Consider the following 70,533-nt stretch of genomic DNA (forward strand, 5'->3'; position numbering starts at 1 on the left):
GATCTTACTTTCAAAATAAAGCTAATTCGTCTTTCATAATAGGAAAATTGATATTAAACGTTTTCACAGGTACATTTGGAGACAAACGTAACACACTGAAGTTTATATCACTTATACTTATAAAATACGTAAAATCTGAATCTTAGGTAGGTATGAAGTAGCTGCTTATGTCTTTGGAAGACTTACTTAGATAACGTTTTAAAAAAAAACACAACAGAACTTTGACATTGTACTATCGTATATGTTGAAAAAGAAACTTCTTGAACGTATAAACCAAATGGTAGGTAGTTAATTCCAATGTCCTGGTAGTTACTTTCCGTTTTTCTTTAGTTCTTATACTCGACAACTGTTTTTTATTTTGAAAATGTAACCGGGAAAATGTGTCTTTTAACCTAAGCTTGCCTAACTCGACATCATTGCATTTAGCTAGCTAGCTATCCACAACAGTAGCTTTGGGTCATCGTTGTTTGTCATTTTAAAGCCCTAAATCGACCCGTTTATCGGGTTTAATCGCCTGGTGGCCGTCCTGTGATGGGAATTACCTCCAGGATGGTTCCTACCGAGGATGCGTCCGCCAGGAAGCGGGAGATAGAGGAGAAACTGAAGCAGGTCAGTAACGCCAATGGCTCGAGAGGCAGGAAGCATCACACACGAGCCCTTTGGTGCAATATTCATCAAACTGTCAGTGTCGGGTAGTGTCCCGAATCCCTCATACAATGTCCTTAATTATGAACCTGCTAAACCACCTGTTTAACAGGTGTTTGGGTTATCGTTATGGTTAGGGCAACCTGTCCCAAAAAATAAGACCCTCATCATTTGGGACACTCGAGTTTTTGGAAAATAATTTGGGACACTAAACTGCACGCATACCCAAAACTCTTAACTTGCTCGTTGAAATTGTTATGATTTTGGAGTCATTGCTTTTCTGTGTGATGTGTCTGATGTGACGACAGGAGCAAGAAACGCTGTCGTTCATCCGGGAAAACATGGAGAAGAGTGATCAGCTCACCAAGGGCATGGTACGATCAAAACACACACACACACACACACACACACACACACACACACACACACACACACACACACACACACACACACACACACACACACACACACACACACACACACGTGTTTCATTGTTCCTTTGCTCAGACTTACCACCCCTTTATTCACATTCAGTCCAGTCTAAGGTCCCATGAAATGGGGCTCTTTGGATGCTTTTATATAGACCTTAGTGGTCCCCTAATACTGTATCTGAAGTCTTTTATATAGACATTAGTGGTACCCTAATACTGTATCTGAAGTCTATTTTATATAGACCTTAGTGGTCCCCTAATACTGTATCTGAAGTCTCTTTTATATAGACCTTAGTGGTCCCCTAATACTGTATATGAAGTCTCTTTTATATAGACCTTAGTGGTCCCCTAATACTGTATCTGAAGTCTCTTTTATATAGACCTTAGTGGTCCCCTAATACTGTATCTGAAGTCTCTTTTATATAGACCTTAGTGGTCCCCTAATACTGTATCTGAAGTCTCTTTTTTTTAAACTTTTTTGTGCCCTTTAAAACTGTATCTGAAGTCTCTTTTATATAGGCCTTAGTGGTCCCCTAATACTGTATCTGAAGTCTCTTTTATATAGACCTTAGTGGTCCCCTAATACTGTATCTGAAGTCTCTTTTATATAGACCTTAGTGGTCCCCTAATACTGTATCTGAAGTCTCTTTTATATAGACCTTAGTGGTCCCCTAATACTGTATCTGAAGTCTCTTTTATATAGGCCTTAGTGGTCCCCTAATACTGTATCTGAAGTCTCTTTTATATAGGCCTTAGTGGTCCCCTAATACTGTATCTGAAGTCTCTTTTATATAGACCTTAGTGGTCCCCTAATACTGTATCTGAAGTCTCTTTTATATAGACCTTAGTGGTCCCCTAATACTGTATGATGTCCCTCTCGTCCGTGAAAGGTCTCCATCCTGTCGTCGTTCGAGAGTCGCCTGATGCAGCTGGAGAACTCCATCATCCCCGTCCACAAACAGACGGAGAACCTGCAGCGGCTGCAGGAGAACGTGGACAAGACTCTGTCCTGCATGGATCACGTCATCAGCTACTACCACGTGGCCAAAGACACGGACCGGATCATCAGAGAGGGGTGAGACAATGACCACAGCCTGCACTTTTAGGAAGAGTTGATGGATTTGAAACAGATGTAGAAAAGGTTAGATGCCAGTGTTTCCCCCTAGCTATGTGGAAGACTTAAGTGTGCGTATCTGGCGAGGGGTTTAGGCCACCTCATACTTTCTCTGTCTCTTTGTGTGATTTATGTCTCTTTGTAGTCGTGTTGTGTCTCTTTTTGTTCATCTTTGTTTCCTTTGGGGTTGTTTTGGGTCTCTGTGGTCATGTGGCGTCTCTATGTAGTGGCTTTGTGTCCCGTTGTGGTAGTTTTGCGTCTCTTTTTCACATAATTTCAGACCGTTGTTATCTTAATATCTGTCTAAAACGTTGGAAACGCTGGAGCAGATAATAAATGACGTACACTCAAAATGCTTAACAGTCCCTCCAGAAAAACGCGATTATGCGATCGCATAATTCACCGCATAATCAGCCAAAGTCTGCATATTTATGCGGGGGGCCACATTTTTTCAAAAATGCCGCACTTTCGCCGCATAAATTGCCGATTTCCGCGCAAAATATGCAGAGCTTGCATGATTTCATAATCCCCGCATTTTCGTTGCAAAAAAATCCCATAATATATCTTAGCAGAAAGTTGAAAAATGTAGCGTTTACTTCACACAAGAGCAGCCATTATCCCCTGTTGCCATGGGAACGTTATGAAGTGACGTAATTACGCGACGTGAACATCATCGAATAGCAGCGTGTTGGGGGAATCACTTTTTTCAAACCGCAGTTTTTGCAAGTTCCCGCAATTTCATCGCATAAAATTGCATAAATATCCCGCATATTCCATCGCTTTTTTTAAGAAAACTTTTATTTATTTTATTTATTTATTTTCAGGACAATGCACATTTAATGAACATGTACAGCAGTACACGTAAAAGTGCCAGATTGTAGCCCAAAGGCTAATTTCCATCTGTAGTCCCATTTGGCAGATATAGATTACAATAACAGGGCATAAGAAAAACACTATTAACATTTGCTATTTAAATTAGGATAAAACAGAATGAAAGAAAAAAATAACAGGGCAAATTATTAGTAAATGTTAAAACAGAGACACAACATACATATGCTTCACTAAGCTAATACAGTATAGCATACAAGTAGGGGTAACCCATACTTGATTAGCTCGAAGACAAAATATATACAGTAATAACATTTGTTCTATGAAGCTTGCCAAACTTGTCAAATCAAGGATTTTTGCCCGCAACAATCACAAAAAAACTCATTTTTCTGGAAGGACTGGCTTAAAGACAAAACCTGCTAAAAAAAAGTCCAACTACAGTTATTAGATCTGTGAAAAACCTTTTTTAGTGTTATTCGTTCTTAGGGCTCAGGTGCTCCATCTATACCTTACAATGGCAGGGGAAACCCTGCACGTATTCTAATGTTGGATCTTTCTGTTTCAGGCCGACAGGCAGACTGGATGAGTATCTCGCGTGCATTGCAAAGATTCAGAAAGCTGTGGAATATTTTCAAGATAACAACCCTGACAGCCCCGAGCTCAACACAGTGGTACAGCGTTTATCTTCATATTCATGTTGTCTCTTAACTATTCCTTCAGGTTTTGCTACAAAATGATTCCTTTTCTCGGTTTACATTCTTTTCACAACACTGGCTTGCATTACATCCTTATAGTTACACACTTAACCCTTGTGTTGTCTTCCCGTTGACCATGCAACTTCCAACTCCCAGGTAAAAAATGAAAATTTACCCTTTTTAGACTATTTTTTTTTATGTTTGTGGTGATTTTTTTTCAAGATTCCCTTCTTTTTTGCTCTTTTTTTATTTTTTTCCCACTACCACCGGATTCACCTCTAACATCAACTTATTACTGCTGGTTTTACACTTTTTTTGGAATTCATAATCAATAAACCTCATTTATATGAAGTTATACCTCATTTTTTAGTTAAAAAAAATCTGAAATTATGAACTATTTTGACAAATAGTTAAGATTTACCGTAGTCGATAATCATAGACTGTCACAGTTTGGTCAGGACACTGTTTAGAAAGCGAGAGATTTCATAGTTCTTTTCAAATGTTATAAAAAATTGAATAAAACACCCCAAATTCAATGAAAGTAGTGAACTGATCCTAAATTTGACCTGCGATGAGCGTTGTATGTAACCATCTGCGTTATTTTTGGGGAGACTTGGTTGAAAGAGACCCAAATATCTGATGCAGAAACTTTGAAAACGGGTCAAATTAGACCCGAGGACAACAGGAGGGTTAAATCATTGGGAACAGTGGTTATTATCATAATAATTTGGGAATATTTTGTCATTCTTGAAAAGGTAAGGTAAGGTAACAAAGAAGAAGTTGCTGGGTGCAAAAAAAATAGCATAAATAAAATGATTTGCACACTTCTCCATTATGCACCCCTGCTTTATTGACTGATCTTTCTCTATGAAAGGCACTGTGAGCGTAAAACCATTTGATGTGTAAGAAAACAAAAAGGCAAATTCCCAGAAAAAAAAAAAAAAAAGGTCAAATGTTGTCGCTTTTGTGCAGAAAGCGCGCTTCGAGAAGGGCAAGGAGCTGCTGGAGGCGGAGTTTCGCAGCCTCCTGACGCGCTACAGCAAACCCGTCCCGCCCATCCTCATCCTGGACGCCATCACTGTGGACGAAGAGCTGGAGGTCCAGGAGGACGTGGTGCTGGAACACCTGCCCGAAGCCGTGCTCCAAGACATCATCTGCATCGCCGGCTGGCTGGTGGAGTACGGACGCAACCAGGGTACGGCTTTGGATTCAGCTTAGTTCGTTTGCACAGACAAAGATTTCAAGTACATACAGTAGAAAAGCAATGTCAGTGCAGGAGAGGAAGGAAGCCTTAAAGGCTTATTCAGAGTCCCAAATTAAAAGAAAAACAACTTGAGTGATATAATTACTCTACAACATAAAAGGGCTTTGGTATGTACCCCATGTTATTTTAAGTCTCTGTGTCATGTGGGTGGACTGGCAGTGATTATTTAGAATTCCTCATGGGGGCGACAGAAACTACTCGGGGTGGGAGTCACCAGAGGCCTCACGATACGATATCCTCACCATACTTATGTCACGATACAATATTATTGGGATTTTAAACCAGTTGCAATATTCTGTAGTATATTGCAATGTACTACAATGTTCACAATTTCAAATGATGTCTCTAAAAGGAAACTTTGTCAGCATCTGTTTTATCTAAAAAGATTAATGTCTGTTTGTTCATCTCACTTCAGTTTTACCGCTGCAAAATAGAATTGTCAAGCAGACAAACTCCCCGACAGATATGATAACAGATCGATACTCGGCATCTGTGTATTGCCACGAAAAAAAAAATGCGCATACTGTGCGTGATCGCTCCTCCCGACCCCACCCACCCCTAGAAACTGCACAGTATAGCTAGAAAGATAAACAAAACGACAGAAGCTTTAACTATGACCTCATGGCCCGGCAAGGAAGTTACTGTTTTCAGTGACCCATTTAACATTAGTTAGCGTTAGCCGGTGTGTCGGTGTTATTTCTCACATCCGGGGGCGGCTGTGGCTCAGGTGGTAAGAGCGGTCGCCTACCAAGTGGAAGGTTGGTGGTTCGAACCCTATGTCGAAATGTCCTTGGGCAAGACCCTGAACCCCGAATTGCTCCCGATGCTGCGCCATCGGAGTGTAAATGAGTGTGAATGTGTATCTGATGAGCAGGTGGCACCTTGTATGGCAGCCTTGGCCACAGTGTGTGAATGTGTGTGAATGGTTCCTGTACTATGTTAAAGCGCTTTGAGTAGTCGTTAAGACTAGAAAAGTGCTCTATAAAATGCAGTCCATATGTATCCTGTCCACTGCTCTCTTTACTCCTCCTCCTCTAGCTTTCCTTCCTTTTCTCTTTTAGATTTCTTGCACAGAAAGACATTTAGTTTTGCTGTGGTGAAAATCATAAAAACATCTCTTCCATAACTACAGGGTGTACCGAGCCAGCTTTATACTGAACGCTGCTCGTTTCCCCCTCCTGCAGATTTCATGAACGTCTACTTCCAGATCCGGTCCAACCAGCTGGACCGCTCCATTAAAGGGCTGAAGGATCACTTCCGCAAGAACAGCGCCTCCTCCGGGATCCTGTACTCGCCCGCCGTCCCGACCAAACGCAAGGACACGCCCACCAAAAAGGCTCCCAAGAGACCAGGTCAGCGGCAGACGACAAATCCCTTCTCACTTCACTCTTCAGTCTGTAATCACACTCGAGCCCTCTTTCGTAGATTAGTCGTAACAAAACAAGCATGATTCCGCGTACTAATGTTGATTTATGAAATCGTAGCAGCACCTTTCAGCACACGGACATCGTCTCCACGTTGAGTCTGTTTTGATTAGATTTCCATCCAGCCACATTATTCCGTTTCAAGTATCCTCCACCATCTGGCTGTAATGATCCTACTCGCGTAACTGTGTCTCCCTGTGGTTTAACAGCAAACTAATCCTTCATCCTTTCCCTCTTTTATAATCCCCATGTTGTGATGACAGTCTACATCCCAGGTAAACGGAAAGCTCTAGCGTGTGCCCCGTGCTTGCTTCCTGTCCCGTCGGACGCCACATTTCATTTTCGTGCTATGTGTATGTGTGTGTGTGTGTGTGTGTGTGTGTGTGTGTGTGTGTGTGTTTTTTTTTGAAGGAAGAAAGCATGGAGAGGACATGGAACGACACTGGAATGAAGGAACGGAAAGCAGGAAGGAATGGAACGGCAGCGCTGCTGCTGCACTCAAGCAGCAGTATACGTCATGTTAAACCTAAATATATACTGATCTGATTACAGCAAAGACGTCTGCAGTATTTCTCCAGAATATTTCGTTCTGTATTGACAGGTGCAATATTTGAAAAAACCTAGACTTTCATACATCAGCGTGTCATTTATTAATATGTCTTCGTGTCTAAATGACATATAAACATCTTTTCCTATTCTATTTTGCCTGGAAACGCTGCCTGGAAATAGGCGTCGGTCCACGCCATGCAGGCAGTGTGCAGGAGGCCTAAGAGACTGAAAAACATGAAATGAATTAAAAGTATTTTTTAGTTTTCAAACGCATGCAATTTACTGGCAGTAGGGCTGCACGAAATGAGGAAAATATGCGATAACGACAATACTTTCAATAATAAACAGATATTAAAGTGTACTCAGTTCTGCCTTTCTGCTGCTTTCAGTATTCTGCTAAAATATAACAAACTGCTCGTTGAATTTAAAGGTCCCATGGCATGAAATTTTCACTTTATGAGGTTTTTTAACATTAATATGCGTTCCCCCAGCCTGCTTATGGTCCCCCGGTGGCTAGAAATGGTGATAGGTGTAAACCGAGCCCTGGGTATCCTGCTCTGCCTTTGAGAAAATGAAAGCTCAGACGGGCCGATCAGGAATCTTCTCCTTATGAGGTCATAAGGAGCAAGGTTACCTCCCCTTTCTCTGCTTTGCCCGCCCAGAGAATTTGGCCCCCCCATGAGAGAGAGAGAGAGAGACATCATGGCTTTCAAACGAGCAAAGTGGCAGTTGGTCAAGGCCACACCCCCACCCTCCACCTTGCCCCCCCCCTCTCTCCTCCTCAATAGCTACAGACACAGAAATGGCACATCCTAAGGAAAGGTCATTGTGGGACTGGCTCTAGTGGCTGTAATTCTGCACCAAGGCTGAATTTCGGGAAAGAGACTTCAGATACAGTATTAGGGGACCACTAAGGTCTATATAAAAGAGACTTCAGATACAGTATTAGGGGACCACTAAGGCCTATATAAAAGAGACTTCAGATACAGTATTAGGGGACCACTAAGGTCTATATAAAAGAGACTTCAGATACAGTATTAGGGGACCACTAAGGTCTATATAAAAGAGACTTCAGATACAGTATTAGGGGACCACTAAGGCCTATATATAAAAGAGACTTCAGATACAGTATTAGGGGACCACTAAGGCCTATATAAAAGAGACTTCAGATACAGTATTAGGGGACCACTAAGGTCATATATAAAAGAGACTTCAGATACAGTATTAGGGGACCACTAAGGCCTATATAAAAGAGACTTCAGATACAGTATTAGGGGACCACTAAGGTCTATATAAAAGAGACTTCAGATACAGTATTAGGGGCCACTAAGGTCTATATAAAAGAGACTTCAGATACAGTATTAGGGGACCACTAAGGTCTATATAAAAGAGACTTCAGATACAGTATTAGGGGCCACTAAGGTCTATATAAAAGAGACTTCAGATACAGTATTAGGGGACCACTAAGGTCTATATAAAAGAGTAGTGTAGTCCCCTGGCCTTGATGTTTTAAAAAAAAAATCTTTTTAAAAATACAAATAAAGAAGAAAGGAAGAGACAACACGAGCAGAGCAGAGCTTGGCACAAAACAAGACTCGGCACAGAAGCTAAACGATGAGCAACCAAAGAACACGTTCCGAGGTAAAACTAGATTAGTTTATTGATTAATCGACTAATAGTTTCAGCGCTACACAATATCGATGCACTCAGTGTCCATTTTATTAGGTACACCTGTGCATTTACTTGTATGATGCCTGTAATGTTTACACTGTCACACCCAGATATCGTGATGCGGTGACATAATATATCGCCACATCTCTGGGCCGACACCGTGTCGCCGGCAGTTTGCCACCATGAAACTAGAGGTGTGTGTGTGTGTGTGTGTGTGTGTGTGTGTGTGTGTGTGTGTGTGTGTGTGCGTGTGACATTAAACAGCTGATGTTCCCGTTCCTCAGGCACCAAGCTGTTTGCACTGTTAAAATTATGAAAGTTGTTTGCTAAAACACTAGCCATTACAGCAGTGATAATAAGCCAGTGATTTTCAGCTTTTTGGGTGATTTCTGTCCCCGAAATGTTTTTTTAAAGTCAATGAATGCAGCTTTAAGTGTGCTCCATGCTTACTCACTCACTAACCAAACTCCGACAATGTGATTTAATCCTGTGAATGTACTGTAGACGTGATAATATTAGTATTATTAATGCTGGATATGACTGTTCATTGTATTAATTGTGATGACCTAACCTGTGTATTCTGCTCTTACATGACCCTGGGCACTGTGTGTCTGAGTCTGCTGTGTTTTCATGACGTAGCTGTAGTCGCTCTGTCTCTGACCTGGTCATCCTGTTGTGTAGCTATGGTGCTAGGCTGTGGGCACCCCCCCCCCCCACCTCCCCACCAGACCAACTCTCTGCTCTCCATTGACTTGTATTGCGTGAAGGTGCCTCCTCATCTATTTAGTGTGACAGAAAAAACAGAAAAATGCCTAAAAGCTGTCCGGTGATATTCACTACCAACAATTTAAAGAACTCCTAAGTTAAGTTTTAATAAGCTGCCGACCTAAAGAATGAGCTTTTATGAAGACCAAAGTGGATACAGACGTGAGGAACCAGCAGGAAGGATGTGAAGACCCTAAGCTAATGTTATGTCCTACGTAACGAGTGTTAGCTTAGCTTACAGACATATAGTTAGCCTCAAACTAGTCTCGCATTGCCAGACCTTCCTCCACAGCGTGGAGGAGGAGGGTCTGGCTAGTCCACCCAGCATTCTGGGATGTGAAAATTTCACTTTTATGAGGTTTTTTAACATTAATATGAGTTCCCCCGGCCTGCCTATGGTCCCCCAGTGGCTAGAAATGGTGATAGGTGTAAACCGAGCCCTGGGTATCCTGCTCTGCCTTTGAGAAAATGAAAGCTCAGATGGGCAGATCTGGAATCTTCTCCTTATGAGGTCATAAGGAGCCCCCCCATCCTCTCTCCTGCTCAATAGCTACAGACACAGAAAAGGCACATCCTAAGGAAAGCTCATTGTGGGACTGGCTCTAGTGGCTGTAATTCTGCACCAAGGCTGAATTTCGGTAAAGAGACTTCAGATACAGTATTAGGGGACCACTAAGGTCTATATAAAAGAGACTTCAGATACAGTATTAGGGGACCACTAAAGTCTATATAAAAGAGACTTCAGATACAGTATTAGGGGACCACTAAGGTCTATATAAAAGAGACTTCAGATACAGTATTAGGGGACCACTAAGGTCTATATAAAAGAGACTTCAGATACAGTATTAGGGGACCACTAAGGTCTATATAAAAGAGACTTCAGATACAGTATTAGGGGACCACTAATACTATACTACATAAAAACATCCAAAGAGCACCATGTCATGGGACCTTTTAAACCAATCACAATCGTCTTGGGCCCCGGGTGTAGTCGCTGCAAAATAGCCTCTGGAAGGAACTTGTTTTGGTGGAACATGTGTACGTTCAAAAGTAGTTTTAGTCGTGCAACAGAAAACTCAGATTGGACAGATAGTCTAGCTAGCTGTCTGGATTTACCCTGCAGAGATCTGAGGAGCAGTTAACCATAGTCCAGGAGTTTAGAACGCCAACACAAAGAAAGAGGAAGGTATCGCCACACAGCAGCTTTTAGGTATTTTTCGGGTTGTTTGCTAGCCAACGAAATTGATGAGGAGGTAACGTTTACGCAAAACAAGTCCATGGAGAGCTGAGAGTTCATTTCTCCTCTCTGGTGGGCGTGGCTTTCAGAGTATGACGCAATGTGCTCTGTCGTCATACAAACCTCTGCCGCCTGTCTCGGTGGTGGTGTCTGGGTTTCATCACTCACTTCCTAGCTCTCCCTTTCTTTTTTCTTCTTCCTCCTCCTTGTTTCTTGGCTGTCTGGACCTCGCTGCCCCCCCCACTCCTCCTCCTCCTCCTCCTCTGGACTCTGTCTCTGTGTTTATGGGACCAGGGACCATTCGCAAGGCTCAGAACCTTCTGAAACAGTACTCACAGCATGGGCTGGATGGGAAAAAGGGGGGCTCTAACCTCACTCCTTTGGAAGGTAACGCACCTCGGTCTTCTCTTCGGTGTCTTCTCTCCCTCCTTGCTCACAGTGATCCTCGTTATGTTGTGCCTCCATGTTGTGTCTCGCCCAGAGCAACGGGCACACATGAATCTCCTCACAGCTGTCACAACAGCTTTCAGATCATGCAGATGTTAAATAAAGCATAAATGATATCTGATCACTCCTGGAAAAGGCAGATGAGTAAGATCTGTCTTGTAGCCCTACCCGAGGCCAAACGTATATTTAAATGACTAAAAGCAAACACATTCATCCTAAAACGCTTCTCACTGGTAAATATGTATATTTCTGGATCCCTGTGGTTTTGTATTTTTCTCATTTCCATGGATAACGAGCCAAATGTAGACATCACAGCAACATACAGTATTTCTGTGGTCTTTAACATTAATGGTGATTATTTTCCCCAGAATCAAGAGCTCAACAGGCAGTTTTTTTTTTTTTTTTTTAGAGCCAGCATGGTAAAAATTTGTTATGAAGATAGATACAAAATTAAAAATAATCACAGAAGAGGCAGATATTCCAGTGTTTTATTGATTAATAATATAAAGTATTGATTGTCAAAACGGTTGGTTAACTTTCTGACCTTTTAAGTAATTGACGAATGGACTTAAATCCAAGACAATTTTGTCCTTTGGGAGCCAATAAAGTAACTCAACTTTTACCAGTTTAAAGCTATAGTGCGTAGTTTCTGTCAACAACACCGTCAGTGCGTCCACATGATACAAGCCTTCCGTGATCGCGCACCACCACCACCACCCCCACTCCTCCTCCTTCTCCTCCACAAAGTTGCTAGTAGCCAAGGAGGACAAGGAGGACGACACTAGTTTCCGAACGTAGCCATACTGAGAAATGCAGAGACATTTTATCTGTATCTTGCCCTCTGCTACCAGGCCCGCAGAAAGTGCACCGGGCTTTGAAGCCATTTTGACATAGCGGCCAAACAGTGGAATTACAACTCCCGTGTCCGTCACTTGATGCCCTCTGGCCCAAAAAGACTTTTCCCCACAGACTAACATGGCGAAAGACACGTCTGTAAATCAGCGGATGCATTTATTTGAGTGTCACAACCCCCGCAAAATGACTTGTGTCACTATCAGAATTTGGATTGAATTTGGTTCGCTCCGATAACGTTTGGAAAGTCTAGAAGAGCCGCATGGTTTTATTATACACCCAGGTCTGCTACCTCTAAGTGTCCTGTGAGGGGTTAGTGGACTACATTCTGGGAAACGTAGGAAGGTAGAAGTCGGTAAGGCAGATAACAGAAAACGTCTGTGCATTTGTTTTGTCGTGTTTAACAGTGTCAAAGTGTGAAAGGATGGAAGTAACCTTTTATAAGAGCTGCGATGAATCAAAAGCTGTTGTGACTTTCTTTTTCTTAAAGCTCTAATGTAGTTGAAACACACACTGACTAACTTAGATGGGTCACACTCACACACACACACACACACACACACACACACACGCTCAAACCTCCGGGCACTTTCGGCCCCTCCAGTTGACTTCAGTGGGTGTCCCCTGCTTCCCCTCTCCCCCTGCTGGGTGCTTGGTGGTGGTCGGTACAGATGTTCCAGGTTCAGGTTTGTCCCCCTTCTGGGCCTAGTAAGGACCCCAGTGGTTTGACTAGGCCTGTGTCCCTGCTGCCCCACCCTACCCACCAGGTTACGATCATGACTTGCGGGTCAAACACCCGTCTGACGCCCTGACCGAGAAGCACGGGGCCGCCGCAGGTGAGTGCCACGGACATGTTGGGAAAGAGAAGGAACATTACCAACAACTAGGGCTGGGTACCGAATTCAGCACTTTTTAGGCACCGACCGAATCGACTCCGTAGTATCGACACCGATATCGGAAAAGCCTCCGATACCGCCTAAAACGCTGTTATCGAAATCGGAGAGTAGCTGAGTTTATGCACCGATCCGCTACCACGTAGTTTAGCCCTGAAGAAAATCTACTAACGTAGTTAATTTATGTCCTTTTCCCGTTACGACTGACTGACAAACTGGATAATAAAAGCAAGTTCCATGGCATATTGTTTGTTCATGTTTCACAAAAAGTTTAACCCGAGCCAGGCCGAACAACAAAGATAGCAATCATAGTAGTAGTATACAGCTGTTAAAACATAATCAAATATATGACGCGCTGGTATCGGATCAGGGCTCGGTACAAGTTCAGGTATCGGAATCGCTATCAGGAGAAAATAGGATCGGACCAACTCTAGTATCGAGTAGAGGTGTGAATCTTCACTGATCTCCCGATTCGATTATCGTGTCTTAGATTCGATATCTCGATGCATCACGATGCGTCAAATACATTTTTCTATTAAAGCCGTGTAGGATATTTAATTCATAGCTTTTCAAGCTTCAAAAACCAAACATTCTGCAGTGCTCTAATACTAAATAAATTAGATACATAAAACTATACAGCACTGAGCACATGGCTTTTCCTGAATGTGCAAAACATACCAGAATATGTAAACAGAAATGTTGTTAGGCCGACATTAAATTATAAACAGAAATAATCGATTGTGAGCCGGCCGATTATTGACGCAGCATCGTCCATGTCCACGATTCGATGCATTGATTATTTGATTAATTTCAACGCCTCGTCATTCAATACCAAACTTCAATACCCGAGAAGTAAATCTCATCAGCGTCTGTGAGCCAATCAGTACGCAGCATGCTTCTACCAAGATCTAATAATGTTTGTGATTGGCTGTCTAACGTTAGACATGGTAGAGACACGCAGGAGAAACTCTACGTTACAGAGACAGGGCTCACGTAGTAGGAGCTGAATCATAAATAATATTTTTTTTGTTATAATGGATTTTATAAAGTTGGTATCAAAAAAAAAAAATAATTAGTATAATAATAATAATAATAATAATAATAATAATAATATAATATATATATAATATAATATATATATATATAATAATATAATAAAAAAGTATAGTTCAGGAACCGGTATCGAAGTCGCGGTCTTTGTACCGGTATCGAACATTTTTGAACGATACCCAGCCCTACTTACAACACAGGCTGATAAGACATAACACAAAAGTCTCACCTACTGCAGCTTTTAATACATTTTCCTACACCAAACAAGTACAGTCACAGTCTGCAGCATTAACACCTTCATGTGAATATGAACCCACTCAGTAACTGCTTGATCGCTGCCAGCCACAGCACCAGATCCCATGTCTTGTCTTGTCTTGTGTGCAAATCCTTTTCGCCCGCTGGCTGACGGGGCTCTTTCCTCGTCTACCTCTCAGGGAAAGATGACGTTCTGGACATCGAGATCGACTCCTACATCCACTGCATCACCGCCTTCGTCAAGCTGGCCCAGAGCGAGTACGTCCTCCTGGCGGAAATCATCCCCGAGCACCACCAGAAGAAGACCTTCGACTCCCTCATCCAGGTCAGAGAGACGAGGGACATCTCTTAGAATGTGAACAATATTGAACGCTCGTTGAGTCCACGTGGAAGGATTTAATCAGAAATCGGCCTCAGGGATTCTGAAGTCATTTGGTTTTTCTTCTCTATCGTGCAGAACTTTGCACAAAACTCCAAATGTATCAAAAACGCACAATATAAAAAAATGCTGTCTTTTTTTAATGGTGTCTACTTATTTTGCATATTTTGTACAATTTGCAGCAGAAGTTATTAATAACACTATTTAACACTCAGTGCATTTACTTGCAGTTTAAGAAACCGATTATATTCAGGTTAAGGCAATACCCTGATTTCTGAAATGCCATGTAAACACCTTACCCACACCTTCTCATAACTCATAATTAACAGAGGTAGAGAACTCCTTCAGTAACCGGGGGATTCCTGCATGTATACACCTTAACAGGGGTATGATGGGTTAGGCGCTGCCCCTCCCCACTCAGCTGGAATGGTTTTTGAACCAGAAATAATCAGTCAGTGCTGCGAGTAGTTGTCGTAGCTATGACACCATACAACGACTCGGCGATGCCCGAATTAGCGGTCCGTCTGTTTTACTCCCCGCCGAGTAGAGCTGGGCGAAAATTCAAATATCATCATATTTTTGACCAAATACATCAATGTCGATATTGCGTACCCAGGGAGCGGAGTGGTCGTGCGTAGGGGTGTGACGAGACGCTTACTCGACGAGACACATCACGAGATTGGGTTCACGAGAACGAGACGAGATTTAAAAAAAAAATTTAAAGAAATCCTCAATGATGAAATATATGAATGGAAAATAGTTTTTTTATTCAACTGAAAAATCACAACATGCAAAACAATTTAGGTGCATTTTGTCGCCGATATCCGACATTTTCCACCACAGAAAATGGCCTCATATCAGCTGCAATGAAAACGCCCTATGTCCCTGGTTATTGCCGGGCGTGGCTCTTGCACTACTCGGTGGCAGAGATGCTAAGGCTTTTAGAGTTGTTTGCCCTTTTAATGTTTTCGTCGCGGGTGCAGTAGTTAGTTGACAGCTGTGGTGGTGCTGTAAGTGTTTTTGCATAGTGCTCGTGTTAGCCGCGGTATACGGCATTTTTTTCTTACAATGTTTACATATTGTGTTCGTCTTGTCTGTCACTCTTTCGCCGTTTATTATTTCCGCAGGAAAACCAAAATGTTGCCACACAAATGATTTAAAAGTGGCAGGGGGATCTTCAATAGTAATTTCACGCTCCATCACGCTGACATCACATCGCCTCACGAGACAACTTTTCACCTCGACGAGAAATCTCGACGAGATCTCGTCACACCCTTAGTCGTGCGGGGCTATAGGGGGTTAACCAGTTCGCCTAGGTATGAGGGTGCAAGGCCATTCAGCGATTTGTAGGTAAAAAGGAGGATTTTAAAATCTGCTCTTGCCTGTATGAGTAGCCATCATCAGTGTCATTATGTGTGATCTGCTTCCCGTTTCCCTCGTCCGTCCGCAGGAGGCGCTGGACAACCTGATGCTGGAGGGAGACAACATCGTGTCTGCAGCTCGCAGAGCCATAATGCGTCACGACTACTCCGCTGTGCTCACCATCTTCCCCATCCTCAGACACCTGAAGATGAACAAGTCTGAGTTTGACACAACGCTGCAGGTCTTCATCAGTTTAGGCTCATGGTTTTGCACAGCAGGCTCTTTTGTAGGAGTAACATGCTGCATACCAATACTCATTTATTTAATAAGGGTTAAATAAATGTCACTTTGTGCGCAGGGAACAGCAGCAAGTACCAAGAACAAGCTGCCGACTCTCATCACCTCGATGGAAACTATTGGAGCCAAAGCTCTGGAGGAGTTTGCCGACAGCATCAAGGCAAGACGCTCACATTTCAACGTCGGTCACCTAGGCCTTGGGCAATGTATAGCAATTTGGGTCACGATTACGATTTCAGCACCTAATGATCACAAAAACGGAGTAGAAAAAATTATTTTGCACGTTATGTTTTGCAGTATTTTGTGTTCTGAATGAGAAAAAAACATTTCAAACGGGAAAAGTATTAAGGGAAATGTCACAGTTCAAGGTGTTTTCACTGTTGATTTGTTTTACTTTTTCACTGGTTTTGAAATAGTTTAAACATTGCAACATCTTTCCAAAAGACAGTGAGTAGTCGTGTTTAATAATCGGCATTTCAATGTTGACCAAAATATTTGTGATTATGATTCTTTTGACATAATCGAGCAGCTCGACCGTCACCAGTCGCAGATCATTCCTTCAGTATATCTGCTGAAGTCTCTCCTTGTCTAACCGCAGAATCATCCTGACAGAGAGTACAACATCCTGCATTCTGGGGACTTTTTCTGCAACAATTTCTTTAATTATTAACGTTTATTTTTTATTTTTTGTTATTAATTAGGGGTCCAAGCCAGCTAGATCACATCCTCATTTTTCCTAATCCTGTTGTGGTGTTTAACCCCCCCCACTGCAGCACAAGTACACACAACTCTTGTTTTTGCATACATGTTTTGAGCCCTCGTAAACAGTTATTTTTTTACTTCCTTTTGCGAAGTGGGTCTTTTTGTAATTAAAATTTTGATTTGCAAATATGACAACAGCTCATATGGTACAGCTCACAGAAGACAGATAGGACGAGAAGGTCAGATAGTGAAATAACATTTCAGTCAAAGCACAAGTTATCATGGTCACAAGGAATGTGAAAAATGTACAAGCTGAGCAGACAAAGTACAGTAGTATTAGTGAAATGAAACAATCAAAATATCAGTGAATTAAATAAATATGGCATAAAAAAAATCCGGTTACAATCTCATAATCAAGCTACTAGTTAGAAGTCAGGTGGACCATAAAGTGCAGAGTGGGTCTTTGAGTCTTTCATATTTTTTTAAGGGGGGACAAATCTCCCTCTTCTAAACACAAACACATCCACTGCTTCTCCCCCCCCCCCCTCCAAATGCCTGAGTGAGTAGATATTTGTTGAATTGTCTCTTGTTTAACCACAGAATGATCCTGATAAAGAGTACAACATGCCCAAGGATGGAACGGTCCACGAGCTGACCAGCAACGTAAGCCAGCGCTCACTTACCCACCTCACACGGCAGGATTTATTTGCTCTCTCTCTGCTCTTCAAACTCAACACCTTTTTTTTTTTCCACAAGCACCTCGCTGTTTGTCCGTCCCTGGGGATCCGGGTGGTCTCCATGGGAACGACCAGCGGCGCTGGGTTTAATGAATAAGCGGGCGATTGCTTACTTCTCTCTCTCTCTCTTTCCTCTCTCTCCCCACAGGCCATCCTGTTCCTGCAGCAACTGCTGGACTTCCACGAGACAGCCGGAGCCATGCTGGCCTCACAAGGTACAACGGCCGTTAGCCGCCGTTATCTTCCCGCCTCCCCGCTCGCCTGCTTAGATGCTGTTTCCCTTTTTAGCGCTAACATCAGCGGTGGTCCTCATCACATGTCCGTGATCTAATCTAACAGGGTTTTTCCCCCAGAAACGTTGTTTAGCCCGGTGGCAAGTGTCTTTTATTTCCGACGAGAGCCCGACCAGGGCCAGTCACAGGCTGATGGCAGCGTTAATGTAGAGCCCAGTAGTTTCTGTGATAACAGCATCATGGACGAAATCGCTAAAATTAAAAAGCCCAACCCTCATGTTGTCCTCGGGTCAAATTTGACCTGTTTTCAAAGTTTCTCGATCAATACTTTCATGGTGAAAAACTGTGATAATCCGTAAACCTACAGTACGCTCCTCTGATCTTACCTATTACTCAAGATAGTTCATCATTTCTGCTCATGTTGCTCAAAAGTGAAGCATCGTTTCTTGTAAATGAGGTTTATTGTCCATAAATTCCAAAAAGAAGTGTACAACTGGTGGTAATACGTTATGAAGTTGGCTAAGAGGATGTAACACAGAATTGGGTGATCACTTATAGGCTACTTTATGCTTCATAAACAGACAAACCAAACCAGAGGACAACATGTGCGTGGTATCGTGAAGATACGAGGGTTAAAGACAGACACCATAGGGTCCTACATTATGTCTGTACTAAAAGCTAACTCAAGTTTTGAAACTATGATTACTTGTACTTTTCCAACCGAGCCGCACCGTACTGTAACTGTAGTTGAAAAAAGTCTTGAAAATATATTAAAACAAAATTCCCAGTGGCTTCGGCCTGGTGGGCCACCAGGCTTGCAATACACTGGGGGGGAAACCCTGCTAACATCACGTATTCAAAGCTGGAACTTTAACCTGGACCCTATTTTCCTATGTTTTTGTCTAAGTGACTGATGGGAACAACAATCTTTGACATTGGTCCAGTATTAAGCGAGATCGCTGCAGTCGGCAGCGGAGAAACAAGCTACAATTTAGGTTCAAAAAAGTAAAAAAAAAAGTGCTCGTTTAGCTATTGACAGACTCCGATTAATATTCTAAGTGTCTGACAACATTATGGAAAGGATTTCTAAGGAGGTCGAGCTTTCTATTAAAGAGTAAGATCCTTTTTTAACATCTGTGAAGTTGTGTTCGCTAACCCCACCAGACTCCAAGTACATAAACAGTAATTTTAGCATCGTAAAATACACTTCATTCACAGTCGACAGAAACAAAATAAAACTATGAAAAGCCGTTTTGGGTCGTCTTTCCACTTTCCCAACCATCACAACTCTTCTTTTGGTTGAAATAAACACACTGTTTACCGATTTACATGTGAAAATATGTTGACTCTACACATACTAAAAGTATTGTTTTTTTAAATGGAGTCTGGTGGGTTTTAGCGCTAGCGACTTCAGAGCTGTTTCTGGTTAAACAGAAAGGTCTCAAAGAGGTTTTAAAGGTCTATCTCAGAAGGGATCCTTTCCATAATGTTGTCAGACACTTAGAATAATAATCTGAGCCTGTCCGTGGCAAAATAAAGCACTTTTGTGAAGGTAAATACAAGCTGGCCCTGTTAACTTGCATTGTAGATTGTTTCACCTCTGCTGACAGCAGTGATCTCGCTTAATACTGGACCAATGTCAAAGACTGTTGTTCCCATCAGTCACTTGGTCACAAAAACATAGGAAAGGTTGAAAAAAAAAAATGGTAGTTACCCTTTTAAAAAATCTTACATTTGACTTGGTACAACCTGCAGAAACCCTGAATAAAACATTCTGAATCTTATTCACAAGCTGTAGCACCAGTCTAACACTGTCAGAGCTTTTCCTCGTTTCCCCCCCACTGACTCATTCTGTATCTGTGACTGATTTGTTTTCACCTTCACCAATCCGTCTTTTTTGCCGCATCAGATGGCTTTTTTTTTTTTTCAGAGGGAGCCAGCAGATTCAGTAACTGTGCATCAATCCCAGTAATATTTCAGACAAGATGTATTCATTTAAGTTGAATTTGATTTCTTTTAATAAATTTCTAATCCGATCACAACTCACGTGGGGGTTGTAAATGCGTATCTGAAGGTCTCTGGCTCCCTGCTGTTCCCTGTCGAAGGCAGCTTTGCTTTCCCCTCTTCCATTATCCGACTCTTCGTCACACCCCTTGCTGCCTGGCTGATGACTGGTTGCTTACTTGGCTTACTCTGCACTAACAAATCTTTTCTAACCCTCTTTTTGCACTTGTGCCTCTTTTTTGTCTTTCTCTTCTGCCTTGCCTCGGCCCTTTTAGTACTGGGGGACACTTACAATATACCTTTAGACCCCCGAGGTAAGCAAAAAGACCCGCGTCCGGCCCCCCCCCCGGTGATGAGTTAGATTCTGAGTATGTTCGTGCTGATTCTGGGAACTATTATTGCAGCTAATTAATTCCGAAGGACGGGAGAGAGAGGAGTCTGTTTTCTTAATGAGACGCTTGTGATGTGCATGTGCTGAAGCGCAGGTTTTAGGCGCTACCATGGCAACCTGAGTGCTTCCACTGTAATGAATACTTTGAGTGGAGATGTAGATTGTGCTCCCAGTCTTGATCTAAAGAGATGTAAAAGAAGTGTTAGATTAAATGTAGTGGTGAGACTCTACAATGTGGGTCATTGAGTGAAGTAGACTCTGCTCTTCTAACAGCTTTCTGTATTTCTTTCAGAGACGAGTTCATCGGCGAGCAGCTACACCTCCGAGTTCAACAAAAGGCTCCTCAGCTCTTATATATGTGAGTAGAGGACGAAACCGCTACCTCCTTTCTTGTAAAATGTTCCAAACTGTTTTGTTTTGGGAACTAACGGACGTCGTTCCCCTCTCAGGTAAGGTGTTGGGGAACCTGCAGCTGAACCTGCTCAGTAAATCCAAAGTGTACGAGGATTCGGCGCTGAGCGCCATTTTTCTGCACAACAACTACAACTACATCCTCAAGTCGCTGGAGAAGTGAGTTTTCCTTGGTCCGTGTAGATCAGTAGCCTCGTGAGACCGTCCTGATCTGGCGAGCTCCAGTTTTCCACTCGCAGATCAGTCTGGCATCTTGAGATAGAGAAAATTTGGAGCCGTTAGCCAAACGACCGACCAATCAGCGTTGGTTTTGAGGCGGGTTTAGGTGGTGATAGACAGATGGTTTATCCAATCAGCTAACCAGTATTTTCAGACAGCGGTAGCCCCAATTCTGTTAGCCACTCGCTAATGCTTTTTTTTCTCTTGGATCCTTCTTTTGGAATATGGTCCAGGAACCTGAAATGGGGCCTTTTATTCCTAAATTCTCGTTACACAAACGGCAAATATTTAGCTTGCTTGCTGAGCTAACGAGCTATGCTTTGCCTGCAGCAGCAGGGGCGGGCTTGTGGTTATATTTTCATACGCTTCGTGGATCTGATTGGTTGATTTGGCCCGTCTATCACCAACATAGGTGATAGACAGATGGTTCATCCAATCAGCTAACAGGTATTTTCGCCCCTTCCCAAAAGTTCTCCAACGGAAAGTTCCCAGATGGATATGCCGAGCAAATGCGAAGCGATCCATCTGGCGGAGTCAAGTTAGTAGATCAGTGCTTCTCAACAGGGGGGTACAGCCCCCCAGGGGGGCGTTCAGAGGATGACGGTTGGTTTTAAGGCGAGTTCACACCAGCGATTCACAACAATACGAGTTTACACTTTAAACTACTTGCAAAAAAAAACCAGTGGTCTGCAACATTACAACCGTCCAGTTTACACCACTGTGACTGGACGAGACGGTGGATCGCAACTCTTCTTCTCTTCTGTGTTTCTGTCGGCTCCGTGCTGCCTTCACGGGAACGGGACGTCAAAGTATCATTTTAAATGAACTCCGTACTGCAGCGTTATGTATCAGTCTTGTTGTGAACTTTAAAGTCTCCATCAAACATTAACATAATTTATCTTTAATAAGTCTATGAACATAGCCGTTGAACATTTTTCATTCAATTATATGGTTTTTCTTTTTTTTTTTAAACAATAGTACCAACAATAATAATCATCGTAACAATAATAGGGCCTAATCATGAATATTCAGGGCAACTAGCCTACATCTTATTTGATGGGGGTGTAAGGGACCTGGATTATGGATAAGGGGGGCGCTGGCCCAACAAAGGTTGAGAACCACTGGTGTAGATTAACTGTAATCACAACACAGCTGCCACAGAGATAAATTAGATTAGATAGACTTTATTGATCCCAAATTGGTAAATTTCAGTGCTATCATCTCTATCATCTCACTATCAGACACATTGCACACATACAAAATATACAATAAATAGGATAGAATACAAGAACAAGAGTATATACGTATATACAAGTTAGGAATACAAATTACTATTTTAAACTACTTAAATAGTATTTATAAAAATGTAAGTAAAACTTATGTTTGTTCAAGTTGCACTTAGTGCAGTATTGTGATGTATATGAGTTTTATCTAATGCTCAAAGTTTTTTAAAGGACCAGACCAGGGTTTTTTGTACAGGATATGTCAGGCCAAAAATAACATAAAACATCCACTTACTGCACAGCAAACTGTAAAAATGCTACTTTTTTTTTTTTTACATAGTTCTTGTATTCTATCCTATTTATTTAATATATATTATGTATGTGTGCAGTGAGTCTGATTATTTTGCTGCTGTAGCACTGAAATTTGCCAATTTGGGATCACTTAAAGTCCATATAATCTAATTTACGTGAGTGAATCTGTTCCGGTACATTTGAAACGTGTCCCCTGTGGATGTGTTCAGGTCCGAGTTGATCCAGCTGGTGACGGTGACTCAGAAGAAAGCGGAGAGTTCGTACAGAGAGCTGATCGAGCAGCAGATCCAGATGTACCAGCGCAGGTAAACTCCGACGTGCTTTAATAAGTCTTTCCACGTGTGTGCTGTCCACCGCTCGGCGCCTCACTATGACTCTGTGTGTTTTTAATTCTGTCGCAGCTGGTTGAAAGTCACAGAGCACCTGACGGACAGGAACATGCCCGTCTTCCAACCCGGCACTAAGGTCAGAATTTTTTGTTGTCTTTCATTCTTGGAGAGCAGCACCAACATCTAACGTTGAAAGGCTGTCATAACCTGTAAAGACTGGGGATCTTTCAGGGTCACACAAAAAACTACAACTAGATTTGTTTTGAAACATTCAACCAAGCTAGCTAGCTACCGCTAGCGTTAGCTGGTAACTTCATGGAAAGTTTACAGATTTTCTGTTCTGCCGTACATGCAGATGAATGTCTCCAGTACCAGGCGGCGCTAATCTGTATTGTCGGCCAAAAAAACGAAATGAGGAACGCGTCACGTTCTGGCTTCTCCCGAAATTTCAAAGCCAACCATAATGGCGGCTCGTTCGGAATACGATCTCGTATTTTACGAAAATAGTTCACCGAAACGTGTTTCTGAAAACATTGTAGGCGAGAAATAGGCCGTGCAGTTGATGAATCGGTCTGGGTTTTTTTTTTATCGACTGTGGTCCGTTTGAAGGATTTTCGTCAGATTTTGAGAGGCGTTCGTCACGCTCATCCCGCTGGTTATTTCCGGTAAGTGTTGTAACATAAGTGCACCGATTCGCTAGTCAAGGGCTAGCACTCCACCAATCAGATTGGTCATTGAGTCCGACTGCCCACTGGCCGATTCAACAAGTCAAATCGGCCCAAAATGAACGCCGACGGCTCCTCCGACTGACGACGGCACGGAACACACCGAACAGACTCGAGTCACCGACCTCGCCAGACTGTCGGACGGTAATCGGGTTGGTGTGTCAGCGCCTTTACAGACACCAAACTTACCACTTTCATTTTAAACAGATTTTTTATATATGGCTGTTTGCAGCATTTTCTGATTCACGGAGTGATTAAAAAGAGAGATCCGTAATTCCTGTGTAAAGACATTTGACTAATATGTCGACAAAATGAAACAAGATTTTTGAACCGGGTTTTATCCAATGTTCCCATTTCTGTTCTGTAAATGTATGCAAATTAGCACATATTTAGCAAGATAATGCCTCATTTGTGTATTTAAACATACAATATCAGAAAACGTGTGATGTAAAATAGAACTGCCTTAATATCAGTAATCACCTGGGGAAGTTTGATGGTTTTTGTCAGTTTAAAGTTTTGACCCTATTCACCTGAGTCTAATCCTTAAGGTCTTCAAAATATCTAGAGTTAAAAATCCATAGAACGTGTCGACTCTGAGTCATTTTGCGTTCTGTCATGAGCGTGTCTGCTACGTATACGTTTTGTAACCGAGGTCTTGCCTCCCTCCAGCTGAAGGACAAAGAGCGACAGGTGATTAAAGACAAATTCAAGGTGAGCCCAGAAACACTTTCACGTAACCAAAAATTCTTCCAACAAACCAAAATCCTGTACAGATCCACACTGTTCGTAGCACGAATGTAAAAGAACAAACCGATGTGTCCATTTTTCTCCCCGCTCGCTGCCTCTCAGGGCTTTAACGACGGGCTGGAGGAGTTGTGTAAGATCCAGAAGGGTTGGGCCATCCCAGACAAAGAGCAGCGAGACTTCATCCGCCAGGCTCAGAGGAGGGTGGTGTCCGATGCTTACAGGGCCTTCCTGCAAAGGTGAGAGGGTCTGGACTTAAGAAAGTCACAAAGTTTACAGTATTTTCAATTCAATTTTTTTAATAGTGTCAGATCTAGGGATGCACCGAATCCAGATTTTTGGGGTTCGGCCAAATACCGAATCCACGGGTTAAGATTCTGCCGAAACCGACTCCTCCTCCCATCCTCAGTCCATGAACCCAGTAAACACATGAATGAAGTAAACAGGGACTGGCCTTCCTTTGCCGTACCTGAAGTTGCTGCATTCTGGCTGCTGTCTGGAGATTCCTTCGTGCACAACTCGTATTCTTTCAGATGTTTCAGACCAGATGTTGTAACAGCGGCCATGTTGTGTATAGTTTAGGGTCCTCGCCACCACCAGACCAATCAGCATTGAACAGATTGAACATGTAGCTGGACTTGAATGGTCTTCTTTTGACTGAAAGTACTGCCAAACACCAACTTTTTCTGCTCGCCAGATCCATGTCCATCCATGTCTCCCGAATCAGAATCCTGGATTTGGTGCATCCCTAGGCCAGTGATTTTCAACCACTGTGCCGCGGCACACTAGTGTGCCGTGAGAAATCGTCCTGAGATTATTCGGAGAAATTATCCGATTTTATTTTCAAAACATTTTTTTTTTTATTGAGCTACTGCAAATAATTTGCCATTGATGTGATGACCGGCAGAGAAATTAAATACTATTCTGTGTCAGTAGGTGGCAGTATAGCGCAGTAATGACCTTGTTGATTTAAGACAATAGAATTACTGCCACCTGGTGGCAGTGACAGGATGTAAGCAGTAGGCCCCATTGACATATATATAATGGACCAATAGACCCCGTTGCTCTGGACGGAGACCAGTGAAGGATATTAGAAGCACTTTTCCGGTGATGGCCAGCTTTACTGAGCAGCCTCCAACTGACAGAGACAACATAAATGTGACGTGAGCAACGTGTCTGAAAGTGTGAAGTCTTCTGGTAGCTGTGCCGAGAGAAATCTCAATCATTCCCAATCTTACAGAGACGGAGAGCGTAGGTATATGTAAGGAGATCACATAGGCACAGGCTAATTACTGATCACTAACATGCTAGTTAACATTAGTCATTAAACCTAAACAGCTAATGGAAGTCCAAACTGCCTGTGAGCTTCTCCTGTACTATACGGTAATTCCTCTACTATGTGACAGTAAGTCTCGTGGTTATGACACAATCGTTAGCCTATTGTTATAAAAGCGTCTGCTACAGAGCCATAACATGAGCTACAAGGTAATGGAGCCTTTTATACATTGTCGTGTTTCTTTAGAAATAAACAACGGACAAATAGAGTCTTTAAACGCTTCAGATGTGAAGTTATTCGCTGTCAAGTGACGTAAAAAAAAAGAATGGCGGTCAGCGGGATGCTAACAGGAGGTGATAGCTTTGTAGCAACAAAATGGCGCCATCGGAGGTTCGAGTTCTGAAGCGAAGCTTACCCCCTTGGTAGGGCCGAGATCATCGATGTAAGCCTGCAACAGCGATGGATACATTTTTAAAAAGGAAAAATGCAGATTCTGATCTTATTGGGCTACAATGTGTCATTTTGTTAACATTTTTGGTTGGTGGTGTGCCGCAGGATTTATTTAATGTAAAAAATGTGCTGTGGCTCAAAAAAGGTTGAAAAGCACTGCCCTAGTCACATAACAGGAGTTATCTCAGGACATTTTACAGATGGAGTAGGTCTAGACCACACTCTATCATTTACAAAGACCCAACAATTATCTTCGACAGGCCGAACAATAACAATACATTTCATTCTGATTCAGTGGTGGTTTACAGTTCTTAGCCGGGCTTTTTTTCAGCGTAAAACTGCCGCTTGCTGCGCTCCACGGCTGCAACGCAACGAGCGCCTGGAAGTACGGTGGCTGCTACGGAAAAGAAAACTTAAGCTTGTTAAATTTGGAACCGCCGATCGGATTCAAAACCAAATTTTCCAAACGATTCCAATCAAAAAAAGATTCCACTGGAAATCATCATTTTTGAAACGATACCAAGTTGGAACATCTTCTCAAAGGCCAATCCTAGATAAGATCCATGTTTAGGGCTACATTTACATCGCTACGTTTTGGTTTAAAAACAGATACCTTCTGCTACGTTTCCCCCTCTCATTCCCCCTGCTCTGGCATTTCGCCCCTTCTCATTCCCCCTGCTCTTCTTGGTCTGATCCCCTTTTCACACAGAACAAAAAATTTTTTTTCTTTTCTAGATGCGCCAACATCTCTTTCACCAAGAACCCGGAGAAGTATCACAAGTATCGGCCGGAGGAGGTGGAGGAGATGATCGAAAAGCTGTTCGACACGTCGGCCTGAGCCAACCCCCCGACTCGCCTTCCTCACGCTCTCCAAACGCCACCCTTTATTCACCCTCTCCTCACACTACTGTCGCCCCCCCCCGCTGGGTCCGATGAATGCTTTTGTACAAAGATAACATCATGATGTATTTATGTAATTTAGCCGTTCCAGCTTAGCATTTCAAACAAATAAAAGGGAACTCTGTCAATTGGTCCCGGGTCAATTCGTCTTGTAGATCAGTGTTTCTCAAATAGGGGTACGTGTCCCCCTAGGTGTACTCTGGAGGGCTGCAGGGGGTACGTGTCCCCCTAGGGGTACTCTGGAGGGCTGCAGAGGGTACGTGTCCCCCTAGGGGTACTCTGGAGGGTTGCAGGGGGTACGTGTCCCCCTAGGGGTACTCTGGAGGGTTGCAGGGGGTACGTGTCCCCCTAGGGGTACTCTGGAGGGCTGCAGGGGGTACGTGTCCCCCTAGGGGTACTCTGGAGGGCTGCAGGGGGTACGTGTCCCCTAGGGGTACTCTGGAGGGCTGCAGGGGTACGTGTCCCCCTAGGGGGTACTCTGGAGGGCTGCAGGGGCCGTGGTCCCCTAGGGGTACTCTGGAGGGCTGCAGGTGCACGTGTCCCCCTAGGGGGTACTCTGGAGGGCTGCAGGGGGTACGTGTCCCCCTAGGGGTACTCTGGAGGGCTGCAGGGGCTATGTGTCCCCCTAGGGGTACTCTGGAGGGCTGCAGGGGGTACGTGTCCCCCTAGGGGTACTCTGGAGGGCTGCAGGGGGTACGTGTCCCCCTAGGGGTACTCTGGAGGGTTGCAGGGGGTATGTGTCCCCCTAGGGTTACTCTGGTGAACTGCAGGGGGTACGTGTCCCCCTAGAGGTACTCTGGAGGACTGCAGGGGGTACGTGTCCCCCTAGGGGTACTCTGGAGGACTGCAGGGGGTACGTGTCCCCCTAGAGGTACTCTGGAGGACTGCAGGGGGTACGTGTCCCCCTAGAGGTACTCTGGAGGACTGCAGGGGGTACGTGACATTTTTTGCAAAAAGTTTGTCGCTTTTTTCAGTTTTTGTCGCTGTTTTTGAAGTTTGTCGCCTTTTTTTTGAAGGTTTTGTCGCTTGTTTTGACCTCTTCTTGCCTTTCTTCCTTACTTTTTTCTACGGTCTTTTTTTTCTTCTACGGTTTTTTTTCTGCTTTTTTCAATAGGGTTAGGTTGTGCTTTTTATTTGAATTTTTTGTCACTTTTGTCGCCCTAGTGTTGCCTTCCTTCTTTCTACGGTGTTTTTTTTCGAAGTTTTTATTGCTATTCTTTCTATCGTCTTTTTTTTTTTTTAGGTTTTGTCGTTTTTTCGCCTTTTCTCATCGTCATTTAAATATTTTCCAGGTACAAGGCTGTTGTTTAGTAAATCTATCACTGACATCGCTGTGCTGTTCCTCTTTATAGAGACTTTTCTTTTCTACCAAAAATTATTCGCACATGGCTTAAAAAAAACTGTTCAAATGGGGAACATTATTGTGAAAAGCTTGAGAACCTCTGTAGTAGACGATGGTTACACAACAGCGCAGGGCAGATAATTAGACTGCTTTAATGACATGAGGAATAACAGACGGAGCCGAACGCCGAGTGTCTGTTTGGTTACCTTGATCACCACAGAGGAGCGAGGAGAAGCCGCTCTTTTCGGTACCTCGGCGCAGACAAACACGTCATTAATTCACCGGTTGTGACCTTTTTAGTGTGAAAGTAACCCTAATGAGCTCAAATGCTCAAAATACATGTGCACAGAGGAGGTGTGTGTCTCGGTGCTGCGTTTCCATGGAGAAAGACTTCAACATGTTCAGCCAATAGCTGTGTTTACATGATTGTTGGACTTGTATAATTGTTCAAAGGCTCGAAACGACACGTTCAAAAAAAAAAAAAAAATCTCATAACCCTTTCTTTTTATTCGGCTCAAACATCCACTTGGACTCAAGGATGAACTGATTAGATTTAGGTGGTCATAACACAATAATTCCTACTCGATAAGATCAAAGTTTATTGTCTGTTTTATACAGTCTATGGTTCACACAGAAAATCTTTTATTTTTTCTTGCGCCAACAATCAACAGATAACATTAAAAACAAAAAAAATCAACAAACATCTGACACGCTTTCCGTCACACACACACCACGTCCAAATATATATATATATATATATATATATATATATATATATATATATATATATATATATGTGTATATATATATATACATATATATATATATATATGTATGTATGAGATGATATGATTGCAGTCCCATAATGATTCACAGATCACATTTGTGTGTGGGTGTGTGTTGAGTGGAGGTGGGGGTTGCAGTCCTACTTGAAAGGGAGTTATGGGGGACAAATTTCAAATATAAAATGATGAAGTAATGACATTTTGAATCCCAAAGGTCAACTTAACTGTTACATCATGTTATAAAGTAAAAGCACATTTCTGGTCATGCCTCAACGCCACAGCTCAGGAACAGAAGGTCGGGCGCTACGCTGAAGCCACTGGCGATTGTTTAGATCTTCTGTGCTGTCTAGTTGAAGAAGCATCTATATTTTGCCAAAGAAAATGCACTTAATACCTTTTTATTAAATACCTTCAAAGTCTCCACTACATATTATTACGTGAGTCTGGACAGACATGGATGTAAACTGCAACTTGACTGGTTGGCGGAGGCGTACAACCGTGAGGCAGTAATTCTAGTTTGAAATCTGAAAAAGTGTCTTTTGTCAACCTCTCGAAGCCTGAAGTGTACGTCCTCTACAGCACAGCCGTCATTATGGGATATCCTGTGATAGGAAGCCACTCGACACACTGGCCCAATCCCAAAGTCCGGACTCACAGACTCACGGACTTTGGTGCGCGTTCTCGCGAAATTCGTAAGGGCTTAGGGTTGTCCCGATGTGGAATTTGAAAGGGCGTGAGGGTTTGAGTACACACTTACCGAGCCCTTTCCGTGAGTCTGCATCGATGCAGACTTCACCAAAGGGAATTACCCACAGTTCAAAGCGTTGTGACGTTCACCGCGGAGACTGTAGGGAAATCCGGAAATTACGAAGGTAAACAACAGCACGACACACGACCCCGGAACGGACCAACCTGTTGTCCAGCTTGTAAAACAAGAGTTTGGAATCAGGTAGCCGTCTCCTGGGCCTCGGCCATGTGGAAAGCAACAAGCTTAAAATGAAAATTCCCAAACCGGCAAGTGTCAGCAACATCTTTGTTATTAAACATCGCCAAGGTAACGTGATCTCGTGAAGTGCTGTCCCGATCCCATTTCTACCTATCTGAGCCCATGTGGCCTCACACACTCACTCACTTAGTACCTGAGATCAATTAAGTCTGTGAGTCCTTAGTCCTCAGGGCTCACTTTGGGATTGGGCCAGTGTGACCTGTAGGAAGGGTCTCAGAAAGGATTAACTGTAATGTGTTTGAAGTTAATGACATTCAATTCAATTTTATTTATAGTATCAAATCATAACACGAGTTATCTCAAGACACTTTACAGATAGAGTAGGTCTAGACCACACTCTATAATTTACAAAGTCCCAACAATTACAGTAATTCCCTCAAGAGATGTAGCGTGGCCCAGCAGAGCATGGATGGGAGAGAGAGAAGAGTTAACCCTCATGTTGTCCTCGGGACAAATTTGACCCGTTTTCAAAGTTTCTACATCAGAACATTTGGGTTTCTTTCAACCAAATTGCCCAGAAGAATAACTAGCATTGACTGTTGGGTGTTTTAGTCAATTTTACAGTATTATTCTGACTAAATTTTGACAGTCTGTGATTATCCATAAACAAAAATAAGATATAATTTCATACAGGCTAAATTAGGTTTATTGACCATACTGCAAATTCCAAAATGAGTGTAAAAATAGTGGTAATAAGTTGGTGGTAGTGGGGGCAAAAAAAAATTAGGAAAATGCTACAAAACTGTTGAAAAGAGCCAAAAACGTTTAAAATAAATATGTGACAAAAACATCAAAAGTGTTAATGTTCAATTTTGACATGGGAGGACAACACAAGGGTTAAGTAATTTGATGGATTTATTATTTCAACAACTCTTACGATAAAAGTGTATCTGATGTTACAGCAACGTCAACTGTTGTCAATGTTGTGAGTTGTTACAGTTGCCACTGACAATAAATTATCATGCAGCATGTTTCATCAACAGTCAAAATAACTGAGATAACACTGAGGCTTGTTGAGGTATCATGTACGAGATGCTGAATTAGCAACACAACACACAAATATTCAGATATGTGATTGAAAAGCTGTATGGCAACAGCTGGTTGCATAACGCTCAGGTTTCAGTCAACACCAGCCCCACCACCACACTGACTGTAGTGAGTCATTCCTTCTGCAAACTCTTACTCTGTTACACTTTTTTGGGTGACACCGATGACTTAAATCTGGCACATTTTCTTTGGATTTAAACACTTTATTTTAAACTAGTATTTTTTTTTTTTCCTTCTCGATTTTGTTGCATTTTGTTAATATCTAATTTATATTTCACTTCCCTCGCCATACTTTTTCTTTGTCTTTCGGTAAAGCTTGTTGTATCTTGTTTTTTATTTGTGCTTAATTTATTAGTAATATTGAACTTTAATCGTACAAGTCACTGAACACAAAAAGAGGTCAAATCCATTTATTTTGTGTCTAAAAATAAAAGGTTAGTAACTAACTAGCAGAGCCCTGTCTTGTGGGTCTTGCCCTTTTTAAGCTGTGTGATTTCCAGGAAAGGTACTTGAGAATCTGGCCAACCGTAAAAGTCAGGCTCTGAGTATCGGTTGAATCACCGTTGCTACGTTGTGGTGTTTAGAGAGGTGTCCACATGCTGACTACATGTTTGTTTCTGGCACAAAGAGAACGGATTCGACACAAATCGAGGTGTCTGAGGACTTGCTAATTGTCCCATTAGAGTTACATCTAAAATGGATCCAAACAGTGCCTGAATCGGTCCAAAAAAGGTGCCAGTACCCTAATTCAGCAGTTCAATTCAATTTTATTTATAGTATCAAATCATAACAGTTATCTCGAGACACTTTACAGATAGAGTAGGTCTAGAGCACACTCTACAATTTACAAAGACCCAACAATTACAGTAATTCCCTCAAGAGCAAGCATTATCAGTGGCGAGGAAAAACTCCCTTTTAGGAAGAAACCTCGGCAGACCCAGGCTCTTGGTAGGCGGTGTCTGACGGGGCCGGTTGCATGACTGATCATTGCATGTGCCTTGGATATATTTATATTTATACGTATATCTTGTAGATGTGACCCAGAACAGTCGACGATTCGATCTAAGGAGCTTGATTCGACAACCAATCCCACGGTGTCTGTAACCGTGGTTATGAAACAAAGGACCATTCCATTCGGGCTGTGTGAGGGAGCTGCATGTTTTGATTTTACAAAGAATTGCTTGTTTTTTTCCCCAATGAATCATGATATATGGCCTAATTTAGTATGAATATTAGCCTCTAAATAATACTGTTAATAACCGAAGTAAGGGTACTGCGTTGCGGCTGATGAGATCACAAGCGTTGTCTCGAGTGGCTGCGATTTCTGCCGGGGGCCGCGGCACTGCCGGAACACAGCGCAGACCCACCTGGTGGGATTTAGGGGTCGGCCTTTCGCATGGTCTTCACCGTGTCTAATACAGCGTTCATCACTTTCTTCTGCAATCGCCGATCAATAATTCTGTGCAGGCAGCGTCTCTGTTGATTTGCCACTGTTGTCTTTCCTTACAGACAATTCTAGATGTTTTGAAGTCCGGTTAGATTAATACTTTTGGGACATTATGTCATCTAAAACAGAGATCTTCAACAGGGGGTCCTCTGCAGGGGGGCCGCCAAATTATTATTTTTTTTTTAAATGTTTTTTTGTTCAAAAATTTAAATATCAAGAAAACATTTGGTTTACACAACATTGATGAGACGCTTACTAAATAAGGTAGCCACTGAGGTAGCCATCTACAGACACAGTCAGGCTAAAGCATACACTGTGCCTTCCACATGTATTTTAACATTAAAACATGATCAGGGTGTCCCCCAGAAAACTTGGTAGGCCCAGTGGCAAGTGTTTTTTTTTTTTTTGACGGGGGCCCGTCTGGGGCCAGTAACAGACTGACGGCAGCATTAATGTAGAGCCAAATAGTTTCTGTGACAACCGAAACATGGACAGAATCGCGAAAAATTGAGAATTTAAAAAAGACAGATTCCATAGGGCTCTACATTAAGTCAGTGCTAAAAGCTAACTGGAGATTTGAAAACATGACTACGTCTAAGTTTCCAAAAGAGCCGCCCCACTGTAACTAGTTTAAAAAACACGTCTTATAAATACATTCAAAAATGTTTCCCCAGAGGCTTAGGCTTGGTGGGGGGCAACTTAGGCTCGGTGGGCCACCAGGCTCGCAATGCACTCAGGGAAACCCTGATGATGTATACATAATGTATGAATATTCATCCATCCGTTTTCAGCCATCAGGCCAAATTTAATATGCAACTACATATGGATACAATCTCTCTTTAAGCTATGAGGTCCTTGGACTAAGAAACGTTGAAGACCCCTGATCTAAAGAGAGGGTCGTAGCTCATGATGTTCAGTCGGCTCATCCTCTTCTACACCAGGTCCGGTTGGAGGCCGCGGTCTTCAGTTGGACATCTCCATGCTGCTGACCGTGTTCACCGCCTGGACGACGTGCACCTTGTTGACCTCCCTCCTCTTCAGCGAGCAGCTGAACACCTTCCTGAAGCCTTTGCGGAAGTGCTTGGAGACGAGCGCGTAGACGATGGGGTTGAGGCAGGAGTTGGTGTAGGCCACCAGGTGGGACAGGATGCGGAGGACGTAGGTGGCGTGGTTGAGCGGGAAGCGTCCGAACCACATGCAGAGGATGACCAGGTGATGGGGGAGCCAGCAGAGGCAGAAGAGAGCGGCGACGACGATGATCATCTTGGTGACTTTCCGCTTGGACCGCCTCGACTCGGACATGTCCTTCACGGGGTCCACGCTGGTCCACAGGTATCGGATGGTGCGAGCATAGGTGAGGCCAAGAACCAGCACGGGGAGGAGGTAGCCAAAGATGAAGGTGCACACGTCCATTATGAGGCGTGGTTTGGACTCCCAGCCAGGAATACACACCACAGTACCAGCGAGGTCGATCTGTGAGTAGTAGCTGAGATACGGTGCCGAGAAAACCAAGGCCAAGGCCCAGACCAGGCAGATGGAGGCCAGGGCATTCTTTGGTGTTCTCATCTCTCTGGAGCGGAGCGGGTAGCAAATGGCCAAATACCTGTAAGAGCAAAGGGAAGAGATCCAGATGTTGATTCCTGACAGGAGTGAATCTGTCTAGTTTGTGGTGTTGATTATACACAGTATATGTATTTCAATCAATCACCATGTCATTTAAACATTTGAAATCAGTCCCTCATTTCGTTTTCCAAACACATATTCACAAACCTTTCGTCAGTCTCACGGACGCGGCTGGTTGGGGACTACGGTATGCTTTTCTGTTGGCGTCTGTAAGACGGCCTTTTGGCCTCGCCATCTCCGTACTTTACATTCTGTGACACCATATTTCTCGGCTGCTTGGCAGTTGGTTGACTACTCTGCTGCGTTTATCACCATCATCTTAAAGTTAGCATCAAAACTTCTAAAAGGTAACCTGTTCCAAAGTATGGGGTCAGCGTTGTCAGTTGCTTGGTTGACGCAATGACCTGTTGTGCTCGCAAACCATTAAAATCTCAGCCAAATACGCCGGGGCCAGTTTATTAATGACCTTCTTATCCAGACATCGAAGTGATGAGCACAAGTTGCATTTTTACAATAAATCCTTTAAATGTATAATATGTAGGAGAAATCGCTTTTGGTAACACAGCCTTTAAAGGTGGCTTCTCCTCTCCGCCTAAGAGCCAGAGAGAGAGAGAGAGAGCAGCGGTGGTCGAACTAGAGTGAATGAAGAGAGGGAGCGCCAAACAAAGCAGTGAGTTAGAGGAATAAAACACTATTTTCTGATTGTTTCACAGCAGTTACGTTCTAAAGTGCCAAAAAAAAAAAAAAACACACACCTCCGCGGGAAGATGCCATATTGCCGGATTTTTGTGAATGCAGCTCTTCATCCTGTCTGTTTTTTCTAATCAATGTTTTATTGAAAATACACAAAAATTGACACCATATGCATTGCCCCTTTTTTTTCAGCCCCCCGCTCCCCACAACACACATACAGTGTAAATAATTCCAAAACTAAGACCGTGATGGTTAAACTTGTGCGTCGTTATGAGACGCTGAAGGGCTGAAGGGCTGCACACCCTGCATGATGTTATTAGCTGGGGGTTACACACCCACCTGGGACCCAACAGCTCTTTGTTGACGCCCATAAACGTCCTGCACCCATTAAAATAAGAAGAAAAGAGAGAATCGAGGCAGAGGGCAGCGTCTCTGCAGATACAAACATCATCACACACTTTCTAGTAGGCTGTAAGTGATGATTGAGAAAGATAGCTTTTGTATGAGTCTTTACATTGTTTTCTATTTAAATTCTGCATATTATACCTCTCGTGTGAAGTGAGGACAAAAACAGGAAACTTTTACTCATTTTTTAATTATATCTTAATATATTTATTTTAGCCTATATAATATCTATCTATCTATCTGTCTGTCTGTCTGTCTGTCTACATATATATTTATCTATCTAAAATCCTGACGACGCCCCTGTCAACTTACTGACAATTCCATAAAATATTAGTTCATACTTAAAGTATTTCCTATCTCCACTCACAATATATAACCTGGCGTTTTGCTCTTGCTCGTGCAGCTTGTGTAGAATTCTGAACTTTCTGAAATGTAGTGGACCCACCTGTCCAGGGAAACAGCTGTCAGGGTGAAGATGCTCGCGTACATGGTGAGGAAAATGATGAAGTGCACGACTTTACAGACCGCCGGACCGAACACCCACTCATCCAGGGTGTAGATGGTGGCCTGGAAGGGCACGCAGAACACAATGAAACCCAGATCTGCTACTCCGAGGTTGAGGATGAACATGTTGGTGGTTTTGGTGTTCATCTGTCCGTTGCGGAGCAGAACCGCGAGGACCAGAGAGTTCCCCACGGTGCCGACCAGGAAAATGACCGAAAAGCCCAAAGAAATGACCACCGACTCCGCTTTCCAGGAGGAGAAATTCACCGAGGAGAGATTCATATTTAGGTTATATTCATTCATAATCCACGCGGGCAGATATCTCTCTAACAGCGCTATACAGGCACGGCTCGTGGAGACGCGCGCTTCGTTTGCGCGCCCCGTTTCTCTATCCAGACGCAGCGCAGCAGGCTTTAGATCTGGACCGTTCATCTCTTCCCACCCAAGGGTACTTGGATCCCAGGGGGTACTTCTGCTGTTGCCAGGGGTTACTTAGAAAGATTGTGGAGCAGCTCCCCTATTTGAAAAAAAAAAAAAAAAAAAATATATATATATATATATATATATATATATATATATATATATATATATTATGTCATCTAACTGTGATGTATATTCATCTACACATTGACGTGATTATTTCCTGTAGTATGCTGCGCGGATGATGTCACTTTTTCAAGCTCCTGAAGGTTTATTTTTTATTTATTTTTTTAGGCAATTCTCCTTCACATTTCTCTTGCAAATGAAATTTTATATCAGAGATCTTCAATAGGGGGTCCGAGACCCCTAGGGGGTCCTCAGAGTAACTGAAGGGGGTCCACCAAATTATTGTTCTTTTCTTTGAAAATTTTATTTCAAAAATTAAAATGTCTTCACATTCAATTCAATTCAAATAACTTTATTTGACCCGAGGTCGGGGCAATTAATGAACATGAATCAGCCATATTATTAGCTAATATAAATCAGCCTATTTGTGGGGGGAAATGATAGGCTTACTTGCCCACATATGTAAGGTAGACACAGATCCAGTTCATCCTAAGTATTCACTGTGCCACATGTGTGTTTAACATGAAAATATGATTTATAAAATGATGCCAACAATTATTTTAATAGCTTAGTATTCTATGCACTAAAAAGGTATGTATAAAGGCTTTAGGCCGCCCTACAAGGTATTGTAGGATCAGTTTATTATGCAACTTCATTATATACAATATATGTAGTAGTCCCTGCTTAAAAAAAACATTGAAGACCCCTTTTATATACTGTATCAGTTCGGAGTGGCTCGTATGTATCCTATACCATCAGCTGGCTTTGACTGCTGCGAGTTGATTCTGGAAGAAGTGACGAGATCTCGGGAGAACAACGCGACATGAAGCAGGCCTTAGTTCTAAAGGTTTTACAGGTTTAATGAGACACACCAGGGTTTCTACCAATCCCTCCGTTTACTCCGATGACAGAGTCGAAAGATAGAGTGGCTCCAGATGAAAGGAGGATTGGTTCGAGGTGGCTTCACACACACAGAGACATTCTCAGAAAGAAAACACATTATATACACATTGATGAGAGAAGAGGCTTTCTTCAGAGTGGTATGTAACAGGTTCACAACAGCATCCTTTTTAGTTTTCTTATAAATGTACTGTATGTATAAAAATAATAATAAAATGAATCGAAAAAAGATAGACAGTAGCCTACTGTAGGAGGCTTTCCCAACCTCTGTCTCTCGACTTAACAAAGCTAACTGATACATGGCTTTAACAGAGGATCACTGAGGAGTAACTCTGCTTGCAAATGTTGCCAAATGCGTCAAATTCAGTAATGACAATTGTTGTCAATCACATTGTTTATCGATTACACTTGCAGCGGTGTCTGATCTGTTTTAAGACGCCTGTTGTTTTTGACTGAATCATTTCAATGCTCTGACTCAGTTTGACACACAGTCACACACTCAGGGCTGAGACATGTTGTCTTTCAAACTACTTCTTCTGCTGCTACTGACCCCTGAGATGTAACCTCTAGACCAGTGGTTCTCAAATGGGGGTATGTGTTTTTCAGTTCCAAGGCTGTAGTTACTTCTACTGTCTTTTTTTTTTTCTTCTCCAAATTTGTCTTTTATCAAAGTTTTTGTCGCTTGTTTTTGAAGTTTGTCACCTTTTTTTGAAGGTTTTGTCATTTATTTTAACCTATTCTTGCCTTTCTTCCTTACTTTTTTCTACTGTTTTTTTTCTTCTCTTTTTTCTCTTTATTCAAAGTTTTTCTTTCTGCTTTTTTCAAAGTTTTTGTCACTTTTTTCGAAGTTTGTTGCAATTTATTTATTTTTTGTCGTCCTAGCCTTCTTTCTACTGTTTTTTTTTTTCGAAGTTTTTATTACTATTTTTGACATATTCTTGCATTACTTCCTTCCTTCTTTCTACCATGTTTTTCCAAGATTTTGTCTTTTTTTTTACAGTTTTTGTCTCTTTTTTTCAACAGCATTTAAATATTTTCCAGGTCCAAGGCTGTTGTTTAGTAAATCTATCGCTGACATCGCTGTATTCTTCCTCTTTATAGAGACTTTTTTTCTACCAAAAATGATTAGTGCTGGTTAGGGGGTACATGGCTTAAAGAAACAATTCAAAAGGGGTACATTATTGAAAAAGTTTGAGAACCTCTGCACTAGATGACTTGTGATCTAGAAGCTACACTGAATTAACCTTTAACCAGTTATTCAGTCAGTTAATTGGCTTTAACTTAGTTTGATGTTTTTATACAGTAAAAAATACGGCCTCTTATTGTATAATGTGTGTTTGTATGATTATGGGAAATTAGTATAAATTACACAATATTTATATAATATACCAATATATAAAAATAACCCAGTTTATGGGTAATATTTAACCCAGCAGTAGAGTTACTTTCAATCACTAGGTTGGGTTAAATAAAATAACCCAGCATTTGGGTTGAACTGGGTTAGTTTTAGGTTAGTTTGTAGGTTATTTTTAACATGTTAAAAAAAAAAAAATATATATATATATATATATATATATATATATATATATATATATATATATATATATATATATATATACATACATACATGCATACACACACACACACATTTACACAGAAATAAGAAGTTAGAACATAATAGGTGTATTTGAATACTTAAATTATTGTTGTTTTTAGGGTTGCCTTTTGACTTCCAGACTGCAGCAAATCGATCCAAATGAGCCAGCAGTTTGTTTTCAGTCAGCTGTTGACCCTTCAGACAGGGGCGTAGCACAAAATTCTGGGTCCTGTAGAAAGGCATTTTCTATGGGCCCCTCCCCGCATGCAGAGCTATTTATTCTAGCCTCTTTTTGGGCCCTTTTCACATGAGGGCCCTGGGTACTCAGTCCCATTCCCCCCCATACATCAGGAGGCTAAAGGAGACTTTTAGCGTCAATAACAACGCCAAAGGCACGTGACCAAGCGTCCGTATTTTACGCGGTGGGCGTGAGTATGTGTTGGGAAGAGTTCAGTCTGCCCCCCTGTGGTCACACTGAACCACTGCAGGGTTACCGGAAATCTCTCACTGTGTCCATGCTGAGCAGTGGTGGAAGAAGTGTTCAAGTCAAGAGCTTTATTGTCAATTTCTTCACATATACTAGACATGCAGAGGAATCGAAAGTTTGTTTCTCACCATCCTAGGTGGAGAAGAAAAGAGGGATAGAGAGAGGGGGTAGAGAGGAGAGAGAGTTCAGTGTCCTGACAGCTTGGTGGATAAAGCTGTTTTCTAGTCTGGTGGAGCGGGCACTGAGGCTTCTACAGTAGATCTCCTCCCAGAGGGCAGGAGGCTGAAAAGACGTGCGGGATGGCTGTCGTCGCTCACAATCATGGTCACTTTTCGGGTGAGGCGGGGTGTTTTGTATCCTTTACTTCAGTAATAGTACTAATACCACACTGTAAAAATACTCTGTTACATGTAAAAGTCCTGCATTGCAAATGTTGCTTAAGTAAAAGTATGTAAGTATCGTCAGGAAAATGTACTCAAAGTATTAAAAGTAAAAGGGCTCAATGCAGGAAAATCCTCCCGTTGTAGAAAGAGTAAAGCATCCAACCAGTTGTGTGTTTAATGGTCTAATCATCTCAGCTGGACTTGTAGGCCGTTATATTGTCGGCTAGTTTACTTTAAAATAAAACATCAGATTTTACAAACTACATGTATTTAGCGTGCAGAAATCTTAACGTGTAAAGTAACTAGTAACTAAAGCTGTAACAGATGAATGTAGTGGAGTAAAAAGTACAACATTTCTCTCTGAAATGTAGCGGAGTAGAAGTAGAAAAGTGGCATGAAAAGAAAAGACTCAAGTAAAGTACAAGTACCTCAACATTTGGACTTAAGTACAGTACTTGAGTAAATGTTCTTAGTTACATTCTACCACTGATGCTGAGCAATGCTGGATTTTATTGCAGTATATTTACATATGACTTCATTTAGATGTCTAGTCTGTTTATATGAACTTCGTCTGTTTTGTAATGAAACCGTTTGTGTTTATATTCCTTTAGTCTATTTTATTCCCAATTTTGTGAATAGAGCTCCAACTATAGCGATTATTTTCATTTTTTCTGGATTAATCACTATTTTCTGATATTTTACTGACAAAAATTGAGACCTTTTCTAATCGCTTGTCCGACCAATGTTCAAAGACTCAAAAATATTCTGTTAATACATGTGGCAGTAATTTGCCATTTACAGAATAGAAGAGATTGCATGTGCAAAAACTGCTTTTTCTTCTCACTTGCATCTGTTTCATGTGGATAACCTTAGTTATAACAACTTTTTAAGCTGCTAATAAAATACCAAACACCTTATTCTTCTTTGGACTGAACATATCAGGGAAAAAAAATACAAAGTACTCAAGTGTGTTGGAATTTCCCTTTCCTTGACAAAACATTTTTCATTGTCAGTGGAATAATCGTTTGCAGGATGACCTCTTTCTACAGTCCTCAAAAACACTGTGCAACACAGAGAAAGAGGGTTGGCTCTGTGGGAAAACGTTGCCTCGCCTCCCCTTTCAAAATACACACATACATACTAAAGTCCATTTGTTGCACCCCCCTCCCCCAACATCCTCTCTTATACAACACAATAATCGGGTTTGGAGTTGGAATTCTCTTCCATACAGACGCTTGGCTTCACTTCTCCAGAGCAGGCTCAAAGTGCATTTTTCCGCCTTTTTTTATAGATTTAAAGGTAGGTTATAACACTTCCTTTTTTCTACAATACATTAGCAACTCAGTTAAATGCCTACACAGCATTACTGAAAAGAAGAGACTCCAACTGCAGGACTCAAAGAATGTGGCTGATCTGTAGACGACAGTGTTACATTCCTCTTTTAACTTTCTTAACAGACATGCAGAAAAGAAATTGGACACTTGAGGGCATTTTTCTTATGCATGCAAAGTTTATATAGCCTGTTAGCAAGTCTCTGCTTAATGCAGATGATGATATTAGAAACCATACCAACAGCAGGCATTAGCCAGCCATATGCATTCCTCTGGACTTTGGTCTGTTAAAGCAACATTTCAGGGTTAATCTTTATAGCCGGCACTGTGGCCCACATGCTAATTTCCCTCCGTTTTTTATCTGTAAACCCTATAGTCACAGGTCTAACATCATCTAGATGTGGGGTTTGGAAGTGCAACAAAATAATTTGCTGGCAGCATGACATAGTAATTTATATTTGAAGTGATGTGTTTTCCAAGTATTGAAAAGTTCAAACAAAAATGTAATGCATTTCGTCACTTTTTATGTAGTTTTGGTGTCGTTTTCATTGTGGAAAACGATTCGTCAGTGACAATTTTCCGTCATGTTTTTGTTGTTTTTTAGGATTGTCGGAGGGAGCAAATTTAATAGAGATTTTGTTATTTTTTTAACCTTTATTTATTCAGGGAAGGTTCACTGAGAGGCAGCCTCTCTTTTGCAGGAACGCCCTGATCACATTCACACAGTTACACATTCCTACCTGGAAGCTGCCCAGTACAACCACAGTCTGATCTGCTGGCCACTGAGCAGCTCCACTGGAACAGTTGGAGGTTAAGGGCCTTGCTCAGGGGCACCTCAGTGGTGGTAATGAGGGAGGTGCAAGCGCTGCTCCTAAACTTTCCCCACCCAGATGATTCTGTCGGTCTGGGGATTGAATCGACGACTTCCCGGTCACAAGCTCACATCTCTAACCTTTCGGCCACTACTGCCCCAATATAGATAATTACAGGTTGATATAAAGACTCATCAGAAATTTGCGATTAGTCACATTAAACTTGTATATTTGTTGTTTCCCTCAGGGTTAATCCATGGGGAGCCTCCCAGGTGTTTCCCTTCTGCTTCTGGTGGCGAGTGTTTCCCTACGGTCGAGCCCCGGTGTCGACGCTGGAAAGATCCTGGTGTTCCCGGTGGATGGTAGCCACTGGGTCAACATGAACCTGCTGATCCAGAGCCTCCACGCCAGGGGCCATGAGGTCACTGTGGTCCGCACAGCCACTAGCTGGTACGTCAAAGAAAGCGCACCACACTACCGCTCCATCACTGTCACCTTACCGGAAGCCATCAGCATAGAGGAGGAGGACTTCTTTGTAACCTTCCTGGCCAAGATGCTGGAGATTCAGAAAGAAGGGGCGTCTCTTCTTGGCTTCGTGAAGTTCTACTGGGAAATGCTTCCTTCGCTGTCAATGATTCACCAACAAGCCAGCCTGTTGGGGGTCAAAATATTAGAGAACAAGACTCTAATGCAGAGTCTTCGTGACACTCAGTTTGACATGGTTCTTCTGGACCCGGGGTTGCCTGTAGGGGTTCTGGTGGCTCACGAACTTAAGCTGCCAACTGTTTTTAACGTGAGATGGATCACCAGTGGAGAAGGCCATTTTGTGGTGGCTCCATCCCCAACATCCTACGTTCCAACTTCAGGAAACGCCGTGTCGGATAAGATGAACTTTGGGCAACGAGTCAAGAACACGCTACATTATTTTTTCAACACAATCATTGACAAGTTTTTAGTATGCCCTCACTATGATCGACTGGTCGAAAGGTACTTTGGTCCAGATGTGAACTTCTATCACCTTCTGCAAGGAGCAGACATCTGGCTCATGAGGGTGGACTTTGTCTTTGAATTCCCTAGACCCACCATGCCAAACATCGTCTACATCGGTGGTTTTCAGTGTAAGCCTTCTGAGCCTTTATCATCGGAGCTGGAGGAGTTTGTTCAAAGTTCAGGAGAGCACGGAGTCATCCTGATGTCTCTTGGCACGCTCGTCAAAGGCCTACCTGTAGAAATTACTTCTGAAATCGCAGCGGCCTTTGCCCACCTTCCTCAAAAAGTCATATGGAGGCATGTCGGGGAGCGCCCCAACAATTTGGGCAACAACACCCTCCTGGTGAAATGGATGCCCCAAAACGACCTCTTGGGTCACCCAAAGGTCAAAGCCTTCGTGGCTCACGGTGGCACCAACGGGATCTACGAGTCCATCTTCCACGGAGTGCCGATAGTAGGCATGCCCCTTCTGTTTGACCAGTTTGAGAACTGTTTGAGATTGGAGGCGCGAGGAGCCGCTAAGGTGATGGATGCGACCAAACTCACTCGTCAGAACTTCCTGGAAACTTTACAAGAAGTTATCCACAATCCCTCCTACAGAAACAACATGAAGCGACTCTCTTCTCTCCACCTGGATAAACCAATGCATCCTCTGGAAACGGCCATTTTCTGGATTGAGTTTGTTATAAGGCACAAAGGAGCTGCACATTTACGCACTGAGTCTTATAAGATGTCCTGGTACGCTTATTATTCTGTGGATGTTGTATGCTTTTTGATAGCAATCTTGTTGATGCTGACAGCCATTGTAGTCGGATCAATACGATTCCTTTGCATTCGATTGTGCAGGAGAAAAAAAACCAAGAAGGAATAGTAACTGACTTGTCACCTCAGATTAGTGCACCTTTAAATGAACAAATGATCTTAAAGGATAGGGCTGGTGTTCTATATTCTTAGCTAGGGATGTAACGATACACTCAACTCACGATTTGATACCATTCATGATTTTAAGGTCATTTTTAAGGTTACGATTTTCTCAGGAGTTTTTGAACAGAATGAGCTGCAGACAAATGACTGAAACATATTACTTTATCAGTCAAACAAGTGAAATTTAAAGTAGATTACACCCTAGGCTTTTTAAGATTTGCATTGCGATTCATTTTTTATGTCAATGTTCATGATATGGTTGTAATCTTTACAGATCTATACCGATGCTCAACTGACTCATGATGCATTGTCACATCCCTACTCTTAGCCATAATAGAGCTGTTGCTCTAGGGAGGGCAATTTCGGTCTGTCGGACCCCCACCTTGGTCCAGACGGAAAATAAAAAAACTATTGGGTTGCCATAAACATTTTGTTAAGACAATCATGAATCTATGAGATTTTGTTTTTTAGTGAAATGTCTTGATAACTTTTTGATGCATTGCCATTTTTATTTGGTACAAATATTTATGGTGCCCAGAGGATGTTTCCTAATAATTGTGCCGATCCTGTGACTTTTCATTAAGCATCACCTTGAGATTTGGTGTCATTTGTGGTTTTGATTGAAATGTCTCAACAACTATCGGTTGGATTGTCATGAAATTTTGTCCAGACGTTCATGATCCCATCACGATGAATAACAAAAACTTTGATAAACTTTTATCTTCATCTCTTATCTTAATATCTTAATTAGCGCCCTATACTTTGGTTTATGATCAAATACCTACAAAACTAATGACATTCCCAACAGCCTCGGCTGTAATTTCTATTAAGTGCAAACAAAATGTTAACATGCTAAATTAAGATGGTGAACATGGTAAACATTACTTGTTTAACATCAGCATGTTAGCATTGTGATTGTAAGCATGTAGAATTGTATCTTGCACACATTGTATTCGACAAATGAAATTGATAGATTGATGTTAGCATGCTGATGTTAAAATGAACTAGTCATCAAAGACGCACACTCAAAGAATTCAAATGTAACTAAGCTCAAGATACTTGATTTTCCTCTGGGATATATGTGTAAATGTTTTAAAGAGCAAGATGTGAAACATACAAAACATCTGTACGCTTTTCACTATTGTATACATCGACTGCAGAAAAGTAGGCCGATATGTTGATTTATTTTCAGCAGACAACTGTGCGCCTGCACTTACTTCAACTCTTTAGCAGTAAAACGGTGACACTATTAGTTGTTTATTCATTTTCTTACTCATAGCAAGCCAATCTAAAATATAATAAGATGTAGAAATTGCACTTAAGTGCCTTATTTCATGTGTGTTTGTTTCTATAAGGATCAACAATTCTTAATGAATGCTGCAACTTTGTGTTGTGTTTTATTACTTGAAGAAATAAAAAATGCAGTCGGTTATACCTATTGAAATTTATACATAATAAAATAAAAAGTAAGAAAATATATTTGGCAGATACTGTTTTTATTTCTTTCAAAAGAGCAATGAAAAATACTGTTTAATTTTGAAAGAAAACATGTACACTATCACCACTCAGATTTGAATACATAGCAAATCACAGAGCAATGCATTCATGTTCAGGTTTGTATGATATCATATGAAAACTTTGGCACTTTTGGTATAATATCCTATGAAATAAAAGCGACCATTAGCCGGTCACATTAAATTTAGCTCTCTTCAAAGTTAAATTTAGCTGAGAAATGGTGTGACTGTGAGCCAGGTACAGAGCACCGCGGGGTTACGGTCGTTTCAGCGTTGCAGTTAATTTCAGCCGACAAAAGTGAGTGCATGGGTGACGACAGTTAAGTTTAGACACTAAAACGACTAGTTAAGATTAGAAAAAAGATTGTGGTTTGGGTTAAAACACCAGTCCCCTTAAGTAGGATTGGGCAACGTGAACCGGTTTCAACTTGGAATCGTTTCAAAAATGATGATCCCAATGAAATCATTTTCTTATTGAAATTTTGTGGAAAATTTGGTTTCGAAACCAATGATTGGGACCATATTTAACTCGCGCAAGTTTTGGTTTCCGTAGTGACCACCGTACAGTACTTCCAGGCGCTTGTTGTGTTGCAGCCATGGAGCACAGTAAGCAGTGGGGCTTTATTTTACGTTGAAGAAGCCCGGTAAAACTTAATGTAAACCCTTTTATCTGTGAAATAAGCATGTGACCCCCTTCAACTCCACCCTTCAAAGATTCGGAATTGAGAATCGCCAAAAACCGGATGCAAAAGGAAGAATCGGAATTGGAATCCAAATTGTTAAAATCAAAACAATGCCCAACCCTAGCCTTTTAGAAGTACTCCAGGGACACAAACACGCGCTTCCTGGGTGAAAGTCTTAAGCTTTTCCCAGGGACACAAACTCTGCTCCCCTCACAGGAAAGCCCTGTGTTTTATAACTCACTCCATCCACCCCGGTCTCATCCCTACGCAGTCCTACGCACTCTTATACAGCTGCAATCAATGTGGTGCTGACAGGAATAAATACGTGCAAAACGCACATATTACACTGTTACTTTTCGGAGCTATATGTATATATGTTCATGAGAACAGCCTGCACAGACATAGTCCTATAGTCTCCTGTTATATTTACAATGTGAAAATGTTCTTGGGGCATCTAAACATTCTTTTCACAGATCCATCTGTAAGCTGTCTTACAGGAACCATCCATCCAGGACTTGAGTGCGTTTTCACTGGTGTCTATGTGTGCACAGTCTTCTCCCAGAGGGTCGTCCACTTTCCAGTCGTCAGGCTCCATCCCCAGTCCCGCTCTGCTCAGCCAGAACCTGCAGTAAGAGATGTGTTACATCATCCTCACACTAGTAACAATGTCCCTTTAGTGCAAACATCCTTCAGACAGTGACACAGAATGGTAGAGCTGCAAAGCGTATTCCATTAATTAATTAGTTGTCAACTATTACATTAATCGCCAACTATTTTGATAATAGACTGATCGGTTTGAGTTGAGTTAAGCCGGTTAAAACCTGTAATTTACTTTTGTGTTACTTAACAGTCTTAGAAATATATAATTCTTAGTTTGTGCAATTCAAACCTTCACATTTTAATAGTTTTAATAGTTTCTCAACAAAAAAAACTTGAAAGTTTAGTTCTTGAAGTTTCAGACCCAAAGCTCAAAACTGCATTATACTTTGTACTTAAGTTACCTTGAAGTGTTTTCACACATTCAGATTTCTTTGTTTTAGCAACATACCATGCAGCACAAATAATAATAATAAAAAAATCCCTTTTATAGTGGAAAATGTTGGGTTTTTAGTGAATTTGGACAGGATGATGTAGGACAGGAAAGGAGTATGAAATAAAAAAGAGTATGACTCTTACTCATTTGCAAATATATAAGATAATCTGTTTATATATGAACATATGTTATTTTAACTAAACAGATTTATTCTGTAGTTAGAAAAACAGTTCAATCAAACAATCCAAATGTAGATATGGAGAAATGTTGTCGTGAGCTTGACAGTGATTTAAATAAAAAGCATTACTTCATATTTATTTGTGGTATACACATGTAGTTGACATGTAGTAGTCGTTGAAACAGTGAAATCAAATCAGCGTGAAAAGTATTTCTGCCTGAAGTGTTGTTACGGTCAGGGGCATGACACAAAATTCTGGGCCCTGTAGAAATCATTCTCTATGGACCCCTCCCTGCACCCACAGCTATCCATTTGGGGTCAGCCCAATGTTCCCACAGCCCAATGTTCCCACAGCCCAATGGTCCCACAGCCCTATGGTCCCACAGCCCAATGGTCCCACAGCCCAATGGTCCCACAGCCCAATGGTCCCACAGCCCTATGTTCCCACATTTCTAAGATTATTCTTAAAATTAGGCCCTATGTTAGGGTTAGGGTTACATTCCATCTCTAGTCCATTGCTACTGGATAATAGGTTGGGTGTAATTGGCTACCAAATTGGGAGAAAGGGGGATCAAATCTGATACAAATTTATGAAAAAGGAAATGTGGGAACATAGGGCCTAATTTTGGAAAAAAAATCTTGGAAGTGTGGGAACATAGGGCCTAATTTTCAGTGAAAAAAAATTCTTAAAAATGTGGGAACATAAGCACGCTCCCATTCATTCTAGCATCTTTTTGGGCCCTCCTCACATGAGGGCCCTTTGTACTCCGTTCCCTTTTCCACCCCCAGTCCGACACCTCTAGTCACGGTGTCCCTCCGGTGCTTTGACTTACTGAAGATCTGAGTTGAGCGGGCTGCCGTCCACCCAGCTCCATTCCCCCTCCTCCTCTGCGTCTGTCAGGCCGATCCACAGCCGGCTGCTGCTCGCCTCCACAGCCCGGCTGCTCTCAAAAACAAACCTCTAGAAACAGAAAAGATGGTTCAAATCACACCATGCCTGGACAACCCTGTTCTCACTCCCAACTTGTAAAATACGGACGCCTGGACAGCGGCTCTCAGCGTCAGAACCGATGCAAAAATCTCCCTTCAGCGTCTGTATGGAACGCACCGGGCAGAGCAGCGGCGCGACCACGGCGCTGTGAGATGACGTAGTATTAAGAGCGACAACGGTAGCGAGTAGTATGAAAGGCCAAAATGCCGCGTAAGGAGGCAGGTTGGGGTGGTGATGGATGGGTCAAACAACCCAGGACTTTCACCCCAGAGACCGGTGTCCCGTTCTTGTCCCTGAAATGAACATTTTGTAAACCCAGCCACCATCTTTCCCTAAACCTAACTGTCCCGTTCTTGTGCCGCATGTCAGTCAGTACGTCCTGTCCCAGAGCGCCAAAAGTGACGTCAATAGTCCCGACACTAAAGGAAACTTATAGCGTGAAGAACAAACGCCAAAGGCACGTGACCAAGTCCGAATTTTAAGCAATGGGACAGATTAATGAGAATGTGTTGGCCTGGAAACAGTTTTAAACAGTTTTTTTGTTATTTTTTCTTTATTTAGAACAGCTGAAGAGAGACAGGAAAGAGGGGGATGACATGCAGCAAAGGGCATCGGGCAGCTGGCAAGGACTGAGCCTACGCAGGGCGCACGCTCTACCAGGTGAGCTAATGGCCGCCCCGGAAACTGATCTATGAATTGTTGCACGTTCTCTTGTTTTTTGTCCTCTACCTGTTCTGGTTGACTGTTGACGACGAGCAGGTCGCCCCCCCGCGTCTGGCACCAGGCTCTGCTGGAGCTCCAGGTCAGCTGCTGAGAGGAGAAGTAGTAGCACTTGGTCTCAAACTGATGCCAGCTGTCGGGACACTTTTTGCATATTCGTTCTGTAGGGGACAAGAAATAAACATTTTTTATTTACCTATATACCTTTTTATTTGTGTGCTGCCTTTCTTTTCTTTTGATTTCTTTTGATTTGCTTTTTTAAAGGATTAGTCCAGTTTTATTCTATATTTCTCCTCCTCTCAACAGATCCCATGAAGATACCATCAATGAATGTATCTACTAGTGCAACAAGTATTGTGCGTATCACAGCCTGACATACTGTATCTTCTGCCTCTGTGCCATAGAGCTCCATTGTTGTCCAAAAACTACAATAAGCCACAGACTGTATAAAAGAAGTGGAGATGGACCGTTGTGAAGCCTCTAGTTTGACATTTTGGCCGTCGCCATCTTGGTTTTGGAGCCAGAAGTGACCATATTTGGACGAGAAGGTGGATCTGACTGAGAACCTGAGGAAACCGAAGTGGTAGCAACTTGTCAATCACAAGGTAGTATTGCTTTGTTGTTACTTTGCTAGTCCACATAGCATTCGGGGATGGGAGGAAAACGTGCTCTGGTTTATTGGCATTTCTATAAACCAATCACAATCGTTTTGGGGCGGCGCTAAGCACCGGAGAAAAGCAGCGGTGCCGCTGCAAAATAGCCTCTGGAAGGAACTTGTTTTGGTGGAACATGTGTACGTTTAAAAGTTGTTTTAGTTGTGCATCAGAAAACTCAGATTGGACTAGCTAGCTGTCTGGATTTACCAACACATAGGAAGCCCAAGGCAACGTATATCCGGCCTAAATGAGTGAAATCCGTTGGATTTTCCGGCGGCAAGTCCCCAACAACTGCACTATTTCCTACTGTTTGTTTGATAAAAACTACAGTGACCAGCTGTTTTAGGCAATTACTGAAACTTTTTTTGTTTATTTGTGAGCTATTTTGAAATATGTACATCTTTAGTAGGAACTAATGGTCTTAGGGAAGTCGAAAAGTACTGAAAGACAGACTAACACATTGTTGTTTTTGCTCTTTCCATGTGGTTTGTTGACAATGAGAACAATATAATAACACCAGCTTTATGAACCTGAACTTGAACTGGCAAATGTGCCTTCACACTGTGAATCGATTTAATCAAAGCTATTAAAATTTGGGGGGAAAAGTACATAGGTACCTTTTGTGTTGTGATTAACCACAGGGCAGTAGAGGTCCAGGGAGTTGTAGGCCTCCTTTATGGACTGCAGCTCGTTTCTCCTGCTTGTATCTCGCTCTGCTGCTTCCCGCCTCTCCTTCATCAACACGGCGCTCAGGTTCTGCTTCTGTTCCCGAAGCGAACTCTCCTGTAGCTGCGTGCTGCGTTCAGACGCCTTCGCGCAGCCGCCGCCGCTCGACAAAGCGCCGATCTTCTCGCTCAGATTTTGAACTTCTCCTCGAAACTTGCCGTTGATTTCCAGAAGTTCTCGATTCCTCTCGGTCGCTCGGACCAGCTCATCCCTCAGAAGGCCGTTGACGTCGGAGAGTCGCCACACCTCCAGCTCTCGCTGGGCGTTGGAGTCGACCAGATGTGTGATAGTTTGAGACGTGTTCAGCTCCTTGTCCTCCTGCTCGGACGTGTGCCGAACCAGCCGCTCGTGTTCTTGCGCGAGGTGTGAGTTTAAAGAAGTTAGATTCCCAATCTGCTCCATTAGCTCGGCGCTTTCAAAGCTCAAAGCGAGATTGACAGACATCAGATCAGCTGCAGTCCCGTTGAGGAGTTGGTTCTGTTCGTGAAGCCGGGCGCCGCGCTCCTGCAGAAGTTGGTTGTCCCTTCTCAGGTCGTTGTTCGCTGTCGTGAGAGCGAGGTAGCCGTCGCTGATGTTCTGGTAGTCGAACGGGAGGCTTTTCCATCCGGGCTTCTTGTCTGACTTGTTGTTATCTGAAAGACATTTTTCAGTTTATATTTCTTGTTTCCTTCACGCTCTGTGGTGTTTTACACCCCCAACGTCTCCTCCCAGGCAGCGCTGCGACAGTTGACTTCAAGGCACCTAACCCTAACCCAAACCATTGCCTAATCCTAGTGCTAGTAATCCTAGACGTTGGGGGCTGAAAACACAGATAAACTTCCTTCACCTGCGTCCTCTGATGACAGCTGACGTTTTCGCAGCGCTGTGCCGGCACCAAAAAAATTTAAGAAACAACAACAATCCCAATGCAAAAGCTCTCTGTCTCGCCTGTGACTCAAACAAGTCTACGCCGTGTGTGCGCTGCAGATGTAGCCAGTTGAAATACGCTCTGCGAACGGTCCGCATACGTTACACGTTCAATGTAGCCAAAGCGTTAGGTGGACACAAACAAAGACTCCTAATGAATGATGATGCTGGACTTGGAAATAAACAACTGTTTGCTAACAAGTTTATCAACTTAAAAGGCCATAATATGTCCGAGTTAGGTTCACAACATGTTTCTGCTGCCCCCAAGTGGACACAAAAATCTGTTAAAGCAGTTATCAATCAAAATGTATTTATATAGCACTTTACAAAAACCAGAGGTATCCAAAGTGCTTAACATCAGAAACACATGTCATACAATAGAAAGAATGAACATAGAAAACAGTAAAATCTGAAAAGGTTACACAGAAACAAAAGAATGAAATTGTCAAGGCACTGCTACGTATTAAAGGCCAGACGAAACAGATACGTTTTGAGTTTGGACCTAAAAAGAGCTACATCTGTGATAGTGCGAATATCAGGGGGTAACTTGTTCCAGAGTCTCGGGGCAGCAACTGCAAAAGCCTGATCACCCCATCGTTTATACCTTGACCTTGACACTTCTAAAACCAGTTGGTTAGAAGACCGCAAAGACCGGCTGTGCACACGCAGGGTTAAAATGTCGGTTATAAAGGTGTTGGTAGGTGTCATCGACAGGCTTTCCCTCTGCTTCCAGGCTTTATGCTAAGCTAGGCTAACCCAACCATTCTGACTCTAACACGTAACAGGGATATCAAACATTTCGTCTTACACTCGAAAAGAAAGCAACAAAAAGTACTTTCTAAAATGTTAAAACTATTTCAGATTGTTACCTTTAGCGGGTTTTTTTAAACCCAAAAGGCTATTCTGCGGCCACTCAGTTTTGGCTCATCGTCACTTTGACAGTCGCGTCGACAACTTACACAAGACTGAGAGTGTTACACAGGTCACGAGCAGCAGCAGGCAGAGAGCCGAGAGACCGACCACTGGACACAAGTAGTGACACCTCACTTTCTTTCTGGTTCGGAGGCAATCAGAAGCTGCAACAAACAGAAGAAAACATTTAATATTATTATTAGTATTTATGAGGTTAAGGGGTGGGGATAATATTATGATGTGCTGGATTGTTCTCTGGCTAAAAAGTGTTATTACAGTGTATACATACATGTATAGGTTTATTAGTATATGTATACGGTATGTGTGTGTATATATATATATATATATATATATATATATATATATATATATATATGTATGTACCCAAACCCCTCCCTGTCTACGAGCCTGATTAATATCTGCGTACCACTACATTATAGTGTGTTTTAAACCATTTCTTTATTGTTTATTGGTGCTTATCAAAGCTAAGTGAAGTGTTGTTGTATTACTCACATATGTCCTGTTCCTTCTTGGCAGAAGTGGCTGAGATTGAGCCGGAGGTTGGATTATTCATCCAGGGGAGCAACTGATGACCGACCATTTTACCTTTTAGAGGAGCAGAGCAACAAGAACCCTGCTGATGTCAGGGATACATCGGACAGCTGTTTAACAAAGTACTTGCACAGTTTAAAAAAAAAAAGAGGAAGCATTGTGTTAAAACAGCTGTAAAATTGTCATTTTTATGAGATATTGTTATCACATTTCAACTGGGACTAGGAAAGACTTCTTGCTGTAGCCCCAGTTGTGTTCGCACGCTATGAGTCACAGCCATCTGCAGGCATCTTTTCTATAAAAACAAATAAAAATATTCAGGATATTCCAGAATATTCAAATTTGTATCACTCAACGCCAAAAGCACTTTCTGACTATTGAAGAAGAAACATCCGAGAAGGAGACCAAAGACATGCATGCATGTAGTCCAACTGGCCCAAGAACAGCTTTCTATTTACTTTAATTATGCCTTGAATAGGTGTTTTTTTTCTTCCAAATTGTACAGGAACACTAAGCGGTTAAAGTTACATTTGGATCACAGGGTTTGGAGTTGTTTTTTTTAGGGAATATAATATATACTTGTTATTAATCAGCCCACACATCCTCAGACGGACACATTGTGTCGTGTGTACATCAAACGCGAGACAGAATTCACACAAAAAACAACTTTTTTTTAAGCCTTCTCAACTCCGCCAACAAAGTGTTTCTGTGGTTTTCCTGTTCAAAGAGTATGACAGTGTCTGTGCGGCGCTCATCGTGCTCCAGAGTGATTGAACTGGAAATGTACACAAAGACGATTCAGATGTCGTTTGACAGGAAAAGTTCTGATTTATATTTACACAGTGGTAGAAAGTACATTTACTCAAGTAGGCCTACAATTTTGGAGTGCTTCTTTACACTTTCTCTTTCTACTGCACTAAATGTATCTAAAATACATCAAAGTGTGTTCCTTTTTCATCAGCTACAACATTAAAAAGCAGTGAACGTGTTATTGTAATAATAATGTGATGATAATCCTATAATATGTTGTATAAAGTGTGAAGAAACGGTAGCACATCTCAAGTTCCCAAGTAAAAGAGGACAAAAACACGAGCACAAATAAAACAAACAGCTTCTGATATCATGACACGACTCGCCGCTAGAGCTGCAACGATGAGTCGGCTAACTATTTTAATAATCGATTAATCATTCAAGTAATTTTTCCATGCCAAAAATGGTAGTAAATGATGTTTTTCAACCTACTGAATATGGAGACGTCCTGCTCTTTTCAAAACAAGACGTTTGAAGACGTCCCCTCGGACTTTGAGAAACTGGGATGACATTTTATCGACCAAACGATTAATCGAGAAAACATAGATTAATCGATAATGAAAATAATCATGAGTTGGACTTGTAGGCCGTTACATTGTTGGGTAGTTTAATTCATAATATAACATCAGATTTTATAGACTACATGTGTTCGAACATCTTAACTTGTAAAGTAACTAGTAACTAAAGCTGTAACAGATGAATGTAGCGGAGTAACTAAAGTAACTAGTAACTAAAGCTGGAACAGATGAATGTAGTGGAGTAACTAAAGTAACTAGTAACTAAAGCTGGAACAGATGAATGTAGTGGAGTAACTAAAGTAACTAGTAACTAAAGCTGGAACAGATGAATGTAGTGGAGTAACTAAAGTAACTAGTAACTAAAGCTGGAACAGATGAATGTAGTGGAGTAACTAAAGTAACTAGTAACTAAAGCTGGAACAGATGAATGTAGTGGAGTAACTAAAGTAACTAGTAACTAAAGCTGTAACAGATGAATGTAGCGGAGTAACTAAAGTAACTAGTAACTAAAGCTGTAACAGATGAATGTAGTGGAGTAACTAAAGTAACTAGTAACTAAAGCTGTAACAGATGAATGTAGTGGAGTAAAAAGTACAATATTTCTCTCTGAGATGTAGCGGAGTAGAAGTAGAAAGTGGTATGAAAAGAAAAGACTCAATTAAAGTACAAGTACCTCAACATTTTGACTTAAATACAGTACTGGAGTAAATGTACTTAGTTACATTCCACCACTGCTTCTCAGTGACACTTTTCATCCCTTTCCAGACAATCTCAAGGGATTTTTATTTAACACTGTCCACTTTTTAAGTGATGAATTTTTCTTAACCCTCAGAGGACAAAAGACCCATCAGCAAGTCCAAGTGATGTCTGACAACACTCCAACTCAAACAATATTACAAAATTTCATTTTAGACATTTATTTACGATGTTATTCATATATAACGCTACTTTTGTGAACCGAAGACTTTTTGTAAACTCATTTCAAGCACCTAAACAATTGAGTGTAGGTCTGTTTTCACAAGAGATTTGAGAAATATTTCCGCTTTAGGGACAAATTATCTCTGTAAACATTGCTCTGATACAATTTTGGGTGTCACTAATTCAGGAAGCTGATTTTGTTCTCAGAACATTTTTGATATGAAACACACAGGGATCAGTTATATGCAAGTACCCTTAAAAGGAGAATTCAAGAAGAATATCTAAAAATGTCCTCAGACATCAGAGGGGTAAATCAATGTGAACTTGTGTGCCTGTAAAGTGTTCGGTAGTATTACTCACAATGCCCCACACAAATCCGTCTCTTGAGAAGAAATAGTTTCAAATATATTCCGTTGCGGCCGTACTCACCTGAGTTAACGCCTGTTGTCTGTAACACTCGTGTCCTGTCCCGGTTGTTGGCCCGTTGAAGCAGCAGACGTCCCCTAACAGTCTTAGTGATCCCACGTGTCCTTTATAGCCCTCTCACCTCCTGCTGCTTTACATCCAATGGAAGGAGAGCCTCCAATTCTGTTGGATGTCACCTTATCTCCCTCTGTCTCAACAATAGTCCCTGATGGCACAACTGCATCTCATTGTCTGGCTTTTAAAAAGCACACTGAGTGTCTTCTTTATAGAGTAAATTATTTATTTGTGGGGTCATTTTAACAGTTAAGATTATAACCCATCTGTCTTCGCTGCTACATTTCACTAACGCAACACGTCAGACACGCTCACCGACGCACACATTAGACTTATCACGTCACGCGTCAATTATAAATTAGGAGAGAGCGCTTTTAACCCCTGTGTTGTCCTCCGTCTGTTTCACCTGCTTATCTCCCATTTCTGCGTTAGGCCTACATCTTCTTAGCCAACTTCATTCCAACTTGTCACTAATTTTACACTTCTTGTTGGAAATCATGGTCAACAAACCTCATTTATATGAAATTATACCCAATTTCTGAGTTAAAAACACCCAGAAATTATGAATTATTTTGACTAATTGTTAAACCTACATTGTGTAATTTTTTTAGTTGATTCTCAGCAAAACCCCCTTTGTTCTTTCACAAATATGTGCTCATTCATGTGGAATTACTTCCACCAACTAATCAAAGTATTCTCGTATGTGTAGAATCTGCCATTCAGAATCCTTCAGAATACATACGAGCGAGTTGCTCGAATGACGGCCGCCATGTAGCGCCTCCATCTTTAAAATACATTAGCCAAAGAGGGACATACCTCCGCATTTCGCCCTCTTACACCTATTGGCCCCGTGACGAATGCCAGGGGGAGATTACTCGCCAGGGAAGCGGAAAAGAGAATTAAAACGACAACGCGACAGGCAAAGCAACAAGACCCAAGTTAATATTGGAGTGGCTAGAACAGCTGCGTGTAAACGATGGAGATACTAAGAGCTAATTTCGGGTTTGGCCATAGGAGGAAGGGCTAGAAAGTAATATTCAGTTGGTTGTCATATACAATTTCCCCAGTAGATGGGAGAAATTCTTACACAGTGTAGCTTTAAGATCCGAGGATGTGGATTGGATAATCACAGACAGGTTTACTGTATGTCAGAGTGTAGTCAGTATATCGTTACTGTTTTGAAACCATTCATGTTATATTTGGGCACTTTGGTTAAAAGAAACCCAAATTGATGATATAGAAACTTTAAAAACGGGTCAAATTTGACCCGAGGACAACAGGCGGGTTAACTTTGACGCTCCTGACAGATGGAACTGGCTTCAGGATTCTCCCAAATTAGAAGAAAAACAGCTCGTTTCCATTGGGACGTTCAAGATGATGCTTGAAAATGTGTTACATAAGAACTGCTCTTGTTTTTAATAGCCCTCTTAGTCACCTACATCAGTGGCTCTCATTAGTTTTTTAATCTTTATATGTACTGTAGTTTTGTGATTGTTCCTTCATTCATGTTTTACATATTGTAATTTAGTATTGTTTTATGATCAGATTGTTTTTATGATTATATTATTTATTTGTACTGATTGTTTTTTTCATTTCTTTTTTATTTGTGCTGTAATCAAGGCGTCATTGGAAAAGAGAGCTTGCTCTCAATGGCCCTCCCTGAATAAATAAAGGTTATAATAATAACAACTATAATTGGCTTTAATTTTAAATAAATGTGAACTAATTTGATCCAATAGGTAGCAGTGTTTCCTTTTGCACAGTGCAATTGCACAGACACTGTAAGCTCAGATGAGGACACACATCACTTTTTTTTTGTTCTTTTGGTAAACACGGTTTGAACCCTGGTTCAAATGAAGTGATGCTATTTTAGATTTAGACCCGTGGTTCCCAACCTGTGGGTCAGGACCCTCACAGGTGAAAAAGGAGAAAAAATCATCAAGTCATTGCTGAGCTGCCACTAACGTTTCCTCAGCTGGTTTCTCTTATAACTTGAGATCCAGACGTCTGATGACTAAAATTCTTCATCCCGTTCAAAAGCAGAGTTAAAACCCACTAAGATCTGAAAACAAATGTGGCTTAAAACTGGATAAAAAGTAAATTTAAGACTAGGATTGGGCATCGAGAACCGATTCCTACTTGGAATCGGTTCAAAAATTATGATTCCAGTGGAATCGTTTCTTTATTGGAATCGTTTAGAGGGTTTGGTTTCAAATCCGATCATCGCTTCCCAATTTAAAGCAACACTAACTTTTCCCACTTCGGTCCCCCTACAGGTTGTCTCATTGGAACTACAGCTGTAGCTAAACGTTACATAGTGTTGCTTTAATATGCACACATTTTGGTTTCCGAAGAGGCCAAGCGCTTGTTGTGTTGCAACCATGGAGCACAGTAAGCAGCGCTCTAGTCTGGCTTTATTTGACATTGAAAAAGCTGTAAAACTGCAAACCAGCATTGAATCAAAATAAAACTTTCCTCTTATTTGTGAAAATAGGCATGTGACCCGTTTCAACTCCACATATATATATATATATTATGGTTACTATAGAGGGGTTGTATTGAACCAGACAAACCTGTTGATTCTTAGATGGCCCCCCTCTTGGGAGAGTTGATGAATACAAATACCTGGGCCTCTGGCTTGACCCTCAACTCTCCTTTAAAGGGGAACTATGCAGCTTTTTTAGCTTAATTTACCTTAACTGAACAGCTTCTGAGTCATTGGAATGGTTATAGGACTTTTTTCAAGTTGAATGGTGGTCGTCTCTCTTCCCCCCTAGAGCCTGTGAGCTGAAAAACCACCCTTGCAACTTTCGGCCGGCGAGTCGCCAGCCTCAGCGTCAGGAAGTATCGTGTGATATCAGGTCTCACAATGTAACAAAACGGCACTGCACACATACGCCCATTCAGGAACCGACTAACAAGGTAGCGATGGAGTTTTTCACGCTATCATCATGGCTGAGCCGGCTAAAAAGAAACAGAAAGCTCGGAAAGCGTTGTCAGAGGAACAGAGAAAGAGGGGGAGCTTGTATGTGAGTGAATGTGTATGTTGTACTGCAATGTCTTGTCTCTTGTATTGTCCAGTCCTACCAAGGACCCTCTCGAAAATGAGATGCCACATCTCAAGAGGTATTCCTCTTGCAATAAATAAATAATAAGTATAAGTATTGAAGTTTAAGCTATGTCTATAGCAATGGCTATGTGAATGAATGTTATGTATTTATGCCTAATTTAATGGGGAAGTTGTTGATTGGTGCACAAAAACAGTCACCTCCTACAAAAGATGGCTTCTCAGGATGTAACACCATTTGCCTGAAGATGGTCTAGTACCGAAACGTTGCCTACTATTAAACTTACATTTTTTGCAAGTTAGACAGCGTGCGGGAGTTTTCTTTGCAATGCGGGAAAGTTTTTAAAAGAAAATCTGCTTTACAAAATCATGGGGATTTTCTCAGACTTTCTGTCTAATCTTTGCTTTGTTTTCTTGTGAATTATTGGATAATTTGACCTTTCTGCACTTTAAAAATTATTCAAATGAAACAACAAAAAACTTAATTCTTTGGTACAGTTGGTTACATTGTCACCATAAGACACTGCTTAATTTTCAGGGGCCCAAGGCCAAAATGAATTGTGTGTTTCCAAAAGCTTTCAATGTAATAATGACCTCGTGCACAAAGCAAGCTCCATAAATAAATGTTCATCCCAATTTATCTAAACTCTGAATAACTAAAACTCTGAATCCTGAATGGCTGAATGGGAGAAAATCCCCTAAAACCAGAAGAGTGGAGGCTGTTAGAGCTGCAGATGAACAGTCATAAACGGCCATATGAAATGTTGAAATATCACATATGGATATAACGCTTAGTGTCCACGTACTTTAGGCCACGTAGTGTATGCATATGTGAGGAATCTCAGTGGACTGTAACTTCAGGTGCAAAAGAAAATCTTCTGAAGCACTTGGAATGTATTTTACAAGAATCTTTATTACATTTAGGGGCCATCCACACGGAAACGCTTTTTGGTGAAAACGCACGTTTTGCATCGTTTTGGCCGATCGTCCGAATGAATCCTGTAAACGCACTGCCTGAAGACGCACTTTTTGAAACCTGGTCACAGGGTGAAAAAATTCAAAAACGCATACTTGCGTATCGATGATGTCATCGCCACACCCCTCGACCTCTAGCCTTCAACCTCTTATCCCGCGACAACGTCTCATAACAACAACAGTGGCGGACTACATGCTTGTGTTCCTGCTAGAGAAGATATTGAGCCTATTAGGGTTACTAGGGCAAAATATACTGTCTGTATCATTGACATATATATTAATGGACCAATAGACCCCGTTGCTCTGGACGGAGACCAGTGAAGGATATTAGAAGAACTTTTCCGGTGATCTCTTGCTTTACTGCGCAGCCTCCAACTGACAGAGACAACGTAGATGTGATGTGAGCAACCTGTCTGAAAGTGTGAAGTCTTCTGGTAGCTGTGCCGAGAGAAATCTCAATCATTCCCAATCTTACAGAGACGGAGAGCGTAGGTATATGTAAGGAGATAACATAAGCACAGGCTAATTATTGCTAACTAACATGCTAGTTAACATTCGTAATTAAACCTAAACAGCGACATGTAAGTCCAAACTGCCTGTGAGCTTCTCCTGTACTATACGGTAATTCCTCTACTGTGTGACAGTAAGTCTCGTGGTTATGACACAACCGTTAGCCTATTTTTATAAAAGCGTCTGCTACGGAGCCATAACGTGAGGTACAAGGTAATGGAGCCTTTTTGTCGTGTTTCTTTAGAAATAAACAACGGACAAATAGAGTCTTTAAACGCTTCAGATGTAAAGTTATTCGCTGTCAAAGTGGCGTAAAAAAAAATGGCGGTCAGTGGAATGCTAACAAGAGGTGATACCTTTGTAGCAACAAAATGGCGCCATCGGAGGTTCGCGTTCAGAAGCGAAGTTTACCCCCTTGGTCTGTATACGACGCGCAAGCTTTATGCGCATGCTCCGCCTCTTCTTCTCCGTTTTTTGGTGAATTTCTGTAGCAGAAACAGCGCCACGTATGGGCCTGGAATATGAAGTAGCGTGTTGAGTCATTTACAAATGGATCCGTTTGGACGCCAATATTCTTGGAACGATGCCAGGGAAGACGGGGTGGGGGTGGGGGGAATATAATTTTGGTGTGTGTGTATGTGGCCTTAATGGCTTGAAAACATGCTGCTGTGCTGTGTAGCAGCAGGACATGTTGTAACAACAGAGGCTTCGAGATAAGAGAGACAATGCTCTTTCTCTGCGGGGAAAATCATCCCTGAGAAGCTGCAGAGATCTGCTCTAAACAAACATGTTGCCACTTATATGACTGATGAGAAAGGAAATGCAGGCCATCATTGTTTTAACAGCCTCTGTCTCCTGCCCGGGTTCTTCCTAACACTGTAGCACTCAAGACGTTTTGGGCCCCATCTAAGCCCAATGAATGTTAAATCAATGTGAGCATCAAAATTACAGTAACTGAACGACTTTTCTCAGATCTAATGATTGTAGTTGGTCCCCAGTGGGCTTCTTTAACAAGTTTTGTCTTTAAGATTTTGTTATTTATTTATCTGCTCTAGCTTTTCCAACATTTAGACACAGACATGGTCTAAATGATAGTCCAAAATTATGTAAAATTGCATTTTTTTTGTTGAAAAGCTCAACATTTCCTTGAAGGAGGCCCCTTAAACCCTCTGTCAAATATGTGCACTGAAGTCTTCCACAAAACCTTGTTGCCTGTGTAATAGAACATAGTTTTAAATGTATTAGTTCACGGCTACTTTGGCCCTGTTTCTTTGCACTGAGCCCAAACACAGGTAGAGTAACAAGCTGACATTAAATCCATTATAAATGTGATCAGTTCTTTAACTCACTCCGTTAACGGCCAACGTTGCTTTGGTTAAGCTCCCCATGAGAAAGCACATAGATCATTACACGAAAACAGGTATTTATAAAGGTAACTGTGTGTTGATGGTCAGCTGTGAATAACTTCACTCAGTTTAAATTTTCACACAGGATACACGTTAGGCTGACAGAAACTGGAGGGCTGATGGAGAGAGTGGCTTTGGGTGGTGTAGGTGTGAATGTGTGGTTTTACTTTGAATTGATCTGCCTGTGTGTGTGTGTGTGTGTGTGTGTGTGTGTGTGTGTGTGTGTGTGTGTTGTGTGTGTGTGTGTGTGTGTGTGTGTGTTGCTCCACTGCATACAGAGGAGAAGCAGGGATGGTGTTAGCGAGACTCTGTGCTAATGATTCTTATCTTCAGCATCCTTTACAACCTATCAGGAGCTGTCAACATCACAGGGCCTTTATCACAGGAGATTAGCACAGCGGTTACCAAACTTTTTCACATCAAAGACCCCTGAACTGACACAAATTAGACCACCCCTTTGATAAGATTTCGTTCAGGGTCCCCCCCATCTAATAGGATTTTTGTTTTTAGATGTCTTATTACAGAAAGTGTATGTAACTCATGACCAAATTAGTCATACATTCTGTCATTGTGTTACTTATGGATGGAGTTGTAGTGAAAATAAATGATTCCCCATTTGGCTTTGGACCCCTTGCAACCTTTGCCCCCTGCAAGTCTTGTTTAAAGAACTCAAAAGCAATACTTGAGTTAAAGTACAAGAATCTTACCAGAAAATCACCTGTTAGAATATTACTTAGTATTACTTTAGTCTTAAAGTATCTGATATTTACTGTACTTAAGTATTAAAAGTAATTTTCTGATATTAAATGGATTTAATTTTAGAAGTAAAAGTAAAGGTAAAACGTTGATTATGAACTTTATTGTGGCTTCCTTATAGTGAAGCAGAATATTCAGGGTTTCCACACCTTCTTAAACATCAAATTCAAAGTCTGACATCAACCAGGAGAAAAACATTTTTTGTGAGGAAGAATCTTTCACTCCCAACGTACGAAAACATTTCTTGCAAGTAACAAGTAACGAAGACGCTGAGGGGAAATGAAGTGGAGTAAAAGTGAAAGTTTCCAGAAAATATAAATAACAAAGGAAAGTACTGCTACATGAAAATTCTACTTAAGTACAATAACAAAGTATTTGTACTTCGTTACATTACAACAGCCTGTAACTCCCTGAAGGCCCCCTGGGGGTCCCTGGACTTCACTTTGGGAACGACTGGATTAGCCTGCACTTCAATAATTGTGAGTAGTCCCGTTGACATGTGTAATCTAATCTCTAACCTAAACCTCCCAAACAGCTATAGCTTTATTGTGTAACTTTTTGATATTAATGAACGTCCGTTATTGTCATTGTCAAATGAGTTGCTACAAAGCTAATTAAGACTATCAGCTCCACACACCTTTCTTTGTATTTCTATGTATGGCTATGTTCAGAAACTGCGCGCGATCACATACCGCTTGTATCATGTGGGCGCACCAACAGTGTTGTTGTCATTACTTAGAATTCCTCATGGGGGCGACAGAAACTATGCACTATAGCTTTAAAAAGGTAAGCACTGAGAAAATGTTCTCATAAAAAAAAAAGTCCAAAAAGAAAGAAATTGGTCCTCACAAAGGACCAATTTCAGATTGAAGTGTGTGTTCTTTTCTTTCACACTGTGGCACTTTTTTTTTATTTGCGTTTGTGTAGCCTATATGCACTTGTACGGTGCAGCTTCTTGCAGCTTTGCTTGCATTTAATTAAGTTTTTGTTTAATTATTTGCATAAAGAATAAACACAAAAACACATAATGCATTATAGGAGCATAAAGTCCCAATATAACATCTAAAATTAAATTCAATACAGAAAACAAAAACTTTTTCAATTCAAATAATCTATAATTATATTTGCCAACAATACAAACACATCAATTACTACAAACATATTCCAGACTTTATTAACTGAAAATAGCAATTTTTAATGTACAGATCCAGGTACTTAAGCGAGGTGATTTGACAGAGATGTGATTCAGCTAGCCTGTGTGCGATATATATATATAGAACATTGTGTAGTCAGAAAGTATCAGGACAATGATGGATTTCTTCCTGTTTTTGCTCTACTCCAGCATACCAAGTTTGAAAACGCTGTGTCCTGAGGTAAAATCTCTGATTCACACCGTTAGACTGTGTTCACATCCTGAAGCCCTGTAGTTCCAACGGTAAACAACACTGATGATTCAGCGTATAATCATTTTAGACAATAGAGATCTTTCAGGTCTGTGGTAGTCTCGCTATGCCAGACCTTCCTTCACAGCAATGTGGAGGAGGGCCAGGCTAGTCCACACAGCATTCCTGGATAGGAGAAAAACCGTGCTCTGGTTTTTTGGCATTTCTTTAAACCAATCACAGATCTCTTGGGCGGTGCTAAGCGCCGCACGGAGCCACGGTGCCTTTGCAAAATAGTCTCAGGAAGGAACTTGTTTTGGTGGAACATGTGTACGTTCAAAAGTAGTTTTAGTCGTGCAACAGAAAACTCAGATTGGACAGATAGTCTAGCTAGCTGTCTGGATTTACCCTGCAGAGATCTGAGGAGCAGTTAACCATAGTCCTCATAGATCCAGCACTCTAGCAATCCCTGAATTGGAACGTCGTGGATATAGACTAGCTCGCTGGCAACAAGTTTGTATTTGTCTCTTTCCAAAGAGTAGAAGTGATGCGTTTTGGCTTTACTGTACTGGGGGTTGTGTGCCAGACTATTTCTTGGCCGGGTGCAGAGATTTCCTGAATAATCCCACACACTTCTTGCTGGATTTTGTACAGGAACAAGACGTAACGGGTTAATAAATGAGCTTTAGACGGGCTGATAGGCTTATTTGGTTCCCTTTACAATAGAGCCAGGCTAGCTGTATGCTAGTATGCTGTATAGCTTTATGCTAAGATAGCTGGGTTTAGATTCCATGTCCTCCAAACCATGCGACGATATAGGTCGTTTATTCCTAAATACGACCCGCAGGAGCGTTTTCCGTCCTCATATCTAAACCAGAGAACATAACAGTCGCGGTTTTAAACACATCGTTAACGTAAGTTTGGTTATGTTTAGGCACAAAAATGGTTAAGTTTAGAAAAACATTGTCGTATGGCTTTAAAATCAGACGTTACTTCACTTCCGGTTACACATGTGATGCTGAACATGGATAAACTTTATACGTTTGTTTCGTAAAGTAAAAAATAAAATCGCCATTTAACTTTTATTTTTGAACGGGACACAAACCCCCGGTCTCCTGGGTGAAAGTCCTGTGTTTGTTTGACCCAACTTATACTTTGTCACACTACTAACTGCTTTGCTCCCATTATTCGGTAACTACTACAGCCACTAGAGGGCGCCGCCACTAAACATGAATATGAGTGGTAATTGCTGCTTAAAAAACAACCGATCTGAGAGTTTTTCGGGGAAGGACTGTGTTTCAGATTCATATTTAACAGACAAACATGAGCTTGGTATTAATCTTCTCATCCAACTCAGAAAGCTGAAAAGCATGTTACCCAAAAAGCGTTTTATTTCTCATTTTAGCAGGTTAACCACCACCACACAAGTTTTAGCATGTCTACTAAACTGTGTTTCCGGTCTTTCGTTAACCCACTACTGACACCCTCTGGTACAATATGGAATGACAGCCATTCATCACAAAATGGAAAATGTTTACATTTTTAATTGAGATTTAGTTCCTCAACATTTAGATGTATGTCATTCATAACTAACCCTCCTTTTAATTTCCAACCAGACTGGATTATTATTCAATATAAACAGCAACGTCTGAAGCATATTCTCACATATATATATATATAACCTGTACTGTGAGCTGAGGCTTACTGCAGGTGTAACACGACTCACTCTTGGACATTACTTTTCCAAACCACCATATATACCAGTAAGGGGATGAGGCTGACAGGGATGAGAGTGAGGGCGATCACCATCCCTTGAGGTGCATCCTCAAGCAGAACGTCCTCCTTCGAGCAGTTGACGAAGTAGTTAGAGTGGATGTAGAGGAAGAAGTCCTGAATGGTGGGATTTGGGTAATAACAGCCGACCATATTAGACAGCCTCTCAAGGCATACCGTCATGTTGTTGTATGGTCTGGAATAGATGGAGAGAAGAACAATATTAATGATGAATCATCTGGTGTTTTACAAACCAAACAAATTAAGTGAATGATTCAGAAAATAAATGTCAGATGTATTAACAAAATTAGTGGCAGCCCTTAAACAGTCGCTCTGTATTTTTTAAACAAGTTTTGAACGTCCACGTTCTACCAAAACAAGTTCCTTCCCGAGGCTATTTTGCAGAGGCACCGTGACTCCGTCTGAAGTAGATTGTGATTGGTTTAAAGAAATGCCAATAAACCAGAGCACGTTTTTCTACCATCCCAGGATGCTGTGTGGACTAGCCAGACCCTCCTCCGCAGCGCTGTGGAGGAAGGTCTGGCAATGCGAGACTACAAGTCCACACTCCGTACTTTGGTATGTCCAAAAAAAAGTTCCCTGACGCAGAATCCTAAGCACTAGACCACCAGGGATGACTTAAAAGTATAAAGTAAAAAACAACAAAAAAACAACAACATATGAACCTGGATAGAGAATCGAAGCTTCATGCAGCACATACAATTAAATATTAAAAGAAGACACTGATTTTGTGTAACTGGATACATCATTTCTGAAAAGAAACTCTTCAGTTGGAAGATGAAGCACTCGAAAGTGTGGCACCTATATCTGTGACTAAAACCGAGACTGTTGTGGTCAAACTATTTCCTGTTTGAACATAAACAGAGCAGAAATGATTGAGGCTGTGAAAGGGTGGGCCAAAGGAAGAGACCATCAGTCACATTATGACCTGCAGTTACTCTGCAGAGGCACACACGCTCAGCGAGCTGCCTTCTGGCCCCAGCTCTGATGATACTTCCCACTGCCACATTACTATTCCCAGTTTATCGTTGCTTAAAGGGCTGGTGTTGTTCTGTATTCTTTCCTATTGTCAACAAATTGTAATGAAAGCACTATCAATGACTTGGTCCATCTCACTCTGTCTGTCGCTTTCAGTCTCAACCCCATTGCTTCCTGCTTGAAAAACTGGTCGCAAATGATTTCCTTTTTTGTAAAGGCTCAGTAATTTCCAAAAAAAGGTGGGCACTGTAAACATTACTCAAACAGGAGGAAAAGGGGCATTTGTAGCCAATGTGTTGTTGTTATGTTGTTTCAGTCGGCTACTATTGTGTTTTCTTATTAGGCCTATATTCCAATAAATATCATGTAAACTTTGTTTAAAAAAAAAATAAAGCTTATATTTTTGTGATTATCATGATGATTATTGTTGTTTTGTTGTAAGCCCCCCACACACACACACACACACACACACACACACACACACACACACACACACACACACACACACACACACACACACACACACACACACACACACACACACACCGCCGCACTTTTATTTAAATCCTAAAAGGATTGAAACAGCGCCCCCTCGTGTTGTAGCGGCTGGTAAACGTTAGTCTGTGTGGTCAAAACGGGTATTGCAGTCTTAATGTCAGTCAACTGAAGTCAAACGTGAAGTTGATAAAACAATATAACGAGCTGTCGCTGTTAAACTGTAAACGGGCAGACCTCTGGAAGATGAAAATGTGAAGTGAACTGCGAACCAGACCAGTCGTACTTTGGCCTCACAACAAAGATGAGAAAGTTAGCTAGCAGGATAAAGTTTGAACAACCGGAGAGTTAGCTAGCTCGTTTTACAGTGTTGCTAACGTTAACTAGCTAACGTTAGCTAGCTAGCTAGCTACATAGCGAAGATGCAGCGAAAATGGAGGAAAAGAAGAGAGTCAACAAACAAACAACAAGTGCAGCGGGATCTATGTAATATGGATATTGACTGCCTCATCTTGATGACAGAATTCAACAATGGGATTCGGCGTCAAAAAACGTGAGTTAAATACAACTTTTGTCTGCTTTCTGGCTGTTTTCTGGCCTGATAGTTTAATTTCCCGCCGTGGCTGTCCGTGTAGAACCGTAACACTTACTTAACATAACTTCTTGCTGTGTTCTTGTTGATGTTATGGAGCTTGTATTATGAACTAGATATTGTTTGCTGGCCCGCATATCAATTTATGTTCAAAATATATTTTGGCCCACCTAATTTTTGTCGCTTTCCCGGCATTTTTTCAACATTTTTTGTTGCTTTTTTGAAACTTTTGTCCCTTTTTTTACTTTTTATTTTTATTTTTTTCAGGCGTTTTCAACGTTTTTGTCCCTTTTGCGACGTTGTCGGCACTTTTTCCGACAATGTTGTCTCTTTTTCCTGGCATTTTTGTTGCTTTTTCAGACCTTTTTTAGTCGCTTTTTTTCTATGATGGCTAAGGAATTTTTTTGCTGACTTTTGTAAGGCTTTAAGTCGACACAACTGTCAGCAAGAAGGCTATATGGGCCAGGCAATAACAGCCAAGATGACATTTTACTGCCGTTAGCATGTAGCTACAATGTTAACTTTTTTTGCCATGATGCAATCACAACCACCAGTAGCGTGATTATTCCTCATTCACATGCTGACATGTACGCTGACATAAGGAACAAAGTGTGGAATTTCCTGGGAATGATGGGGTGGTGGCTGAACACCCAGATAGACGGCCACGGTGAAAAGGTGTTGAACTCCATATTAAAAAATCAGTCCCTGGCAACCCCACAGTTACCAAAGGTCCACGTTGTCAAGGAGCCCGTGGCAACTGCTGCAGCGTCTCGCTCAGTATGTGAGGAGACGCGTAGCGAACCTACACAGGATGCAACGGCACGGGATAAGATTAGAAAAATGTACGTCAAGGTATTCACAGAGAAGCTGCTTTCGTGAATATCAACATATCAAGAATATCAAGTGACCTGGACTATTGGAAACCCTGAGGCCACCATTAGCCGTCTGTTTGAAAGAACGTGGGCCGAAGTCGAGGGTGTCGATTTTGACTCCAGCTGGAAAACATTTCAAAACCTTGACAAAGCCATTCTCCGGGACTTGTGTAAGAAGTGGGGCAGTGCATAAGAGGTGCTGATCTTCATGCATCTGGAGGAAACAGCACTGATAAACTGTATTGTATTGTATTGTGATTTCAACATCCATGTTGACAACCCTCAGGACAAAGGAACAAAAGAGCTGTGTTGTCTTTGACAATTATGGGCTGACTCAACATGTAACAGAGCCTACGCACAATAAGGGTCATATCCTGGACTTAATTATCTTGAAAGGTCTGAAAATTTCCAAAGTTATGGTGAATGATGTTGCTCTTTCTGACCATTTTTTTTTTTTAACAGTTCTATCTCAGTGCAAAAAAGTGTTGAAACTAAGGCAATTGGAAAATGATACATCACTGAAAGCACCAGTGAAAAATTCATTCCACTTTTTTCTTGCATATCTGCCCCTTCTGGAGCCACAGTAACTGAGCTTGTCGATAACTTCAACTGTAGAATTACTAATGTTATTAACGCCATTGCTCCTACTAAGGTCAAGGTTCTCCTGACCAAAAAAAAATATCTCCATGGAGAAATGTTACACATGTGAGATCTAATAAAAGAGTGTCGAAAAGCTGAACGCAGGTGGTGAAAAAAACAATCTCCAGGTCCGCTATGACATTTATAAAGAGATACTCAGAGCTGTTAACAACAATTAAACAATCAAACCGTTTTCTATCTCTAAACAATATTTTGGATGCCTTCCAATCAGGATTTAGACCTCACCACAGCACTGAGACGGCTCTTGTCAAAGTCTTTTAATGACATCCACTTGAACTCGGATGGTGGTAAAACAACAGTCCTAGTATTACTTGATCTTAGTGCTGCATTCGATACGGTTGACCACAATATACTTTTGGATCGATTAGAAAACTGGGTTGGCCTCCCCGGCTCGGTATTAAAGTGGTTCCAATCCTATTTAAAGAATAGAAAATACTTTTGGATCCATAGGGAACTATGTTTCTGAGCACAAAGACATGACGTGTGGAGTTCCACAGGCCTCTGTCCTGGGGCCTCTTCTGTTTAATATCTATATGCTCCCACTGGCCCAGATAATGAAAAACAATAGCATAAGTTATCATCGTTATGCTGATGACACACAAATTTATATAACGCTGTCGCCTGGAGACTATAGTCCAATACAAAAACTGGCTAGGTGCATTGAACAAATTAATGATTGGATGTGCCACAACTTTCTAAAATTAAATGAAGGAAAAACTGAGGTGATCATTTTTGGAGCCAAAGAGGAACGACTAAGAACCAGCGCCCAGCTTCAAACTATAATGTCAAAAGCAACAGACAAAGCCAGAAATCTCATGGACTCTGACCTGAATTTTAACAGTCACGTTAAGACGATAACAAAGTCAGCCTTTTACCACCTTAAAAATATATCAAGGGTAAAAGGACCAATGTGTCAACAGGACTTAGAAAATCTTGTCCATGCTTTTATTTTCAGTAGACTAGACTATTGTAATGGTGTTCTTACAGGTCTTTCTAAAAAAATCTGTCAGACAGCTACAGCTGATTCAAAATGCAGCTGCTCGAGTCCTCACTAACACAAGGAAAGTGGATCATATCACTCCAATTTTAAAGTCTCTACATTGGCTTCCTATACCCCAAAGAATAGACTTCAAAATTCTTCTTCTGGTTTATAAGTCGCTAAAGGGTTTAGGGCCAAATTACCTATCGGATCTACTTGTGAACTATTAACTGCAGAGGCCTCTAAGATCATCAGGGACAGGTTTGCTTGCTATCCCCAGAATCAGAACAAAAAAGGGGGAAGCAGTATTCAGTTTCTATGCACCACGCATCTGGAATGAACTTCCGGTGAACTGTAGATCGGCACCCAGCTCTTTTAAAACAAGGCTGAAGACGTTTCTTTTTGATGCTGCTTATGTTTAATTATTTGTACTGCACTGTATTGGGAATTTTATTCTTTTATTTTTGTATTTAATCTGTATTAACTATTTTTCATTTTGTATTGAACTTCTAACTATGTTTTAATGTTTTATGTAAAGCACATTGAGTTGCACCCCTGCTGAAATGTGCTATACAAATAAATTTGCCTTAGTCAAATATCACTTGATGACGCCACCAAAAAAGTTTAGCAGCATCTCCAGGTTCTTCTCATCTGTGGGCAAAGCCATCTCCAACATCTGCAGATGTAGAACCAGGTTTGGTTGTATTTAAGTGAAACGTAGTGTCTCTGCTACGGTAGGGTTTTCTCCAGGCGCTCCGAGTGTTTCTCCCACATTCAGTAAATATTAAAAAACAACATTAGCAGTAAAGGGCTCCAGTCCTGCCTCACATCCAG

The 70,533-nt window shown here is 41.6% G+C and overlaps 6 protein-coding genes across 19 annotated transcripts in view; 3 read left to right on the top strand and 3 right to left on the bottom strand.

Moving 5' to 3' along the window:
* Positions 1-402: 402 nt before the first annotated feature.
* Positions 403-26,945, top strand: exoc7 (exocyst complex component 7). 13 transcript variants are annotated; one of them, XM_039787503.1, is made up of 21 exons: positions 403-609; positions 954-1,019; positions 1,967-2,151; positions 3,584-3,689; positions 4,686-4,908; positions 6,162-6,329; positions 6,665-6,676; positions 10,918-11,010; positions 12,690-12,758; positions 14,300-14,445; positions 15,950-16,102; positions 16,220-16,318; positions 17,461-17,523; positions 17,746-17,812; positions 20,518-20,583; positions 20,675-20,795; positions 22,600-22,695; positions 22,792-22,855; positions 24,114-24,155; positions 24,294-24,427; positions 26,650-26,945. In XM_039787503.1, exons 1-21 carry the CDS (start codon positions 532-534, stop codon positions 26,750-26,752), a joined length of 2,154 nt encoding a protein of 717 aa, XP_039643437.1. In that variant the 5' UTR covers positions 403-531; the 3' UTR covers positions 26,753-26,945. The 13 variants fall into 13 exon arrangements, with proteins under 13 accessions (XP_039643437.1, XP_039643427.1, XP_039643436.1 ...); XM_039787493.1 differs by lacking the exon at positions 10,918-11,010 and adding an exon at positions 20,110-20,148; XM_039787502.1 differs by lacking the exon at positions 6,665-6,676 and adding an exon at positions 20,110-20,148.
* A 6,459-nt stretch (positions 26,946-33,404) lies between these two features.
* LOC120550715 (galanin receptor 2a) lies at positions 33,405-35,969 on the bottom strand. Its single transcript, XM_039787466.1, has 2 exons — positions 35,608-35,969; positions 33,405-34,044 (listed from the first exon to the last, which is right to left on the bottom strand). Exons 1-2 carry the CDS (start codon positions 35,967-35,969, stop codon positions 33,405-33,407), a joined length of 1,002 nt encoding a protein of 333 aa, XP_039643400.1.
* Positions 35,970-40,546: 4,577 nt separating this feature from the next.
* LOC120551710 (UDP-glucuronosyltransferase 1-2-like) lies at positions 40,547-44,062 on the top strand. Its single transcript, XM_039789233.1, has 2 exons — positions 40,547-40,878; positions 41,970-44,062. The coding sequence occupies exon 2, from the start codon at positions 41,979-41,981 to the stop codon at positions 43,581-43,583; it is 1,605 nt and encodes a 534-aa protein (XP_039645167.1). The 5' UTR covers positions 40,547-40,878; positions 41,970-41,978; the 3' UTR covers positions 43,584-44,062.
* A 2,225-nt stretch (positions 44,063-46,287) lies between these two features.
* Positions 46,288-49,167, bottom strand: LOC120551597 (C-type lectin domain family 4 member E-like). Its single transcript, XM_039789084.1, has 4 exons — positions 49,155-49,167; positions 48,765-48,916; positions 47,878-48,005; positions 46,288-46,456 (listed from the first exon to the last, which is right to left on the bottom strand). The coding sequence occupies exons 1-4, from the start codon at positions 49,165-49,167 to the stop codon at positions 46,288-46,290; spliced, it is 462 nt and encodes a 153-aa protein (XP_039645018.1).
* A 15,352-nt stretch (positions 49,168-64,519) lies between these two features.
* The window catches only part of LOC120551311 (receptor activity-modifying protein 2-like), a 13,957-nt gene continuing 7,943 nt past the window's right edge, over positions 64,520-70,533 (bottom strand). For both annotated transcript variants that reach the window (XM_039788627.1, XM_039788628.1), the window contains exon 5: positions 64,520-65,298. In XM_039788627.1, the coding sequence (XP_039644561.1) occupies positions 65,052-65,298 (247 nt within the window). In that variant the 3' untranslated portion in view covers positions 64,520-65,051. The remainder of the gene's footprint in view (positions 65,299-70,533) is intronic.
* Positions 67,070-70,533, top strand: part of ccr10 (chemokine (C-C motif) receptor 10) — a 41,051-nt gene continuing 37,587 nt past the window's right edge. The window contains exon 1 of the mRNA XM_039788623.1: positions 67,070-67,149. Within this exon, the coding sequence (XP_039644557.1) occupies positions 67,128-67,149 (22 nt within the window). The 5' untranslated portion in view covers positions 67,070-67,127. The remainder of the gene's footprint in view (positions 67,150-70,533) is intronic.

The sequence above is a fragment of the Perca fluviatilis genome, chromosome 21, assembly GCF_010015445.1.
Source record: "Perca fluviatilis chromosome 21, GENO_Pfluv_1.0, whole genome shotgun sequence".
Lineage (NCBI taxonomy): Eukaryota > Metazoa > Chordata > Actinopteri > Perciformes > Percidae > Perca > Perca fluviatilis.

Bases quoted from the DNA above. Each gene is read 5' to 3' on its own strand.
- exoc7 (XM_039787502.1), top strand. From the start codon at position 532: ATGGGAATTACCTCCAGGATGGTTCCTACCGAGGATGCGTCCGCCAGG. The intron at 24,156-24,293 runs GTGAGCCCAGAA...GCTGCCTCTCAG, and splicing joins TGATTAAAGACAAATTCAAG to GGCTTTAACGACGGGCTGGA. The intron at 24,428-26,649 runs GTGAGAGGGTCT...TTTCTTTTCTAG, and splicing joins TACAGGGCCTTCCTGCAAAG to ATGCGCCAACATCTCTTTCA.
- LOC120550715 (XM_039787466.1), bottom strand. From the start codon at position 35,969: ATGAATGAATATAACCTAAATATGAATCTCTCCTCGGTGAATTTCTCC. The intron at 34,045-35,607 runs GTGGGTCCACTA...TTGCTCTTACAG, and splicing joins ACAGCTGTTTCCCTGGACAG to GTATTTGGCCATTTGCTACC.
- LOC120551710 (XM_039789233.1), top strand. From the start codon at position 41,979: ATGGGGAGCCTCCCAGGTGTTTCCCTTCTGCTTCTGGTGGCGAGTGTT.
- LOC120551597 (XM_039789084.1), bottom strand. The intron at 48,006-48,764 runs GTAGAGGACAAA...TTCTGTTTCTAG, and splicing joins TCAACAGTCAACCAGAACAG to AGGTTTGTTTTTGAGAGCAG. The intron at 46,457-47,877 runs GTAAGTCAAAGC...CTCTTACTGCAG, and splicing joins CCGCTCAACTCAGATCTTCA to GTTCTGGCTGAGCAGAGCGG.